The sequence below is a fragment of the Cheilinus undulatus genome, linkage group 13 (genome assembly GCF_018320785.1).
Source record: "Cheilinus undulatus linkage group 13, ASM1832078v1, whole genome shotgun sequence".
NCBI classification, from domain to species: Eukaryota; Metazoa; Chordata; class Actinopteri; order Labriformes; family Labridae; genus Cheilinus; species Cheilinus undulatus.
In genome coordinates this window covers 33,718,320-33,780,462 of record NC_054877.1, presented here as the reverse complement: position 1 = coordinate 33,780,462, position 62,143 = coordinate 33,718,320, and the positions used below count along the sequence as shown (strand labels likewise).

Here is a 62,143-nt window from a genome sequence, read left to right as displayed (position 1 = left end):
TTTGAAAATAAAAGAGTAATCTTGTTTAATAATCATGATCTCAATATCAATCACAATAATCCTGATTAGGATTTTGCCATAATTGAGTGGCCCCACCACTGAGGAAACATACAGTGGCTATAACAAGTATTCACCCTCTTCAGTGTTTGGCCCCTGTTATTGATTGTATCAGTCACAGTCAATGTATTCAGAGTTGGGGATTAACACCCCTTTTCTTGTCCAGCCACAAATCGTCTACTAGATTGAGGTTTTGGCTTTTCTTGGTCATTGTCCTGCTGGAAAATAATATACTCCCAAGCTTTAGTCCTCTTGCTGACCGAATGAGATTTTCCTCCAAGATTTTCCTATATTTTGCTTAATTTATTTTACTCTCTACCTTTACAAGCTATCCAGGGCCAGCTGCCAAGAAGCATCCCCACAGCATGATGCTGCCACCACCATACTTCACAGTGAGGATGGTGTGTTTGTGATTATGTGCAGTGTTTGGTGTCCAGCAAACATAGTGTCTTGTCTGATGATTTTGTTTTCATCAGACCAAAGAACTTTCTTCCACTTGACCATGGAGTCTCCCACATGCCTTTTGGTTAACTCTAGTCCAGATTTAATGAGTTTCTTCATCAGTGACTTTCTTTTTGCTACTCTCCAAAAAAGCTTTGCCTGGTGAAAAACCAGGGGAAACAGTTGTATGCAGAGTCTCTCCCATCTCAGCTGCTGAAGCTTGTAACTCTTTTAGTGTAGTTATAAGTGTCTTGGTGGCCCCCTCATTAGTCTCCTTCTTGCACGGTCACTCAGTTTGTGGAGACGGCCTGATCCAGGCAAATTTATACATGCACCATATGCCTTCCATTTCTTGCTGTTGGATTTAACTGAACTCTGGGGATGTTCAGTGGCTTTGATTTTTTGTATCAATCCCGACTTATACTTTTCAATAACCTTTTCTCTGAGTTGCTTGGAGTGTTCTTTTGTTCTCATGGTGTAATGGTAACCAGGAATACTGATCAACCAGTGACTGGACCTTCCAAACACAGGTGTCTTTATACTACAATCACTTGAGACACATTCACTGCACTCAGGTGATCTCCATTTCACTAATTGTGAGAGTGCTAGCACCAATTAGCTGGACCTCTGTTGAATAAGGTCAGTCACTTTGAAGGGGGTGAATATTTATGCAGTCTCTTATTGTACATTACATATTTCTATTTTTATTTCATTGAAATTATTTTGTAGTAATCTGTCGACATTAAAGAGGTTTTTGGATTCTTTTTTTTTTTTTTTTTTTGTCAAAAAAGCTAAATTACATTGACCATGACTGATTTATCCACCTTATTCCTGGGGCCGCTACTGTAAATCTGAATATGGGTGAAACTTCCAGTGCTCAAGCAGAAGTACATAAATACACGTATTTTAATACAGCAGCTAACGATAGATGCTAACTATGAACAACAGTTGTTTGATAGGAACTCACCGCTGTAAATATTGCTATATTTTTGTAATCACATGTTCACATTGTTTGTATTGTAAGCTGTGAGTAAGTAAATAAGATGGATACCAGGTTATTCCTGGGGGGGTCTACTGTAGCTATGAATATGGGTTGAACTTCCAGTACAGTACACTAACAATAATAACAAAATGCAATTCTTCCAAGGGCTTACTAAAGTGATTTAGCGTCAACAATGGTTGTTCTGAAATAAATATATATATTTGCTGCAATAAACAATAATTCATTTTTGTTAACTTAATAAAGTTAAATGAGCTGAATGTTTCAATAATGTTTTCTGTAATGCTCAGTACCTGTTACTTCAGTCGTGGTACTAATTATGTGACAAAGTTAAATACAATATATATGTCTTTAACAACAGTGATTTATACATGCTATTTACTGTTTAAATGCATTTGGGATGCAACTCTTTCAATATTAATTCATCATTAATTCAAAACTTGACATTTACCAAACCAAGGAGCTGACAACTTGAGTCATGAATAATTTTATCAATATAATTCCCACATTTTAAGAGGGATTAGTTGGTGGAATAAGGATTTCAGCAACCCTACAAACTAGAAATGTTATTAAGGTGGTGTCCGAACATGGTTAACAAAACCTGATCGTCTATTATTATTATTCTGATACGAAGCTAATAAAGTTAGCTAAATATGCTTGTCTAGGTTATCCGAGATAATGTCGTCACTTTGTACTCTTTAGTAGAGGGTGGAGAAATAATAATATTGTCCTGATTGAGGTGACGCAGTCAAAAGTTACATATTTTAATGTCCAAATTGCTCTGATAATCACGTTTCACATCTCGTATTCAATGCAAAGTCCTATTTAGATAAAGGGGACTGAAAGTTGTGCCCATATTTTATGCAAAGAACCATGGGGGCTAGGAATAAGGTGGATAAAATCAATACATGGTTAAAACATCCTAGGGGGAATACTTTTTATAGGCACTCCTTTGTCAAGTGACAAAGTACAATGCAAAATTGAAAGTTTAAAGACAGATTGTGCTGTACTTCCTTTATGTTTATTGTTCTGTGTTGTTCATCTTAAAAGTTTCAGCTATGCTGCTAAAGAATACATTTATTTGTATGAATCCTGAATGCTGTGTACGTGAATGACATTTTTTGGAAGCATTTGATCACACTGAAATGTCTGAGGCCAGTCAGACTGCATGTTCATAAAAATGAGATGGAATGTCATCTCACACTGAATGACCCTCAATCAGAGCTCATGAATTAGGTTAACGACCACATCTGGTGTTGCCATGGCGCCTTCAGCCTGTCTGACAGTTTGCACTGGAGCAGTCAGGGAGCTTAGATGTCAGGGAATCTTCTTATGGGTCTGCCATCACTGTGGACTCAGTGGTAAGACCAAGAGTGAAAACATTCATGAAATTCATCCCTTTTTTGGGAGCATCTGATCAGGTTGTGATCGGCCTTTTGAACACTCCAAGTAATGGCTGATGATGATGTGAGGAAGGGAGGCATTATTTGATTTTCAAATGAACTCAACATGAAATAAGTCTGCTACTGTATAACACAACCACAGGGCACAAATGACTTCAACAGCACCAGAAAACCACACCTTCTTTTTCTTTTTCTAACATCTGTCTCATTCTGCTGTGTTCCCTTTAAACATTTCCCCACTTCTGGGTATGCAACTGAACTGTGACACATTTAAAAAGAAAACGTCAGCATCAAGCAGCCCGTGGGGAACAGCAGTTCTTTTGCACTTCCACATTAGCTTCACTTCACTGTGTCAAAGATTGTCTTCGTTAGCTAGGAAATCGTGCTTTTCCTATCATCCTGTTTAGTTATCAGGTAGTGTGGTTGGTATTCAGTTAGCTAAATATCATGAGCTGTTGTCTGTTGACTGCGTGTGCAGCTGCAGAGCTAGGCTACTACTGTCATACCCAAACACAAGCTACTGCATGCCAAGCTAACGGTTCCATTCTACCTTACATAAAAGGCTGTAATCTCCACATTATTGGACTTTATCAACCTATTTTCAATGTAGCTACCCCACATGCTCGAGTCAGATCTTATTGGGTTCCTCCCTTTATTGGTGTGTAATAATTAGTGCTAACTGTTGCTCATAGCTGGCCTGTAAAGCTTATTCTGATTAGAAAAAAAGACTGGTACATTCTGAGCACTAGTTCCTTAAAGTCCTCATAAAGTGATTACAAAAAAAAAAAACGTTATTTCATGTTCACTGCATGACTTTGTTATGAACCACCAGGCCAAATTTGTAATGAAAAACATCTCTATGTTGAAAAAATTAAGCCTCGAAATGATGAAAAATGAGGTAGTAAAATCTGCTCTGGGATGGTATGGGTGTGTCAGTTTGAATGAGCTGAAGCCTGACCCACTCACAAGAGATATGAGCCCCTCAAATTAAAAAAAAAATCTGATCAGAGCACAGCTGCCTGGCTCTGTGCCAGAGCAGAGAGACAGAAGTCAATGATTACATTTACTGTTTTCTGGTACAGATCTCTCTGTTATGATACTATTAATGACCTGTAGGTCGCCATGGCTGATAGATTTGGGAAATTTACCTCACAATGAACAAAATCACAGCATGTAGCTGGCTGTTAGCTTTCAATGAAGGCAATGACATCATATCACAGTGTTTTCATGTTTACAGAAACCTTATTCCAACATATCTACAGAGTGTAGACCAAGGATTTCGATTTTACTTTACAGGGACGTTAAAACTATAGGAGTATTAAGCTACACCGTCGACGTGACGCCGTCGATCATTAGAAGTTCTGCTTCAAGGGAACGCGTCGCTCTGCAATTCACCGCCATGCCATCAGACGGTGTGGCTGTGTGTGTGTGTGGTTTCAGAGGGGTCAAATCCAAATCCTTGTTTATCTTCTGGTCACAGTTAACAATGGTGACCGAGGTGGAGCAGGTGTGTTTGGAGTTGGAGCTCATCGATGTCAACGAACAAATTCTCTTGTTGCAAATGTTGAAGCATAGGCGACAGGGAAGACGGCTACAGCATCGACGCACACATAGCTACGCCGTAGACGCAACGCAGAAGCATAAATCAGGCTTTAGCCTGCTAGCAATCTTAAACTGATCAGACGGTCTCACTGCAGACCGTACATCTCTGGTGGCCGCTCTCACAGACCATTCATTTGAGATGCCAGGACAGAAGTGCAGTAATTTGCCAGTGCAACGTATTTCCAGTTTTAGATTAATTTTTTTTATTATTCAACTTTATTCGTAAACAAAGACTTGCAGTTACATCCATGAAATAACCAGATTGCAAACATTACAGACTAAGACCATTTCATAAATACAACAGTGAAAAAGGTTTAAAAAAAATTATGTATCAGCCTGTTTAAGAGGTTGCCTAGTTACATAAACAATGGCTAACTTTAGCTTTGTTAGCTTGAGCTAAAGCTAACATAGCTACACTAGTTATGTAAATAATATTACTACATTTAGTTAGTTTGAGTAACATCAGAATTAGTAATTATAGCCAAAGCTGATGTAGCTATATAGATAATGTAGCTGACACAGCTGCACTGTGAGCTTAACTCTAGCTACTAAAGCCATGAGCTATGTAGCTATTAGGGGTGCAACAATACATGTATCTTTATTGAACCATTCAATACAGTGGTCTCGGTTTGGTCTGCCCTATGAATCGAACAATACGCAATTTTATATTTAACAACTTCTGACGAGGTGCTCAGTGGATATGTTCTGCACAGCAGAACATGTGTCAGGTATACACTGGAGATCAAAATTAGAGAACAATCCACAATTTCCTACATTTCAAGTTCTCTGAATTGCCCTGTTTTAAAATGATCCAGACATGAGTAAAAGAGCAGAATTTTAAGCATATTGCATGTGTGACATATAATGTGAAGCACAGTATAAAAAACTTAAATGAAATATTTAAAAAGAACACTGATCAAAATTAGAGAACACTTTCAGATACCTCCCAGTAATCGGTGATAGCCTGGCACCTGGTGCTAATTTCCTTACTTATCTGACAAACCCTATTTAACTTGCAGTCTTACTTCCAGTTTTCACTGACTTCACAAGATAGTGAGCCATTCTAAAGTGACCGAAACCCTCCAGCAGCAGGTTGTCCAGATGAAGACCAAAGGGATGACCCTGTCAACCATAGCAAGAGAAGTTGGCTGTTCTAAATCTGCGATTTCAAGATTATTACATCTTTAGAAAGTCACAAACTCATTCAAGTCCACCAAGAAGGCCGGTCGTCCACAAAAGACAACTAAAAGAGAGGACAGAATAATATGGAGAACCTCAATGGACAATTGGTTTAACACTGCAGCTGGAATTGCTCGCCAGTTCATCACTGAACAGGGACTCTGTCTCATCATACAGTGTCTTGACGTTTAAGAACATTTGGACTGAAAGCCCACTCAGCAGTGACCAAACCTCTCATTAGCAGAAAGAATCAAACAGACTAACCTTTGCTGAGGGACATGTGTGGACAGAAGAAAACTGGTCCAAAGTTCACTTCAGTGATGAAAGCAAGTTTAATTTATTTGGATCCAACGGAATACATTCTGTAAATCGTTAAACTGGGGAAAGACTGAACCCAAAGTGAAATAAGTAGTCAGTGAACCTTCTTTGACAACATATGATTCCTTCCCTGCATTCATCACCTAATCAGACAGTAATTTTCATGCAGGACAATGCCCAATGTCAACCAGCAAAATGTGTAAAGCAGTTCTTTGAAACTGAAAACACTGAAATATTGAAATGGCCAGCCCAGAGTCCTAATCTAAACACAAGAGAAAACCTCTGGAAAATCCTTGGCGACAAAGTTATGGCCAATAAACCCACTACAGTCACTGAACTGTGGAAGAGACTGGAAGAAGAGTGGACCAAAATCACACCAAAAAAGTGTGAGAGACTGGTGACATCCTGTGGCTGTAGATGTGCTCAAGTCATTCAAAGCAAAGGCCTGTACACTTCCTACTACTTTTTGACTGCCGTAACCTTCAGAAAATTTTGCTATAATCTTTCTTTGTGCTACAGGCATTGCTGTTCTTAAATTTTGATCACTATGTTTTCCACAAAATAATTATTTTTTTGTTGAAGTTCCTTTCTCTGTTTTAAAACAATATTCCAGTGGCATGGTATTGCCACAACAAAAAAATCCTTCAAATGTTGAGCAAGGAAGATTACATTATTTCAGAATAAATCAAGTGTTCATAAATTGTTCTCTAATTTTGATCTCCAGTGTAGTTGCACCAGATACATTTAATTTTCAATAAACAAGTAGCAAAAAAAGGCATGGAAATTTCTCTGTTTTTGTATCAAAAAAGTATCGAACCATGACAAAAACGTATCGAACCGAACCGTGAATTTGTGTGTTCTTGCACCCCTAGTAGCTATGTTCGCTAGCCTATGCAACTAGCAAAGATGCATAAGCTACATTTGCTGTGTTAGAATGTTTTCATGGAGGGCAAGCTTTTTTTTTACTGTTAGCAGACTATTAACTTGGCTTTATTAAACATTTTGTCATCAGGTTTTACAGGTCAGGTTTTTAACTTCAATCTGATTTACTTCAAAAGTTGTATAATGTATTTACCTTCTGAACTGCATGGTGTCGTGTCTCACGTGACTGGTCTGCGATAGTGTCCATCAGAGATGAATGCTGCATACAGACCTCTCTAAAACTAATAACAATCTACAAAATAACAATATGATCACTGTGTGAGGCACAACCCTGCAAACACCTTATGTTAATGTAGCATCTGCTTAAAAAACACTGTCTGAATAAACAGCCTTGAGAGGTATTTTACCAAACGTCCTTTTATAAACCACCTTTGTTGATTCAACTGTCACTGCTCCTAAAGTGATGGCTTTAGTATGCGTTGTGCAGTGGCATATTTAGCAATTTTGTGCCCCAGGCAAACACAGGCATGCAGCCCTCCACTTGCATGTTCTCCCATCAATTAAATTCTTATTTATCATGCCGTCCAAGCAAAACCTCTCTAGAAGTGGCAATACATATATTTGATCACAGATTTGTAAAATAACAGTTACACAGTTTTTCAAATTAAAAGTCAAAAATGTATCAAAATTCACATACTTTATGTACATTTTATTAATTATGGCTAAGTTTTATGCCACTATAACACAAGCAAGTGTTTATAATTTTTTGTGCTTTTAATGAGTGTGTTAATATTCAAAACATCCTGAATACTGGCTGGTGCAGGAGAAGGGTTGAGTCAGTTACAGTATGTGATGGGGCCCATTAGCCCGGGTCTCCTGGCATTGCCTACCTTTGTCCGATGGTAAAGCCCGGCAATGTGTAAGAGTATGCAGGTTCAGACACAGCCATGGTTTCACTTGAAGAAGGCACTGGTATTCTTCCAATTTTTCTTCTCAGTTACATTTTATCCAAAAAAGGTTTATTTTTATGTAAACCATGGGATTAGATACCACACAGGACACAATAACTACATGGTTTTTGTTGCTGGAATTTCATTACTGACAACAATTCAAACGCAGTCTTTTCAGAATACATAAACTGCTTGGACTCTATTAGTTAACCGCTGAAAGTGTTTTATAATCTTAATACAACAGTGGACTCAGGCTATCAATACAAACAGAAAATAAAACCTGTTAACTACAGTTTCCACCAAGAATAATCCACAAAAAAGTTTGAAAATGTGCACTAGACATGTACAAAGTATATCACATTGTGTCATTTCACAAAACTTAGCTTGAAACTCCCTGGTGATTACACCCTTTTTTGCCTTTAAATAAAGATAAAATAAATGTAAGACATGTTCTCTTTTTCCCTTTACAAAGTATTGTCACACGTTGTGCTGTTTTACATTGAGCAGCCTGGCTATCTAAACCTGTATGCGAGGTCAGCTCAGCACACTTTGTTAAAGGATTTATCAAAAGAAAGGCAGGAAGAAGATGGAAAGTCATCTGTGATTGGATAATAAACCTGTAAATTAACATCAGTCAGCTGAAAGAAAAGCTTTGTTTTATCAGAATAAACGGAGTTATATCCCTTTATGAACTGAGTGGTGTAAAATTATGCTACATATATTGGTAAGAACAGGAAGGAAATGTGTTTCTTTGCAACACTCACCTTCCTGAGTTAAGTTGAGCCTGAATAGCCTGAAGTTATGTCAAAGGGCAAAGCAAAGCTCAGATGGACAGTGACACAGGGCTGTATGACAAAATGCACGTCAATATTTCTCAGCAGCATCCCACTCGTCAAATTTGTCTATTTCACCAAATAAATTGAATTAGATTATAAAGTAGTTCTTTGTTGTATTAAATTTGCTATTTCTGAAGTTCCATAAGTGACCGAATATTTAAAGTCAATGGACACTTATGGATCCTATCAGAATAAAGTCTAGTTGCAGCCCGTTCATTTCTGATGGCCCCTCTCATGGCTATTCATCTGAGTCGTTGTATATCTCAGAATGGAGAAAACATGCTAAACCTTTCAAAATTAAAAAAGGGTTTAAAAGTAGGTTTAGGTGAGGGTTAAAGTAAGAGTTAGGATCCCAAAAGTTAAAAGTAACAAAATTGATCTGCAAGACCTATCTAAAAAAAATTAAAATAAAGCCAAGGAAACAGTCTGCTTTCAGGAAAAAAGCTTGCCCTCCATGAAAACAGTCTAACAAAGCCAGCGTAGCTCACATAGCTCCGTTAGCTGCAAAAGCTATGTAGATCACGTAGCTACATAGCTAAATAAGCTAAAGCTAAGCTCACAAAGTAGCTTTGTAAGCTACATAACTTTAGCTACGTTTGCTAAAGCTCATGTTAATGTTATGTAGAAACATTAATTACATTGCTAGCATAGCTATGTTAGCTTTAGCTAAAGCTAACAAAGCTAAAGAGGGTCACCAATCATGCAACTACTTCCAAAATAGATCTATACATAATTTATGCTGTGGTCCTTGTACCTCTGAGGTCAGAGAGGGGTATGACGTCACAGCCAAACTGAATGTGTTCCATATGCTACGAGATAACGGGGCGACGTAGCTAATGAGCTACAGCTAAGCTCACAAAACAGTTTTGTAAGCTACGTAAGCTTTAACTATGTTTGCTAAAGCTCACATCGTCAAAGCTAACTTAGTTAGGCTTGTGTAGTAACGTTGATTATGTAGCTAGCAGAGCTATGTTAGCTCTAGCTAAAGCTTACAAAGCTAATGCGAGTCGTCTGTGCAATTACTTCTTAACAGATGTATTCATAATTGATGCCGTGTTCTTTTTACCTCGGATGTCATATATCAGAGCTGAGGAAGACGTAACACCTGAGCTAAATGCGCTCCATTTGCTACAACTACATAACTCGGGGAACTGAAGTCGCTCCGACTTTCCAAGTCAGAATGACGACGTCAACTTGAATTTCCAGGTTTCAAGGTTGAATGGACTGCACTGTTAATCCCGAATTGGACCTCTGACCTTTTTTCTGTGATATTTATGAGATGTTGCTTGGTCTTTTATGTTTTCAATGTGACTATCTCATGAATGTAACTGCCAGACTTTGTTTATGGATAAAGTTGTATTTAAAAAAAATCTAAAACTGGAAATATGTTACCCTTGCAAAGTACTGCACTTCCTTTCTGAAACATACCGTCTCACAGATGAATGGTTTGTTAAGGTAGCTGTCACGGTCTGCAGCCAGATCCTTCTGTATTCACCAAGAACATGGTACATGAATTATTTGGCCGGTTACATTTAGTAAAGTTCCTCCATTTATTTCTAACCTAAAACACAAAGCATTTCAATTACCAACCCTACACATGGAATCAGAGAAAATATAGAAAACTCCAGGTAAATTCTTATCAAAGTGCAGGCTGTTGAAACATTTTCTGAATCTGCTCATGTCACTAACAACATAGCTAGCCGACTTTTGCTTCATGCCGGTACCAGCGTCGATGCTCGCGTCAATCTTGTGGGCGTGTTCTAAAATTGGCTGTAAAAAAAAACTTCCGCGCGAGTGAGAGAGTGAAAAGAACCTTGGCAACCGACGCGCCAACAAGCCGCCCAACAGTCCTCACTGCCAGAGGACAGAAGAGAGCTCTGAATAACCACAGTTATCAATAGATATCCTCACACAAGAGGGTTTGACCGTTGAACGAGGGATTGCTGCTGCTCCCAGCACAGCTGTAATCTTACAGTGGATTAAATTTAAGGCAAAGAAGAAGAGAAAAGCATCAGTGCAGTTAGAGAAGAAGACTGGAGAGAGACTGTTGCTGCTGCTCAGATTCAAACACCCAGATATTTAGTCTTACGGGTGAGTGTTGGTTTTCATTACTGTAGTGATGGTGTGCTTTTCCTTCCCTCCCACCCTCTGTGTGTTTCAACTCTAAAAATATGAATGTGACTTGGGAGACATGCATGTAGGGTCGGATGGTTCACTTTCACAGAGCTTGTTTTAGATGCAGCTCAGAGGAGTGAGGATCAACTCTTTTTGTTTAAGCTGGCTCCAGTGTGGGTTTTGTAAAGGATAGAGTGACAGTAGAACAAGGACGAGACAGGGACGACACCTTTGGTAAATAGTGTAAATATAACAAATTTAAGTAGCTGGAGGTGATCATGTGCAACTTTCTACAGCTTCTGATCCCTTAATTTATTTAACTCTACTTTTACCAGAAATATTCCCATAAAGATACAATTTTTAATCATAATGACATCCTGATCTAGACAGCTGCATACAAAAGCTATCATTAGAAAACAAATATGCTAGTCTATGACAGGCAGAAATAACATTAAGCAATAAATTAGCAGCATTCACCAACAAAATATCAATTCAGTAGTTCAGTAACCCTTAATCTGTTGGTTAGCGTATGTTAAAGTTTCACCAAAGACAGAACATGTTTTGGTGATGATGTACTGTTTTCCTAAAATCCCTGTGAACCACCAAAATTAAATGTTAAAAATTATATCAATGTGTCATAGTTAACACATGACACAAGTGATCAAAATACAATGAGCAATGCCATACAAGGCTGTGTTAATTAAGCACAGTGATATTGTTGTCTGTGCACCTGTCACACAAGTCCTTTCTTTGGGCGTCTTTATTTAGACTGTCCAGTCTGATGATTTTGATTTTACCACAGATTACACCTGATAGTCTGGTCTCCTGTGTTAAATCGAGCATCATGATGTAAGTGTCTATCTTAGTCCCATCTTTTAGCCAATTCATGTGCAAGAGTGAGTTCTAAATAAAGAAAGTCCACACAGTTTTTCCTGTAGTCTTGTGTAGATATACAAATCGAATGATCACAAAGGCAGCGACATGGGTCTGGACAGCTCGCTGTAGCTTCTGGATCAATCAACCCTGCCCGCTCTTTGTGACAACTAGCCACGCTGATGGTTTTGACCCCATCCTTTAACAAAAGAAGTGAGCTGGTGTTAGAGTGTTTGTACTGACAGGTAAATAAATAAACAGCAGCTTGTTATTCCAGAAACATTCACTCTGCTACTAGCTGGAGGCAATTCTTGGTTCCTCCTGCAAAATTTGCATTGTGATGACCTCTGAGTTACTGTCAAAAGGCAGATATCTATTTAAAAAACTCATAAGAGATGTATACGTTATAACATCTGTGCAGCTTTTTTGCTGCAGAGATGTTTTTCCCTATACATCATGCAATCATTCAGGTGGGGTTTTTGTTTTAGAATAGTTTATAAAATCTAATATTTTTTGCACTGAAACATAGCCAATACAGTGTGCAGGATTTTGCTTACAGTTTTTTGACAAATTAATTAGCATTTGCTCTCATTCACATATCACATTTAGTCTAAAGCCTAGCTGGTTTATGTTTTTCTACAGATGATAAATAAATTTGAATTTTTTTATCACTTCCTCTTGAATTCCTGGACGAAGTTATAAAATGTACAAACACATGCTTTGTGAATTTTTAATCAGCTATATTGCCGTTATAAAAAAATCAACTGTATGATGAGGCTATAATTTAGAGGGAGGAGTACAATGCTGATGCGTACCAGAGGTGAAGCAGAGTTTCTCATTATCAGGCCAAGAGAAAAGAGAGCCTCTCTGAGCCAGTGACCCCATTAGGCACAGGCCATCCAATGATGTTTAAAAAGCTCTCGGGGTGTGTTGGGACTCCCAGGCCCCGGGCCCATCATGATCCCCCCTTGGTTTCAGACCGCGCCCGTCCGGAAGCAGGCTATTCTCGTCCCCACATTGTGCTGCCGAGCTATTCTGACGCCGTCCATTGTGTCCCAGTGCTTTCCATGACTCTCAGCGGTTTCAGTGGGTCTACCCCTTAAACCCCTCCATTATGGACTGTGCTTGCATTGCCATATTTGCTGCGTCGGCTTTTGCATTCAGTCATCCTCCCTACCCCCTTCACACCACCCACTAACTTTTGACTTTTCAGTTAAATGTTACTTCCCTTGCACTGAATGTGAGTGGGTGAAGTTAAAAGCCAAGTTCAGACCCAGCCTGAAAAGACTCTGTTTAACATTGTTTCATTTTGTTGCTGCTCTTGAATCTTGAGATCATTCATTGCTTCACTTGGTTTTGCATAAGCTTGTTTCAAAAATGCTAAAAAAGAGAGGTTACCATTAAAAAACTTGTTGCAACACACTTCCAGAGAAAAAAAAATGCATATTCGACACTTTACTTTCTAGTCATTCGTTAAACAGAACTTCCTCCATTTTGGAGCAAAGGAAGCAGATTTTCAGTGTGGGTGTGAAAAAACCTGTTGCAATAGTAAATGTGTTTTTTTTTTTCCTTTCCGATTTTGCAGAAGAAGTTCCTCATGGGCAAAGGATGAATTTCTTGCTGCAAGGAGCCTACAAACAATTAAGTGGTTCATCTGCAGTTATGGACGTTCCCCAGCAGATACATTGATTACCATCTTTGCCTCCTGCTGAATGTGGAAAGCCTAGGATGGATGACCCACCAAGTGCTGCTCTGAGGCATTGGAAAAACACCCCAAACTACCACCACCTCAACAATCTCACCTCATCCTCTGTACAAATCCCCTGCTTTGTCATTATCTCCAATCAGACAGAGACCACTGCCACCGGGTGACAAGATTCCAGGATGGTTATGAACTTCCGGCGGATCCGAAGAGGCCAGTGTGTGCAGCTGATGACCACCTGCCTGGTGCTATCAGTTGTGATGGTTTGCTGGGAGCAGCTGGACAACAGTGTTGTCAGCCATGTCAAGTCCTACTCCTATCGCTACCTGGTCAACCGCTACACCTACATTAACAAGAGCCTCACCATTCCACGCGAGCAGGCCAGGAGCTTCAGCAACTTCCAGTACCTGCTGGACCATCCAAACAAGTGCGTGGGTAAGGACGTCCTACTCCTCCTCTTTGTGAAAACATCACCTGAGAACATCGAAAGGCGTAACGCTATAAGGTCCACCTGGGGTAATGAGACCTACATCCGAACCACCCTGGGAGTGACAGTCAAGGTGGTATTCGCCTTAGGAGCACCTCGGACCAAGAAGGACGAGCCCTCGTGGAGCAAGAGAAGCGGTGTTGGTTTTCAGGAGCTGCTTATCCACGAGGACCGTCTTTATGGTGATTTGATCCAGCAAGACTTTCTAGACTCCTTCCACAACCTCACTCTGAAACTTATCATGCAGTTCCATTGGATGCATAGTCGCTGCGCACACGCTCGCTTCCTCATGACTGCAGATGACGACATCTTTGTGCACATGCCCAACTTGGTGAGCTACTTGCAGGACATGAGCGGCAAGGGCGTCACAGACTTCTGGATCGGTAGAGTGCATCGGGGCGCGCCACCGATCCGCAGCAAAGACAGCAAGTATTATGTGCCCTTTGAGATGTACCAGTGGATCTCATACCCAGATTACACAGCTGGGGCTGGGTATGTCGTCTCCAGTGACGTGGCAGATAGAATTTATCATGCCACGCTGACCCTGAATGCTTCTCTTTACATAGATGATGTGTTCATGGGCATCTGCGCTAACGCCATTGGTGTGTCCCCACAGGAGCATGTCTATTTCTCAGGTGAAGGAAAAGCACCATACCATCTATGCATATACAACCAGATGATGACCTCACATGGTCATGTAGAAGACATATATGACCTGTGGAAGGCAGCGACGGACCCGCAGGTGAAACAGAGGACGTCTGGACTCATAGGAAGGCTATACTGCACAGCTGTGAAAGTGTCACTCCTGTGTAAACCTTACTTTTTCAACACATACCCTTGCAAAGCTGCCTTTTTGTAGTATTACTTCAGGGTTGTGTGTGACAGAGAGAGGGAGTGCGTCATTGGTCATGTAGAAAGGAGGATGACCATTGCATTATTACCTCAGTCCTACCAGTCGGACACCCACGTGAAAATGCGGAAGTGTGTGTGATCCGTGTTTCAAAAGACCAGAGGATTTATGTTTGTGTGATCATCATGTCAGAGATGCTGAATCTAAGTGGTTTAATAATGTAACACTGGATCTGCATGACAGAATAATGTGTTAAAGTTTGGCTCTTAAAAGATGCTATTTTCACTCCTTTCTTAGTCAAAAAAAATATTTGAGAGATGAAGTTCTTTACTGTCCATCACAGGTGGTTAATAAAGAGATCCTTTATCTGCTGTAATACATGAACAAATGGCCAAAACTCTGTTTAAATAGAACCATTATTTTTCTAGAAACATTTTGCTATCTCAAAAGTCAAATGAATACAGTTTTTTTTGTTGGTTTTTAAAATCAGGCCTAGAAATTCTGCATTTTTTAAATAGTGGTGCAGACTTAAAGTAATACATTTGGGTGTTGATGCTGTGTGTGTCAATACAAAAAAATGAATAAAAAATCACACAGTTGGTCAGTGATGTGTCTGAGCTAAAACTGTACCCATGTCATGAAGTGTGAAATTCCTCACAGTGATGTAATGTTCATGTGAAACCACTGCTCAAACAGTTTCTGTGCTGAAAATACCTATGAAGTCATGATGAGCAACAAATCATGGGTTCAAAAATTGTTTGTGTTAGATCCTTTTTGTAATAAAATTTGTGAAAAGTGTTTTATAAGAAATAAAATCACCACAGTGAAAAATGTTATATGTGTTTGCTTGTTTTAGTTATCGGTATGAAGGATGCACAATTTTTTTTAGCATATCAGTATCAATAGATAATAGCCTAAAACATTAGATGGCAGAACAACATGTCTGCCGTATTGGCTATATATATCATAAAGTATATTGCCCTGAAAATACTGGTGTTATTTACAATAAAAAGGTGTGACTATATCAGTAATGATATCTGTGTTGGCTAAAATGAGTTTGGAAATATTGTCATACTGGATATTATCAAAATTCCAACATCATGCATCCCTAATCAGTATGTCAATTTTTGTCAACAAACTATCAACCTGGAAACAATGGAAAAATGTAAGATTTCCCAGTTTGATGTATAGATAATCACATTTTGTCAAAAAAGTAAGATGGTAACAGATAAAAATCATTTATTATCAGGAAATACCTTGCTAAGCTTACATTAGTTAGCGCTAAGAAAATGGAGGAAACAGCTGTCTTAGCTCTATCAAAAGCAAGAAATGAAAAACTGAACCACTACTTCCAATGTTCATAAATAAAAGAATATCAATATATATATGATTATATATTTGTTAAATTTATCATTACTATGTCTTAACACAGCAAGTCAGTTAAAAGTTATGCCTACTGTGTGCTACATGTTAGCTTCAGTAAAGCCATTGCCACTAAGGCCCTTGCTAACAAGCGTTTTAGCGGTCTGACTGACAAGTCGGTAACGGAAGATGTGAACATTTCTTGCAATATTTAGAACTGATAGTGGCCGTACATATTGGCATATCATCCATCACTCTGAAAATATTGCTCTGAAAATACTGTTTTATAAGAACTACATCAGAGGCACCAAAATGTTACAGAACATTGAATAAACAATGCCCTAAATTTGGAGGGAAACAACTCTCCAACTGAGGGATTTTTTTTTTCCTTTCTGTTTTTTTTTTTTTTTTTTTGGGGGGGGGGGGTTAAATTTACCAAACAATCCCACAATAAAACTTAAAATTGGCAAAACCAGAAGCAAGCCAAGTTGTCACTCAGTCCAAGTTGACATATATACAGTATTACATGAGTTTAATTAATTGTCGAAATGAATGTCGAACCAATAGCTAAAACAGGAGTAATGTATAGATACATTCTGGCAAATCGTATGATGGTAATGATTAGTTAGCTTTAAGACAACAGGGGAAACAGCCAGCTTCGCTATATCTACCAAAATTAATGAAATTAAGAAATAAGTCCACTTCCAGTGCTTATACATTTTAAAAATTATATGTAGCTTGTTAAGTTTATAAATGATAACACAGTCTTTAGTTGGGTTATGTAAGCACACCGTGAGCTGCATGTTAGCTTCAGTAAAGCCTAGTACCATTTAAGACCATGCTAACTAGCAATTTTAGCCATCTAATTGCCAAGTAAGGCAACAAAGAATAGAGTACAGGTATAAATTCTCAACATGGCAATTAAGGAACAGGTTCTATGTTAATGCACAACAATCTGTTTTTCTGCTTTTATGCTACTGCCTGATGGTTAGCTTAGCTAAATGGAGGAAATGGAGGGAAACTGCTCTCCTTGCTCCAACTGTTGTACAGATAGAAACACTGTGCTGAAGAACAGGGTTTTCTGATATCATCATATGTTGAACATTTTAATGGTGTAAAGAATTATAGCTGACATTAAAATTTATGTTTTCTCAGTGTAGTATGTGGGACTGTTGAAAATAGCAGAAGTATGTGTTTTTATCAACCATGTCAATGTTGACACATGGCTTTAAGTCCTGCCACCACCTCCAAACAGACACCTCACTGACTGCTGACTGTTGTGTTTGGTGCACTCACTAATAAGTAGTAACCAACTTCAAAAGACAATTCAACCTTTTGACTTTTCCACCGAGTGTCATTCTCATTAAGCCTAATATTACAATGGGCATCATAAAAAGCACTTGTCCAAACTGTCATTATACTGAAAAATTAAGTTATAATTGAAAGAGTGTTAGGCAGGCTAAAGTGTATGTTTCTTGAGTTCCTAATGTGCTAAAAGTGATCATTTTATGTTTTTTGTCAATAGTGCCTGCCAGTTAGCTTAGGTCAACTAAAAACAGAAATGGCTTTCTTTGCTCCAGCTGTCAAACTGATAAAAATAAAGTGCCAAAAAAGGCCATCGGATATAAATACTATAAAGATCCTAAGAAATAGAGGACATTTGAAGTGGAATGTGCTTTATACAACCTATGGGACTTAGCTTAGCTTCTATGTTGGATCTCCAGTTGTCTTCTTCACACGAAAAGCTAGCTAACTATTTTGCTTGCAAATAATAGTGTATTAATGAGTATCATACAAAAGTGCTTACCCAAAATGGCTTTCAGAATGAAAAATGTGTTATATTTAATTAGAAGATATGTATAGTTTGGATAAAGTAGACATACAATGGAAAAATACAGGGGTTAAAAAAGAGTTTGCAGCAGTTTCTCCTAGCACACAAGCGGCACACTGTCACACTTTTTTTTCACAGGATTTTGCACCTTTACCGCATTCAGAGTAGGCAGGAAGCATTCAAGCAGTTAGCACCAATGAAGAGATGAGTATTGAAACTGTTTGCAGAAGACAAGAGCAACTACACAAATCAGCCTGAAGCCTACACCTGTTTGCCTTTTCTCTCCATAGCAACAGTTTGCTAAGCAGAGCAGGTGAGGGGGCTTCACAGGCTTCATTAGAATGGAAGTGTAAACATCTTTTGCTTAAGCTCACACACAATCTGCAACTCAAACACATCCATACGTGAAGGTATGAACTTTGCCTGAGTGTGTGTACTGGAATGTTTCTCACTATGATTTTCATTCAGGCCTTTTCCATCTGACATCTGATACGCAGAGCCAAAAATACCCTTCGGCATCGGGCATCAGTGTCCAAAGTGCGTCTGATCCACGGAGGCATCTGCCACCAACATAACAGTGATAATCAAGGCTGTTCCAGTGCTCTGCGGATGTGAAATAAATGTTATAACCCTTACAGACAAACTACACTAACAAATAAATATGAGCTGGGAGGGCCAGATGTGAAAAATGGCTGAAGAAGCAGCAAAGTCTGACACTTTGATGACAATTTTTTTGCCTTTAAAGGGTTAAGTGCTATCAGAACTATTGGTTTCTTGCAGTGAATTTTCTGAATATTTCCTGCTGCGTTCACATATCAGCGCATTCAAAATTTACAAGGTATCTGGCTGGGTAAATCTGGGATGAAACAGTCATCTGCCTTTACAAATGCAGCTCACCATCAAAATTTCAGCAAGTTTTAAACTTCTGGATAAAAGTTTAATTTGCATGTGACTAGCCAATCAAAGTGACTCGATGAGGAGAATATTTGGGTTGATGGCAACTCAAGTTTCAAACAAGCTTACTCATCTTGCTTCTATGGCTGTGTCCAAAACCCAATACTACATTACTACTACATAATCAAACATATATACTTCATATTAAGCTAACTGTTAGCATGCTGTTCCACCAAACTTAAAAGCCTGTCATCTCTACTTCAAGGAACTTAAAATTTCAGATCCATGGAGAGGGCTCTGGGATTCTGTGTATCTCAAAATGGAAATAAATGCTAAATCTTTAAGAATAAAATTGGATTAAACTTCCGTTCAGGATTGGGTAAGGGTTATAGTAAGGGTTAGGATACCAAAAGTTAAAAACTTGACCAGCAAACTTGATTACAAAAAGTTTAATTAAGCTGAATAAACAGTCTACTTACGAGGAAAAAAGCTTGTCCTCCATGAAAACATCCTAACAAAGCAAGTGTAGCTTACATAGCTCTCTTAGTGGTGTAAGCTATGTAGACGTAGCTATTTAGTTAACGTAGCTAGAGCTAAGCTCGTGGAGAGGCTACGTAAGCTACATATTTACGTTGTCAAAGTAGCTGAGTTAGCTTTAGCCACATTTGCGAAAGCTTACGTTACTAAAGCTAACCTAGCTACATTAGCTTATGTAGTACTGCTAATTGCCTTGCCAGCGTAGCTATGTTAGATTTAGCTAAAGCTAATGAAGCTCAAGTGAGCCACTTATCATGTAACTACTTCTAAAACAGGTCTATACATAATTAATCTAGGATTAGACATCTGATCTTTTTTTCTGTCTTATTCATGAAATATTGTTTAGTCTGTAATGTTTGCAATTTTTTTTTTTTCCTAAATGATACTGCCAGACTTAGTCTATAATTTTAAAAAAATCTAAAACTGGGTATATGTTGTATTGGCAAATTATGGCACTTCTGTCCAGAGATCTACGGTGTCTTAGATGAATGGTTTGTGAGAGTGGCCAACAGAGGTCATCAGTCTGCACCCAGACCCTTTTAGGTCCATGAGTTATTGCTAAGCTAGTAACAAAGAAATGGGACTAGAATTCAACAATGAACTTTTGTTCATTTTCAGGTATTTTTAAGTGACAGTTGGCACAATGTGGCCATGCAGGCAACGTTCAACCAGCACCGCCAAACCCAGACTGGCAGAACACGTTCCCACTGCTACGCAGTCCAGTTTCAGTGTGCTTTACACCACTCCTTCTGATGTTTGGCACTGGACTTGGTGATGTTTTTGTACTTACATTGATGCCGGTGGAAGTTCAGAACTCTCTAGCAGTGGAATCAGCAAAACATTGCCAACACTTACCCACCTTGCGCCTTAGCAGTTATTGACCCCGTTCTGGGACTGTACGTGTTCTTCAGCATCTCTTAGATGAGTTGGTGTTGTTCCTAAACACTTCCACTTTCTAATGAAATCTTTCACAGTTGACTGTGGAATATTCAGCATGGTAAATTTCACTAACTTTCTTATTGCAAAGGTGGCATCTATCACAGTGCCACGTTTGAAGTCACTGAGCTCTTCAGAGCGAGCCATTTTGTTTAACAAATGTAAACTACATGGCTAGGTGCTTAATTTTATACACCTGCAGTAACAGGCCTGATTGAAACACCTAAATTCAAGAATTAACCTTTGCATTGGTTTACTATCTCCTCATGAATGTTTTACAGTTTGAAAGACCTTTACGTGACTTATCTCTTCACTTTCTTATCAGATGATGAACTTCTTGGTTTGCTGACTCGTTTTTGAAGCTGTAAAATTTCTGCAATAAAAGGCATCTACAGGCATCTACAAAGACTGAAGATGATGATGAAAGTTAGTCTGTTAACATTGCATCTTAAATCGTAATGCATGTAGTAGAGATTATGGCAACTGCTATGTTTAAATCAACCCGATGCGGAGAACAATCCAAGTGATTTAAAGATCCTGACAGTATAGTGTTTCTCAGTGCCTCTATTAACACGTATTACCTGGTAAATATGTCAGTGTCAGTTTAAGGTCAGGAGAAGGTCTCCCTCCCCTCCTTTCACCTCGCTGTGGGTGCTCTATATGTTTATTTAGGGCACCTCGTCCTGAAATGTGATGTTGCCTGGATTAGCTGTTCCCCAAACAGCTGCTCTGTTTCCATGGCAATGCATAAGGAAGAATAATTTGCACAAAGGTCCAAGACAAACCTGTAAAACACTATCAAGTGCTGAAATGACGTCTTTAGGCATTAAGAAGGTAAATTCAGCAGGCATTTTCATTTAACATAAGAGCTGATTTAGAGCCATAAATGAGTTTATTTTCAGACTGCAGTGATTATTAATGAGGAGTCAGCTGCTCACTTCAGCCATCAGAGCAGCAAAGCTTATCTTTAGTCTCTTTCTGACAGTTGGCTTAGCAAAATAATTGCTGATGTTGACGTGCTAAGTACAAATAGAGAGTGTGCAAGTTAATAAACAAGCTACCTTCAGGATTTCACTGCTTAAAAGTGGGAGCCTTTTTAGAACAACAAGACCTGACTCTTTTCTTCAGCAATGGACAAGATTAGAGCTTTTATCAATGTGCAGAAGTCTCTGTTTTTTCCGGTTGCAGAGAATAGGTTTGCATAATTTTCTGTTTGTTATTGTTACTTGTACATGTGTTACAAAATTGCATTTGCTCAATCAGGAATGGTGTTTACACAATATATCCTGTAAGGAGCAAAAGTTTACATGAAATAAGATGATGGTGAGAGACTTTGAGCGGAAAGCTGCTTTACATGATAATAGTAATGCTCTACAAAAATACAGAAGACGACACAACACAAAGACAAACACTAAGTTGAGTGTTTAGAGAAGGAGGGTTAGGAGACACTGTCGGCTGTGGTGAACAGGTTGCACTTGAGGATTTTTTTAAACATGTCCAAAGAAGGAGCATTGCACGTATTTTCAGGGAGAACGTTCCAGAAAGTGGGGGCTGAGGCTGTGTCTCATGGATTCTGGTGTTGGGGAAAGTGAGAAGGCCAGTGTCTGAGGGCCAGAGGCTGCATATATAGGTGCAGGAGGTCAGAGAGGTACTCAGGGGCAAGGGCATGAAGGGATTTGCAAGTAAGAAGGAGGATTTTGTACTTGTCAGTATAGGTGGATGAGGGTAGGGGTGAAGTGCTGCCAGGGCCTAGTGTGGGTGAGCAGCCTGGCTGTAAAGTTTTGGACATACTGGGGCCTGTGGGTACCCCAGACAGGAATCACCAAGTCTGAGAGTGATGGTCTGAGTCTGGAGATATTTTGTAGGCGGAAAGGGGGCGGGAAGGGGGGTTGACACAACCCCTGTTGTGCTCTGGATGTCTGTATTTTTCCAGGGGCATGGGAAAAAAATATGTTCACACACTTTTTCACACAGCTTTTCCAAACATCTCAGTTTGTTTTGGATGATTACATTATCTTACTTTGCACATAGAAACAACATTTTTCACAAATAACAAAAACCAACAAGACACTAGTGAGTGACTTGGCCAAGTCAGAAATTGTAGTCTCAAAGAAGACAATCACTAGAGCCCTGCACAGAATGGACTGTGAGGTTGTAGACCAAGAAAGCTCCACTTCTGCAGAAGAAATGACAAAAATAGAGCTTTTATACTAGTTGTAAGGTATCATAATTCATGCTGTTGTCATTTTTAGTGGTTTAAAGAAAACTTTTAGAGAAACAACAAAGGCAATGTCCTGCGTGTGGGCCTCCTGTTTTATCACAAAAGTTCCATACAGCTATTTTAATCATTACTTCTTGGTTTGGATGAATAGTGGCTTGGTTAAAAAGTGATTTACATAACTGCTGTATGGAAAAAAATTCTGACTGGGTGTAGTATGACACACATGCACACAAACACTTTGCATGGACTGAATGCTCTGTTGAAGCACATAGATTTTCTTTATAACATTAGTAAGAAGGCAGTAAAACACAAGTTTAACAATAAAATTAAAGTATAATGCTATGAGTGCCTGCTGAAAGTATTTGCCTAAACCTGCAACAAAGAACACTTCATGCATAAGGTGTAACTCATACTTCAAGGGAGAAGATGAACTGAAAATCAAAATAGGAAGTAGAGACCCCAGTACACACAAACAGACAAAAATGTTGTGAAACAGTTTTCATTTAGCAGTCGGCACCTGTAAGTCAGTGGTCTGGGGTTTTTCTTCCTTTTTTGTTTAACCAAATAAAATATTTCCTGTTTTATTTCTGGTAAATTCTTTTCTTTTTTTACAGACATGAACTTCATTAGTAGTAGTTGCTGCATTTTTTTGGCCCTGCAGAATTCTTGACCAGGCTCTAAACCAGTGGTCAGCATATTGTTCAGTTTTAAAAGCTTCCATGCTGGTGATAGCTGAGGCTGAAGGCATTATGTTCTCAAGCTCTGTGAACACAATATTTCAAAAACCCTTTAAGGCTTTTTCTTCAAAGTCTGCAGAATTATACACTCTGACTTAAGGGTGGACTGATTAGATTTGAAGGTCTGGGCGTGAGGCGTGGCTTGAGTTTCAGTTTATTTGAATTTACATTTAAAGACGCAGAGAACCTACAGAACTGAGGTCTCACCTTTTTTCTGGCTATTGGCCAAAATAGTCAGGAAAATGATCAAAAGAGAGTCATACTTATCCTGTTGTAGCAAATATGTATGCCCATATTGGTCAAATATGTTTGAAATTCTGTTTCTTGACTGTTGAGAGCAAAAATTGCCTTTTTGGCTGCAAGAAAACAACATTTTAAAATGTAAAAAAGGTTTTAAAACAGAGTTTCAAAATGAGATGTGCTTACCATCTTATTTTAAACACAGCATTTATGACATCTTATTTTGAAACACCAGAATTAAAACCAAGGTTTTTTATGCACTTTTTGCACAAAAAAGCAACTATCCTAGAATTTTGCAAACAAAAAGCATTTGAAAAGTGGCAAATTTTGAAATTCTCAGCTTTGATGAAGGCCACAAGCTAGAATACGTCTGTCCGTTAAAGTTTTCCTCTTAACTTCTATTTGTGAAGCTTTTTGTTTCCTCACCAGTAAAATTTGTCACAGGGTCACAGTGTTATGCTGATGTCTCTGGTGATAAATGTTGCAACCTTTGGAACTGAATAAAAAAATATGTAAATGTTGTTTGGTTCCTTTTGTGGTGCCATGAAAACATGCAAAATGCATAAATCCAAGATGGCGGTGTCTGTGGAGGGGACCCTCCCTATCTCTAAATAAATGGCCTATTCTGAGTTGGTTTTTTTTATGTATTCAGATGAATAAACACAAATTAAGAAAGACCTCCTTATAAGTATTATGCTTCAAGTTTTTTCCGCTCAATGCTGCAAGGCTGAAAATTACACACTGCACCATTAACCTAGTTTTGCATATTTTAACCTTTTTTTGCAGCTTATAACCCCCTTTGACCACTTTTTAACTGCTTTTCACCATTTCTAAAGCCAGTTTTTGCCACTGTAAGCTGCTTTTTTTGCCTTCATTCTATTTACTAATTTTTCCCTTATTTCACAGCCTTGCACTCTACTCTGTGGCATCCTGAGGTTAGGGGCACATTATGGCTTTGCTATGAAGTCTGACATTACTTTCCCAATGGCCTATTTCAGTTTGCCCATCCACATTAACGTTACAAATAAAAAGATAACACTGTCCCAACGAAATGGGCTTACATTTTGAAAATGTTTCATTGTACAAAGGCATAAACACATAAAATTCATTTTTGTGTTGCTTTGATAACAATGGTTATTCAGGGTAAATACTGAATATGGTTATCACATATCAAAGCTGGGGTAACATTCAGTGAGAATCATGTGGAATCAACTCTACTGTCCCTCCCTTCCTGTTCTTTTCTGTCTTTGAGCTCCATAGCTCCGCCCCTCTTCTCACATACCTCCTGGCGAATGTGCACATCCGCTGAATCGCATACTGACGGTGGCAAAGCTCTCGTGGAGTGATTTCGCTCTGCTTTTCCACTGAAATCAATGGCCGAATTACAGGTTAGAAAACACTTCGTCTCAGCATGAACAAATTCTACATAGGACAGAGCACCGCTGGTAACTCCGCCATTATATCAACTTCTCACTGAGCTAAGCTGCAAGTGCACCTACTGCAGCGGCCAATAGGAACTCTCCTTCCATCCTTAGCCGTGATTGGCTGCAAGTACTAACCTCCTCATTGGCTGGAGCATCATCCCTTGCTGGTTTTCCTCAAGTGAGAGTGCAGCACGGAAGGAGGAGGCGTTGCAGAAGTGTGTTAGATGGCTTCAATAACAAGACCCTGAGGGGTTGTGTCGTTTTTGTGGGCATACGATACTAAAACTAAATCGCTTACTACAGCTTTAACTTTACAGTTGTCCATGGTTTCCCTGACTGCCATGGTCCCTCCCTTTGGCCGGTCCCCAGAAAGCATTCCCTTTATTCCCTTATGGATGGCCTTGCTTTTGAGAAACTCCCTTCGTTTGTACAAAATGCTTTTATTCTGAATAGTTCCTAGCATGGTATCAGGGCGGTTTATTAAGGTAAAACTTGTGAAGAATAACAGGTCTTTGACAGCTGTGAGAGTGTGTGCCAGAGGGGGTGTGAGCTGCAGCTGCAAGCAGCAAAACACACCAGCCCTGTGAAATGGTTGAAAAATTACCACAACGCCCACAACCACAGAAGCCAACCCAGCCCTTCCCCTTGATCTTCAACTGTACTTTCACTATCAACAGTTGATACCTTAGAGACAAGAACAGCCATGTGGTAGCTTTAGTTTTCAAGATTGATGATTATGGCTTACAGATAATGGAAACCCGAAATTCAGTGTCTCAGAAAATTAGAATACGGTGAAAAAGTTCAATATTGGAAAGTCATGGTGTCACACCCTAATCAGCTAATTAACTCAAAACACCTGCAAAGGTTTCCTGAGCCTTTAAATGGTCTCTCAGTCTGGGTCAGTAGGCTACACAATCATGGGGGGGACTGCAGACTTGACAGATGTCCAGAAGACAGTCATTGACACCCTCCACAAGGAGGGTAAGCCACAAAAGGTCATTGCTAAAGAAGCTGGTTGTTCACAGAGTGCCGTATCCAAGCATATACATAGAAAGTTGAGTGGAAGGAAAAAGTGCACCAGCATGAGGGATGACCGCAGCCTTGAGTGGATTGTCAAGCAAAATCCATTCAAGAATTTGGGGGAACCTCACAAGGAGTGGGCTGTGGCTGGAGCCAGTCCATTAAGAGCCACTATGCACAGACCAATCCTAGACATGGGCTAAAAATGTGGCATTCCTTGTGTCAAGCCACTCCTGAACCAGAGACGTCAGAAGCGTCTTACCTAGGCTGTGGAGAAAAAGAACTGGACTGTTGCTCAGTGGTCAAAAATCCTCTTTTCAGATGAAAGTAAATTTTGCATGTCATTTGGAAATCAAGGTCCCAGAGTCTGGAGGAAGAGTGGAGAGGCACAGAGTCCACATTGCTTGAAGTCCAGTGTGAAGTTTCCACAGTCAGTGATGATTTGGGCTGCCATGGCATCTGCTGATGTTGGTCCACTGGCAACACAGCCATCTACCAGGACATTTTAGAGACCTTCATGCTTCCTTCTGCTGACAAGCTTTATGGAGATGCTGATTTCATTTTCCAGCAGGACTTGGCAACTGCCCACACTGCCAGAGGTACCAAAAGCTGTTTCAATGACCATGGTGTTACTGTGTTTGACTGGCCAGCAAACTGGCCTGACCTGAACCCCATAGAGAATCTACGGGGTTCAGGGTATTGTCAAGAGGAAGATGAGAGACACCAGACCCAACAATGCAGATGAACTGAAGGCCGCTATCAAAGCAACCTGGGCTTCCATTACACCTGAGCAGTGCCACAGGCTGATCGCCTCCATGCCACGCTGCATTGATGTAGTAATTCATACAAAAGGAGGCCCGCTCAAGTACTGAGTGCATAGAAATAAGCATACTTTTCAGAAGCCTGACATTTCTGTTTAAATATCCTTTTTTAATTGATCTTATGTAATATCCTAATTTCCTGAGACACATAATTTTTGATTTCATTATATGTAAGCCATAGTCATCAACATTTCAAGAAATGAAGGCTTAAAATATTTCACTCTGTGTAATGAGTCTATATGTGGGTTTCGCTTTCTGAAATGAGTGACAAAAAATCTTGAACTTTTTCATGATATTCTAATTTTCTGAGATGTACCTGTACTGTTTATCAGAACCGGTAAGGACAACCAAAGAACCATTCTCTCCTTATGTCCCAATGAGGATAAAGTGTTCTGTAGTCCATGAGACATTACTGAACAGTAAAATCCAGATCTGAATATAAAGTATCAAAATATACACAATTTTACTTTTAGGCCATACTTGAGATGTTAATTGAAATAACCTTCAGAACTGAAACAACGAAGTTCATGAATTTCAGGATGTTCATTTCTATGCTACTGACAGTTCCCCAGAGTGTGAATCAGAACCAGTTTTACAATGCTCTTGCATTTATTGGACACTAGATGGTGCTGCCTACTTGCGTTTTGAGTGCTTCTACCTGTGGCAACAAAGGGGTGTACAACAGTTAACCTTCGTGGTGTTAAATATCAACTTCTTTCACGTTGCCTCTTTGAAGAAGCAGCTTCCAAAAAAAAAAGTCAACCCTTGGCTTAACTAACATGTCACATTTAAGTATAGACTTGGACATGCATACTTTATAACAGGCTGCACACCAAGTTTACTTACAGCAATGTCAGTTTATTAAGACATTCATACAATTCTGGGGAGGAGGAAATCTGAAAGTAGTCAAGGGGGAGGAAATAGCAATATACTCTGGTAAGGTTAAAACCACGTCAGCAAAATATGGTCAACCAGTGAGGAATTCTGATAGAGCAAGTGGGATAAAAAAGAAAAACTATGGTACAGTTAAATTAAAACATTCACAAAATATAACAAAAAGCAAGTGAATCTACAGTATAACATGACAAGTGCCTCTATTAAGCAGGCCCACAATACATCGCACATATGTTAGCATAACATAATTTGCAGACTTTATACAGCACTTATACCTTTTAGTCCACAAGTAAGTTACTAAATGGTGGAGAACATCGAATACACACATCTTAATTGAACATGGAAAAAAATACCTGATAAGGACCTTTATGTTTACAGACCCCATGGCTTTGTAGCTCCAACCAGCCGGCTGTTGAGGTTAGAATCTACAACTGTCCGAGAGGGACCACCATAGAAGTCACCTCGCTTTTAACACATACCAAAATTCTGATCCAAGGTTTAGCATTTAGAAGTTTTTTCTCCCCCTCGAATAATATTAAGCACAATGCAAGTGGACGATCGCTATCACTGCGTTTAAAATAAAAAAGAATTCTCAGGGTTCAAATCAGGTCGGCCACATTCATAGGCATCTCCTCCACGGTTGTATTGTAAAACGTCTCGATGTCCCGAAGAATCCTCTTGTCCTCCTCAGTGACAAAGTTGATAGCAACTCCTTTTCTGCCAAAACGGCCACCACGGCCGATTCTGCGGATGGAAAAGTGAAGGACTTTAAACTCTGACAGACAGGGCTGGACTCCTGGTGCGAAATGTGATAAAAGGTTACCTGTGAATATAGTTCTCTCGGTTTGTAGGAAGGTCATAGTTAATGACAAGTGAAACCTGCTGGACGTCAATGCCGCGAGCCTGAAAAGAAAAATATGAAAAGGTAATGAAGCCTAAAAGCCTGATACCTGAAACATACAGAGTTAGGTGTTGCCCGTTTATAAGTAACAGATTCCTACAGGAGAAGAACCCATTGTGGAGAACGAGCCCTAATCTCCCAAAAGTATTAACTGCTTGGTCATTTCAGGACTGCTGCAGCTTTTAGAATATTTTGGGTTTCCAAATTACGACTGAAAATTGCACACATTGGTCTTCCCCCTCATACTAACCAAAAGATCTGTAGTGATCAACACTCTGCTTGATCCAGACCTAAACTCCCTCATAATCACGTCACGCTCCTTCTGATCCATATCACCGTGCTGAGAAAAGAGAACACAGGAGTTAGGATAAAGAGTAGAAAAAACAGAATTTATCAAGCACAATGTTGGTTCAGGTTAGCAGGAAGAAGAGAATTTTTTACCAGAGCAGACACGGTGAAGTCCCTAGCGTGCATCTTCTCAGTCAACCAGTCAACTTTTCTCCTTGTGTTGAGGAAAATGACAGCCTGGGTGATTGTCAGTGTCTCGTACAGATCACACAGGGTGTCCAGCTTCCACTCCTGGAGACAAAGTAACAAGAAGTTATGCCAATTTAAAAAAAAGAAAACACTTACACGGCAACTAAATGCCCATCCATTAAAAAAAAGGCAGATTGAATGTAACACAGCGTCTTGAGACCAAGGACATTGGACATTAAGAAAGAGGTCCCTCCGCGCCTCATTTCAGACACTGTGCCTTTGGTCTCCTTCCCTGGTGTACCCATGCTTACATAGCCACATGAGCCAAACCTGCAAGGCTTGGCTCCTGCAGTTTTAGCAGGGTGCTTTGAAGAGAAGGGTCGTTTGATATTCTTAGCTGCTTTGGCATCTTGAGATATTATCTATGATAGGGTAGTGTAGTCAGGGTGAAACTAACCCACCTCTCGTTCCACATTGATGTAGAACTGCTTGATACCCTCAAGGGTAAGCTCTTCTTTCTTCACCAAGATGCGAATGGGATCCCGCATGAACTTCTTGGTCACCTCCAACACCTCTGCTGGCATGGTGGCAGAAAGCAGGACCACCTAACAACAGAAAGCATGCAACATAAGATTTACAAGACCAGGTTTAAAAGAACCCATATGTCCAGACATGTTGATATCAAATTAACATTAATGCCTTTAAACCAATGCTGTGTGAAAAAAAACACTGAAATTTTACAACTGAGTAAAAAGAAATAAAATCCCTTTTACATTACCACTTCTATCAACACACTCCTGGTGGTAATTTCAAATGGCTGCAGTGTTCTTCCTACAGTTTTTAGATTGTACTCACCTTGAACAACATTAGAGTAACTTTTTCCTGCATATCCTCTTTTCTAAACTGCACTTGGGTTTGAAATTAAAAAGGGCCAAGGACAACACTCCATAGTACGGTAGCCTGGAAGTGCAATATAAAAACTTGCAAAGATGGGAACAAATTTTAATTTTCCAAACAGTGTTTCATAATATAAATTAACACTACACAACGCAACTTTACAAATTATGAATCACATTTTTAAAAAGTCTGATACAAAATTACAGAGTCTGATAAACTGACAAAACTTGAAACTTGGGTCACTTCCAGCATTGGTACATTTCCTTTCTGACAGAAACCATTGTTTGAAAATTTGTTTCAGAAGTTGTTTAAGTGTTCTCCAATCTGTGAATATATCTTGGCTCATGTAATCTCATGTTTTACTTGTTTTGTAAAATGTAAACTTAAAATTATCAGTACAGTTTGAATTTCAAATTTGTTTCATTAAATATAAAAACATGTTTCATGTGCTTCTGATTTTTGTATAGGACTTTTTGAATTTGTTTCAATTGTAGTAAAAGTGTTTCGCACTTGGTAATTTCGTATTGATCTTTTGAAAAAATAAACAGGAAAATGTTCATTTGTTTTGTCATTTGTGTTTTGCTGATGCAAATTATTTTAAATGTAAAAATGTTCTGGATAATATAAATTTATGTTATGCTTCAACATTTCTGACTTCATAATTTTGTATTGCACCTCCAGGCCACCGTACCATAAGAACACTTGAGCCTTATGACAGCACTATGACCTGTGCAAGTCCTCCTTAAAACCTTTAATTAAAATCCCTGTTTTAGTGAAGAGGACCACAAAGTACAAGTTACTGTAATGCAGAAAAGACGTGAAAAGCACCTTTGACATCACATCCCAGAATGCATTGCAAAAATTAAAAACAAAGAAAGCAGTTTACATTTTTTCCAATATGTAAAACTCTAGTGTGCTTCTTCATACAACAAATATTGAAGACATTAACATTACCACACTAAAGTCAACATTTAATAAGCAGGGTTCCTTTTCAGATTTTTTTAACTCAGTGGTGTGGCACTAGACCTTGAGACAGAGGCCAATGAACATTAAGAAAGAGGTTCGACCACATCTTATTGTCAGTATAGTGCAACATCCTCTCCTTCCACCGTAACTCCACTAACATTATTGCATGAAACAGACATAGTCTGGATCACACAACTATAGCAGATTTCTGTTGATGCAGAAGGGGTTATATTTCATGTTTAACCTTGTGGTGTGATACTTACTTGAATGTTAGTGCTCAGTTTCTGAAAGATCTCATAGATCTGATCTTTGAATCCTCGACTCAACATTTCGTCAGCTTCATCCAGAACAAACATCTTTATGCATTTTGAGCCTGAACAGAAAAAGCATAAAAACCTTAAATCTTTTCATGTGAGATGAGTCGGGGTGAAGATAAAAATGTTATCCTCCAAGAGGACAAAATACTTACACAGATGTCCTCTGTTGAGCATGTCGTACACACGTCCAGGTGTGCCCACCACTGTGTGAGGAGCCTCAGCATCCAGCTTCTGGATTTCTGTGCGAAGGCTAGTCCCTCCAATGCAGGCATGACAGGCTGCCCCCATGTAGTCACCCAGAGCCAGAATGACTTTCTGGATCTAAAAAGGGAGTAAGGAGAAATAAACATTAGCTCAGAATAGAGCCTATGGCATATTAAGACATCAATAAAATCTTGAAAAACTGTTGGGTGATCAGAGTACAGAAAGAAACTCTCCAGTTTAAGAGTCAGTCCCGAAAGATGGTATGCCATCATATCACCCAGTTTTCCACGAAAAAAATGTTTTTTATACAAAGTCAGTTCTCAAAGAAGCCAGAAGTCAAGCCTTTAAGACCAATGTAGCCATGGACACAGACTACACCAGTTGAAAGAAGATACTTTTGTTTCACAGTTTTAGAATTTGGACAGGTTTAAAGGGAAAAAAAACAAAAAAACAAAAAGGTACCTTAATACTTGAATCAAGTGTCCTCAATGTGCTGTTTAGGTCTTAGACACTGTTGAGGTTATTGTGACCTCAGAACAGCATACCTGCTGAGCCAGCTCTCTGGTGGGAGCCAACACCAGAGCCTGAGTCTCCTTAAGCTCAATGTCCAGCTGCTGCAAGATAGAGATGGCAAACGTGGCCGTCTTGCCAGTGCCTGACTGGGCCTGGGCAATGACATCATAGCCTAATGGCAAGGGGACGATATGAAACAGTCAGAAAGTATTTTTATAAACTTTTGAATTATACTTCAAACAGGTGGAGCTACAATCAGAGATGGAGTACATGCACACAGTGCACAGGCTTGAGCTGCTGATATATCAAGGTAAGAGCATTGAGTGATCAGTTAGAAATATAAATTTCCCCATTATTGGGTAAGTCCCGAAAGATGGTAAAGCATCACTTCACTCAAAAAAACCAATTCAATCATTAGGCAAAATAGTTTTATGTACCTTTAATGCAAGGAATGATAGCCCTTTGCTGAATGGCAGATGGCTTTTCAAAACCATATGCATATATTCCTCTAAGAAGGGTCTCCTTCAGGTTCATATCATCGAAGTTGTCCGTGATCTCACTCCAGTTGCTCTGAAATCAAGAAGGAAAACAGGTCAGTGAGAAAAATGTGTACGGTGAGTAATGGTGGGCCTGTTGATGGGAGTGATGTCAGTTGGTTCTTCAAATAGACAGGGGAAAAACATGACTCCTCAGTCATCTTCAAGCTATGCTTTATTTTGAAAATGTTCTTGCACACAAGTTTGACAGTTGCCGCTTAGGTGCGAGTTGCCCTGAAGTTTCAGACAAATCAGTGATAAAAGAGCATTGCACCCAGCTAGTAGCAGATATCGAGATGAAGAGCGACCTCTCTGATTTGTGGAAGTATTTTGGACACACTACATCAGGGTGTGCTTTCCACCTTTGGTGCCAACCAAATTTGCCGTCTTTTCTGTGCACAACTGCAAAATGACAGTGTAGTACAAGGAAAGCAGATTTTTCATACCTCCACCCAACCCTTCTCTATAAGACAGCTTTATGCTCTTTTAACCTTTTTATATCCCTGTAGTAATAATTGAAAAATATTAGCCTAAATCAATCTCGTTTTAAGAATGCAAGTCCTGCATGCATCATATTTAATTTCACTAAAATCGTGCCATAAATCTATTCATGAACTGTATGCTACACTGGAATGGAAAGTACAAAGAGTTCAACTGGTGCAGAAATAACTACAAGTCCATATGTATAAATGTATTCAGAAGAAAAAAAACTGGATCATGATCATAAAACAGTGCAGGACTTGTACATATTGGTGCTTTAAAAGTAGTGTGCACCATTTAGCGGAACAAACTTTGAAAACTGGACATTACATTTAAAATTTAAAAGTACACCTACCTTAATTAGTGTTTAATCACATGAATAAATAAAATGACTGTATTTTTAATCAACTTCAAGGCCTTTTCTGCATGGCCTCCGACATCTTGGATTACTGCATGTTTCAACAGTACTACAAAAGGGAGCAAATAGACAGCCATTTCTTTATTACATTTCACTTGTGTCCATGATTACCATCACAAGTGAACATCTCAATCTAGAATCTGACTGTAAAATATTGCCAGTATTCCCCAATTGTTCGCACTACATCTGTAAGTTGATAAAAGCAGGATAAGAAGAATAACACAAACTAAAACCAACATATTCAAACACAAAAGCCCATACTTATGTTTCTAAGCAAAGAGTAATCATGGACCCTTATTTCTGAGTAGGAAAACAACATCTGTATTATAATATAAAAATAGAACAGTAAAACACAGGCATTAGGCCTTGTTCTTTTTGTCAAAACCGCTTTTGAGAAACGAGTACACAATATTTTCCTATATCTCTATCAGGTTCCTAAATCAAATTCTCATGGTGGTACACTTTGACATCGTAAAAAAAATGTCTCAGTCATTAGTCCAAGGCATTATCATACAATGTCAGTATTTATTATAGGCCAGTGACAGGCTAGAAAGGGATCAGTCAAGTCCTTACCTCAATGACACCATCGGGCTCCATTCCATCTGGCCCCCCATGGCCTCTATCTTTTGAGCTATTAAAAACAAGTGACAATGATCAGATTTTACTACAACTGCACACAGAAACTACATGATAAAAGTTCTTTGTGTAAAGATCATTGACATGAAAGTACAGTCGGGAAGAACGACCACGTGTGATGGAGACCCTAACGAGAAAGACCGTTTTCTTCTTTAAAGTTTATTGGCGGTTGGCAAACAACGCAATGGCGCATTTCCGCCACCTACTGGTATGGAGTATGGATCAAAACATCTCACGCTGCCTTTTGCATTTAAAACGTGCATTGTCTTATCCAAATCATTTAATTTCTTGACATAATCGATTAAAATCACATAACACGCCTTTTCAGTCTACTTTTAATTATACCCATTTTTCCAACCTAGGATTTTCTTTGACATCTCAAAACACCTTCTGTCTGCCTCACATTTCTGACCTTATAAAATAAAACGTTCCACTGTTTCTTCTATTCTACAGTACTTACAAATACCTGTGTTGTGGCCGCCTACCTGAGCTAGCTACTGGCGATTAAAACGTGAGGAGGTATTCAGTGGACCTGGTTACGCCCAAAGTGTCTCGTTACAGAGTCCGGGCTGTCGCTTGGCGCACGTGTCAAATTCCACGAGCAGAACTCGGCTACCTATTCCCCCTAAACCCACGATTATGTAACCATAAGAGGTATAAGAGAGGCCCATACAGCCTGTCATTTACATGTTAATTTGAGTCACAAAAACGACAAATCCTCGTATGTACACTTTCTGCGAATCTTAATATGAAGCTCTGCTCTACTAATGCAAGCCAATATGTCGGGCAGTTGGGCCTGTGCTGCCGATAGGGGCTTCAGTTTCCTGAGAACTAGGCCGAGCTGCAACCTGGCCTGACGGCTCTCCTGACTCAGACAGGCAAATGCCACGACGGTTGGATTTCTCAGACGTTAACAAAACTCGACAACTGTTTAAATAAACTCAAATAAACAGGTGAGTAACGGTAATTTAGAACTGCGGTGTAAGCAACGGAAATTCAGAGCTGCGGTGCAAGTGGCAGACAACTGTAAACGTTAACGGCAAGCAATCACACCGCCCTCACAGCGCTTGGGCCTAGCTAACAAGATATTTACTATACAGAGTTCCAAACAGCTTGCCATTCTAAAATACACGTCAAACAATGTAGATATGTTCATAAAAACGATTTGAATGGTGTTTTACCTGTTATAATCAGCAGAATCGCAAGACATCATCCGTTCCCAACTTCAGCATGCGACTGAAAAGATCGCTGATGGCGATGCCAATTGGCTTTATGCAGCCGGACTACTTTCCCTGTGGACGAACTTAACGATCAGTTTGGTCGACAATGGATTCTCATTTAAAAGAGTTAATAAATTGTTCACTGTTTATTTTTTATATGTGCCTGAAATAAACAAAGTACATTTAGTTTGGAAGAAAGGTGATCATTACTCCAGACTATATTTATCTGCGGAAGGATATTGCAGTAATAACTGGTTCTTAGGAAGCTACGGTGGGTCTCTTAGGCCAAAAAGGTCCTGACAAGGTTGTGCAACAATTTTTTGAGAGGGTTCGCATGAGGCCAATGAAATATTATTAATATATTCCGGAAAGAAGATGATAGCCATATTGAACGTATCTTTCTCATTACTTAGTCTCTATACACGGTATTCTTAAACCATCTAAACCAATTGCAGCCGTCTCTTTTTTTTAAATTTTGAATGTAGCAAACCTTTGTGTAAGAATCTCCACAAAGCCATTCTTTAATGTAAAAACTAATATGAGAGCCTAATGTTAAATAGTTGACGAGTTTCACTGCTGTTTGAGATGAGGGGCCCTACTTAATACTCCGTTCCCATTTAATTGACACAACATGCTCTTAACTAAAAAAGTAGCGTTAGGAGAACATTTATCTAATAGAAATATATATTCAGTTGGCTCAACTAAATAAGTTGGGCAGACTATTTAAATTGACCCCCCCCCCCCCCCCATAAAAAATGTTGGCTCAACTTAAAACTACATGTTCACTTGGTATATATTTTGGATTAGTTATTAAAAAGGCAACCAATACCTCATAATTTATCCACCCAACAGTAATCAGGTTAGATTTTTACTGTTCATTATGTTGCCCTGTGTGGTATTACTCAATGTCAATTATACACCTTTTTAAAATAAAATTGAATGTCAGCATTAGGTCCCCCTCTCAGCATAGCTAGTTAAAGACAGACACAGTTATGCTGTGATTTGTATTCCTGCAAGTTTCTACAACTTGGAGGTGGTGCAAAGTCAGCAGACACATCAAGTCTTGTATCTATTCAGTGAAATTCTGGGCAGCAGTTGAGCAGTTACAATTCATGATCCAGACCATAGTAACTGCATGCAGGTTAAAGTTTTCTTACACTGAGCACCATAAAAAAAAAACAGTTGCTTCAGCTAACTTATATGTTGGTAGCTATCCAGCATAAAGAAAGCAGATAAATTGGCATTATACATGTGCAAACTTGATTTTGGAAAGTACACATTTTGATGACACTTGTCTACTTTTAAATATATATAAACATAGAATGAAGGACATTCTTTTGTATCAAGGTACATTTAGGTTTCAGTATTCTCACTTGTTTAGAAACCACCACAGTTATGCTTAGGTGTGGGAAATGCAGATACTTCAATCTGTTATTATACCTTGTATCACTGTCAATCAAATGAAAATTTCATTGCAAATAATAAATCATGCAAGACACATTTGTTGTCTTTATTCCAGGGCAATTGGCTGTACACAAAGATTTGTTTTGACTTGTTTTAATGCAAATATTGTAGAAATATTTGCAACTAACACCCAATTAGGACAGTGGGTGTATTTGACTCTAATGCACAACAGTGTAGTAGTTGGAGAAGAGCTCCTCCCCTGCTGTAATGTCTCTGAGTGACACCAGGACAACACAGCGTAGAGGCCTTTGTGATTCCTGGCTGTAGTTGACATTTGGAAGATACTGCCGGAGCTCCAAGGGAAATGTGTCAGGTACATCATACTCCTGGTAGCACACATTAGCAGGCCAATTGTTAGAGCAGTTGTTGACATACTGACCAACAGCAAGCGGGTTTTGTGGACTAGGTGTCAGCCAGCTGGTGTCACTCACTGGGAAAGGCCCTATTCTATCCCTGCCACTGCAAGACTTGAAGACCATTTTTGATATGCCTTTGTCATTCCCATCAATCAAAATACCATCTATACACCTGAATACAAATGGGTTTCTGATGGACTGGAGGAGAATTGGCTCATTTGCTTGATAGACCGTGCCAGGGTACATGGCGACTGTGGTTCCTTTGGGCACAAATCCTTTGGTGACAAATACCCCAGTTCCTGCAGAGGGCAAAGTGCTTGGCTTCCGGTCAACGCAGAAGCCCAAACAGTGTAACATGGCCTCGACCCCACACACAGGGAAACTTTCCCCTCGGTCCTCCTGACGCGTTACATGCCTTAAAAAGTGAGCTTGAGCAGCCCGGAGCTGTTCTTGAGTTGCCCATTGACTCCTGAGCAGGACCCCGAAGAGCTTCAGGAGAGTCTGTGAAACCTCCTCATCTGGGACCAGTTTGTCTTTCGAGCGTTCCGTCACCTGCCGCAGAGTTTTCTCATTTTTTGACAAGTTCAATACAACCCAAGGCACAAACCTGTGTCTGTACGATTTCCATTTCTCATGAATTCTCTTTAAGGCACTTCTTAACATCCGGAGCAACGTCTTTTCGGTCTGATGTAGAGGTGATGCTCATTTCCGGATTTATCTTCTCACTTCCGACGTTTCACTTCAAAATAAAAGCGCGAACTTGTCAGTATTACAAGTTAAAAATAAAATATTTCAACGATTGACGAAGTGAGGCCTTCAAATTACGACAAATGGATATAATGAGACAGAAACATTACAGCTTGAAAGTTTAGGATATGTAATCATAGATTACCAACTTAATTTACACTATTATTTTTATAGCGATGCTTCACCGGAAATGTGTTTGGCCGTTCTGGTAAATATTCGTTGTTAGCTAGCTGGATGGGAGGGAAGACAGTCAGGCAAAGACAAACATGGTGAGAAATTAATGTTTTTTATGATGCTGCCATGCTTCAAACAACAACAGCGCTCACACACGAAAACTAATAATTGGGGGTATTTTACATAACCAGAGAGCCGTGCAAATTATTTGTTATTCTCCCTTATATTATCAAAACAAACGTAGCCTTCGACATTAGCATTAGCTAACTAGCTAACGGGTAAGACTAGCCAGCTCGCCTAGTTAGCCAGCTAAGCTTGCTTCATTGTATACAATTTGACAAACGCATTTAGTTATACATACCACTATAGTATAATCTGTGAATTAGTGTTTACGTATTTTAATGCGACAGCGCTTGTTCGATTGAAACACACTTTAAAGGTATTAGTCCTTTCATAGTCAGCTTATAGCAGTCGATCACTGCTGCTAGGATAGCATGTTTTGGCTAATTCTCTTGTTTCTGTTGCCTAGATTTATTCAACCATTCATCATATTTCATTATCAGTCTGCCTTTTTTCAAGTTTGCAGTGCTGGACTGTTAGAGTCTCATAGCGACGCTAATGGATGATGGTCTTGTTTTATGATTAAAGACACTTGAAGCATCATAGTAGTATTGTGCACACTTTGCAACTATAATTTAAGTTATTTTTTAATCATTTTCATGTCTCTTTCTCCAGAACAAGCTGAAGTCCTCACAGAAGGATAAAGTTCGTCAGTTCATGATCTTTACTCAGTCCAATGAGAAAACTGCACTGACCTGTCTGTCACAGAATGATTGGAAATTAGATGTTGCCACCGACAAGTTCTTCCAAAATCCAGAGCTCTATGTTTCAAATCTAAAGGGGGCCTTAGACAAAAAGAAGCTTGAGCAGCTGTACAACAGATACAGAGGTATGGAAATTTTCTTTGTTGATAAGACTGGAGCATGACTGTAGTGCTGTAATAGAAAAATCATTTATATATTGTTATGCTGATTATGGTTGTGAATTTCCCATTAATCTAATTTCACACTCCCATGTTTAGATCCTCACGATGACGACAAGATCGGCATTGATGGGATCCAGTTGTTCTGCGATGACCTGAGTCTGGACCCGGCCAGTATAAGTGTCCTCCTTATAGCCTGGAAATTCAGGGCAGCAACACAGTGCGAGTTTTCAAAACAAGAGTTCATGGAAGGCATGGCAGAACAGGGGTATGTGTGCATTTTTTCAGACTGCACAGACAATCCTGAAACCTTTAACATTTTTTTTTTTCAAAGGGATGATTAAATAAGAAATTTATAAAATTATTATTGCATGTTTGCTGCTATATTTGAATAAAGACTATTTAAATGGGCTTGCTGGTCATAGCCATAAAAATATTGTTTGTTAATACATCTCAGCTGTTTATAGTTGTTTGGCCAAAGTTGGAAGACTTTACGTGTAGTCCCTTGTTTATTGATTTAAAAATGCTGACTTGGAGTGCAGATTTCCCAGTGGTTAGGCCACTACAAGCCTGCGTTCAGGGTTCAAGTCCAGTCTGTGGCTCCTTTTCCACAAGTCTGCTCACTTTAGCATTGATTGATGACTTTGGTCCTACAGCACCGCTCAAACCTTTGTTGCTGTGTTGATTTTTGCTGCTGTTTTAGGTTTAGTCTTTGGCTGGAGATACATAGTACTTGCCTATGTGTCCAAATGCATCACAAACATACATGAGTCCTAACTACACACAATGCAAGCTAGCGTCAGTGCAAAATTCAGCTTGCAATATCAATTCATATTGTAGTATCCTGATAGCATGTAAGCCACGCAACATGGCAATTCCTCAAGTTTCCCCATTCCTTTTTTCCTCACTGTCACACAGTTGAGATTGCCAATTGTCAGATAGAAAGATTCTCTTGATTCTTTTTCACTTTCCTCACACAACAGAACTTCTTAGCTTGGTTTTTGCAATAATATACATTTGTATAAAATATATTTTTAAAACTTGTGTCAACACAGAGGCAAAATAATTCAGCTCAAAGCCACTGAAGGCTCAACAATGCACTTCCTTATGCTGCATTCAAAATAAAAGCCTCACCTCAAATTTCTACATTGGCCACACCTTGATTCGCTTGCAAGGGTCACTGTGGAACAAATTGTTCCCATTAAAGTCTATCTTTGCAATTCCATTGCCCGCTCTGCAGTCCATCTCTGGTAGATCCCAGAAGCGCCATTTCACTCATCACTGGAGATTTGTGACAGGTTTAGTTTCAGTGTAACCTGACACACCAGATGGATTTGTTTCACACATCAATCTGGTAAACTTCTAATACACAGAGTTTGGGAAAGGGCAGAGCCTTTGAAAAAGAACTCGGAGCGCAGTTGGATGAACGTTCTGTCTGTTACATCTTTATGGGCCAGTCAGAGCAACAACATGTGACGTGGTCGCTAGCTAGGTGCGCCCCTATCGAGGAGTAAGCTCCATAGAGAACTGCATAATGCGAACCATGGCGACTGCAGACATATCAGTACACGACTTTGTCATTTTTGAAAAGAAAAGAACAAAATTTTGTTCTTTTTTCTTCTTTTAACAAAGAAATATCTTCGAGTTCTGATAAAACTGACGCTTTAGCAGCATCCACGCTAATATCTTCCGCCATAACTGCACCAGGCTCTTGTTGCTGCTTGCTTACGTCACAACTCCGCTGCGCCTGAAAGTACTGCCCCTCTACGCTGACTTTCTAACTGGGCCTAAACAGTTCAGACGGGAGCTTTGCAGGATGGATTCGCCAGTGAGAAACGGGCATATCCATCTGCTTTGCAAGGTCAGTTTCAGCACCAGCCACTGCCAAACTGCATCAATCTACATTGAGCAGATCGATTCAAACAGGAAAAACGTAAAAAGTATCTAGTGAACTTCAAAATACAACACAAAGCACGGACTCCTGATTGTAAGTCATCACTATATCAACATTATGTCTCATCCTGTGACACAAGCTACAGGTCTCCCGGAGGTCAGTGGGTCACAGAGCTACTGCAGTGCCATTGACAAAGAAAAGTTATCTTTTGAAGTGGAAAACCACATAATTTTACCTGAAACTACACATCTTTTGTAGAAAACATAAACCTTTTAACTTCATAATATACTTAACCATGGTGGAAGCAATAAAATCATGGAATCATGTCAAAATGAAATGCATATTAAAAAATATGCAATTCCCATAAACATGCTCCTAAACCTTGTGAAAAGCCTTCCAGAAGAGTTGAAGCTGTTATAGCTGCAAAGGGTGGATTAAGGATGGGATGTCTCTTGAGTTCATATGCGAGTCAAGGCAGGTGAGTGAATACTTTTGGTAATATAGTGTATGGTGAAATTGGAGCTTTGATGTCCTACTATTTACAAGGGGAGCCTGAAAAACCCAGGGCAGAGAATAACATTTTTAACTGATAAAGTGTGTACAGATAGAGTAGCATAATGTTAGGACATACAGTGGACTAAAGTATTGGCACCCCTGGAATTTTTCCAGAATATACACCATTTCTCCCAGAAATTGTTGCAGTTACAAATGTTTTTGGTATACACATTTATTTTCTTTATGTGCATTGGAGCAACACAAAAAATCTGAAGAAAAAAGATAAAATGGCCACAATTTTACACAAAACTCAAAAAATGGGCCGGACAAAATTATTGGCACCTTCAACTTGATATTTGGTTGCACACTCTTGGGAAAAAATAACTGAACCAATCGCTTCCTATAACCATCAACAAGCCTCTTACACCTCTCAACTGGGATTTTGGACCACTCTTCTTTTGCAAACTGCTCCAGGTCTCTCAGATTTGAAGGGTGCTTCTTGCAACAGCAGTTTTGAGATCTCTCTGTAGGTGTTCAATGGAATTTAGATCCGGGCTTATTGCTGGCCACTTCAGAACTCTCCAGCGCTTTGTCTCCAACCATTTTTTGGTGTTTTTTGAGCACCCAGTGCCAGAGGCAGCAAAATAACCCCAGAACATCTTTGAACCTCCACCATGTTTGACTGTAGATACTGTCTTCTTTTCTTTGTAGGCCTCATTCCGTTTTCTGTAAACAGTAGAATGACGTGCTTTTCCAAAAAGCTCTACCTTTGTCTCATCTGTCCATAAAATGTTCTAGAAGGATTGAGGCTTACTCAGGTTCCATTTTTGCAAACTCCAGTCTGGCTTTTTTATGTCTCTTTGTCAGCAGTGGGGTTCTCCTCTGTCTCCTGCCATAGTGCTTCATCTCATTCAGATGACGACGTATGGTCTGAGCTGACACTTTTGCACCCTGAGTCTGCAGGACAGCCTGAATTTGTGTAGAAGTTGACTGAGGATGTTTATCCACCGTTCTAACTATCCTGTGTTCCATTCTTTTGTCTATTTATCTCTTCCATCCATGTCCAGGGAGGTTAGCCACAGTTCCATGGGTTGTAAACTTCTTGATTATATTACACACAGTGGACAAAGGAATTTCAAGATCTCTGGAGATGGGCTTGTAACCTTGAGATTGTTCATATTTTTCCACAATTTTGCTTCTTAAGTCCTCAGACAATTCTGGGCTCTTCTTTCTCTTCTCCCTCTTCTCCATGCTTGGTGTGACACACACAGGCACACAACACAAAGGTTGGGTCAACTTTTAATGCATTCTAACTGGCTTCAGGTGTGATTTCTAGATTGCCAGCACCTGTTACTTGGCACTGGTGAGTTTAAATGAGCATCGCATGCTTGAAATAAAATGATCCACCCACAGTTTTAAAAGGGTGCCAATAATTTTGTCCGGCCCATTTTTTGAGTTTTGTGTAAAATTGTGACACTTTTGTCTTTTTTCTTTGTATTTTTTCTATTGCTCTAATGCACATAAAGGAAATAAACGTGTATACCAAAAGCATTTGTAACTGCAACAATTTCTGGGAGAAATGGTGTATTTTCTGGAAACATTCCAGGGGTGCCAATACTTTCGTCCATGACTTTTTTGTAACCGTAAATATTCTTTCCTGTGTGTTCCTGGAGGATACCTTTAGAGGGAACATGAGAGAGCTTAAGCTCTGTACAGCTACCTGGTGTGTGGGTTGTAAACTAAAAACATGGAGGCACTTAAGAGGGCCACTATAAAGTTAACTCTGAGACCATAAATAATATTAACATCAGCAATCAACAGTAATATCAGATCACCTTAGACTGATGGCAGGTGGTCTGATCACACCATCTGCACTTTGTTCCTACAACATTTTCAGATGTAATGTACCTGGTGTATCAGTTTAATAAGTGACTATTTTAACTAGTGATTTTTTGCAGACTATGGTCTGTCTTTTGACAGACATCATCCTGTGTCATCGGTTAGTAAGACGTAGGTTTACAGCAATGTTGTCAAGCTCTTACCCCATTCTCTCCCAGCCCACTGAAGAAAACAAAACTAACCATGAATGCACTCAGTTCAAAGTCACTAGTTTGCATGTTCGCTGAACAGAAACATATCTTATTTTCATTATATTAACAGGTAGAAATATCAACTTTAAACAGAATTTTTCTGTCGTTAGCTGGTTTGACAGCCATGTTTGTGTTTGTGCTGTAATACATCATACACATGTCGAGAATTGTGGACTTAGTTTATCAGGTTGTCTTTAGCCTAAAACTTTCATCCATGTTGTTGTCTATGCTGTGTTGATTATCACACCTCCTCCATCTCTATACTGCCTCTACCACACTTATGGATATGGTCCATAATTATGGATATGTATCTGTCCATGTTGCATTGATTTTTTAGGACATGCATAGCCAAAACATTAAACCAACACAGGGGACATGTAGCAGCCATGATGCGTCTGCGCATGCATAGTTAACAGCAAGTATATCTCCGGATTAGTCTTTAGACAAAGCTTTTTAGTTTCTGCAGTATTTTTGATCCTTTTTAGTGGTGAACACTCAAAACAGTTTAGACCAGTTTTAGTAATAAAAAAAAGATTATTTTAATTTCAAACTTTTTTTTTTTTTTTTTTTTTTTTTTAGAGGATAGCCCAATATAAGACATTGGTAGTAAGGTGACAGGCAGTTAAAGCTGTACGCATAAAAACATGGAAAACATTTTTAAAAACTTCGGTTTGTATTGATGCAAAATTGCAAAATGAATATAACACCTACAGGAAATATTTATTTTTTGTAACAGCCTAATTCAAACATAAAATCTCCAATCTCGAATGAAAAGGAGCATGAAGAAGAATAAGCATATGTAATCTGTCCCTCTTTCACAAGATATTTATCAGCAGAGCACAAGAAAAATTGTATAGCTGCAACTCACCAAAACCACTCTCATCCTACTCTTGGCTACAATTTATTTTATACCATTGAAAGAAGACCACCGGATCATTTACCTGTTACCAAGACAGGACCGCAAAACAGAACAAAAACTTAACGCATTTTATCATATTTGAAAATACTGTATTTCATTTTTCCTTTTTATGATGTGTGATTCAGGTTCTTTGGTTTCTCTGTTAAGATCGTTCCATAAACAGAGCCCTTTCTCTGTAATTTACTGTTCCATTAATTTGGTTCTGGATCTAATTTTGCAAGCTCCCTGTTTAAAGTGATAATGGTTTTCTGTTTCAGATCTTTTCTGGATGGTGGCTGGCAAAGTTTTCTTATGAAATGTAGACTTAAAATGTACTACTTTATGCAATTTAAAAAACTGTCACTGAAAAAATATGGGGTTTGATGAATTTCTATATCATCTTCTACTGATGGTATATTACTGCACTATTGATACTTTAAATACTGTGACATCTAACCGATGATGATGATGATATCGACAAAAAAACCTCATGATACTTTGAATTAACTCCATTTTTGGCCAGGCTACTAACAACTCTTATTTTCTGGCAGCTCTTGTTCTGTTTTCTTGACATGAATAGTTTGAATCAGCATATCCATCTATTACACATGTCATGTCTTATTGTATATAAGAAAAAAAGAGTTAATTTCTGTAACTTTCTGGTTAATAACAGTTTTAACAGGTACACATTTATCATTGTAATTGCATATTTTTTTTTAACAAACCTAATATTATCTTTTGTCTTGCCCTTCTTTTTCAGCTGCGACAGCATAGAAAAACTAAAAGCCCAGCTGCCAAAGATGGAGCAAGAGTTAAAGGACCAAGGGAAATTTAAGGACTTTTACCAGTTTACATTTAATTTTGCAAAAAATCCTGGCCAGAAGGGTTTGGGTAAGAATCTTTAAACACTCATCATAGTAAGTGTTTGCTTCTTTACTTGTTTGGTGAACATGCATCAACCCATGACTGTCTTTGTTACAGATTTAGAAATGGCTATTGCATATTGGAATTTAGTACTGGCTGGAAGATTCAAGTTCCTGGATTTGTGGAACAGATTTTTAGTTGTAAGTTGTATATCATACTCATCGCTCTATAAAACAAATATCATTTTTTGCCGTTTTATTTCATAAACACCTTTTTGCAGGAGCATCACAAAAGATCCATTCCTAAGGACACTTGGAACCTCTTACTAGACTTCAGCACAATGATCACAGATGACATGTCCAATTATGATGAGGAAGGTTGGTACAGCCGTAAAGGAAGCAAGTTTTTAGTTAAAGAGTCAGCCCTGCTAAAAGCATTAAATCATTTTATGGTTGCAAAATATCAGTTATCCCTTGTTGGGGTCCATACATTTTTTTTTTTTTACTGGATGTTTTCTTTTGGTTTTTATGTTCTACAGGAGCATGGCCTGTCCTTATTGATGACTTTGTGGAGTTTGCACGACCGCACATCGGAACAAAAAGCACAGCAGTTTAATGGTGGCTCTCTCTCTGAAGGAACATCAATGTGAGGTTTCTACTGAACAGGGAGCACTGTGAAAGGAGCACAAGGGGACCGCACTGAGCTGAGAACTATGTTGCCTTTTCAACCCTCAGGACTGAAATATTTTACACAGCAGAGACTTTATATATGTTTGTGCGTATTTACATATATAAAAGGCATATCTCTTTGTTGGTCAACTTGTGTGGATTGGAACTTTTATCTTAAGTATTGGGCTTTTTGCGTGTGTTTAAGCCAAATAGAGAGGAGTCACCACGATGGTCCACATGGTTCTTTGATGTGGCTGGGCTCCACTCAGAAGCAGGTAGATAGACACACTTTTGAATTGTAATCTAAACACGACGGTTCACAAGGGGATGTTGTTCTTTTATTATTGAATTTAATACTCTTGTGTGCTTTCCTTGATTTTGTTTTTTGTTTTATGATACATTTGTGCGACAAGTCAGTATAAAAAATTGATTGTAATTTTTTAAAGAATAACGCTGTTTGTTTAAACACAAATGTATTAAGATAGAATAAATGTTTCCTTTTGGTATCTTTAAAGCTGCCAAGCTTTTGTGACTGACATGGGCCTTTTATTGGTCCTCATAAACAGAATTTGAATCAGTTGAATGCAGGGGGCTAGGATTAGAAGTCACTGTTTTTGATTGGAAAGCACTTTGCTTATATTTGTTGCAAAAGCCTAGTATATACAGTACATGCCTATAAATAGTATTAACCCCCTTGGATATTTTACACTTTTGCTGTGTTTATAAGTCAAACATGGATAGTATAATTTGGCTGTTTTAACAAAAAGAAAACACAATTCTAATGTCAAAGTGGAAACAGATTTTTACAAAGTAATGTCACCTACATGAAAATATGTAATGCAAAATAAGTGACTGCATAAATATTCACCCCCTTAAATTTGACTGATCTAATATAGCAGAGGTCCAGCACATTGGTGCTAGTAGTCTCAGTTAGTGTACAGGTGTTGAGTGATTGTAGTATGAAGACAGCTGTGTTTAGACGGCCTGGACACTGGTTAAGCAGTGTTCCAGGCTACCATTACACCATGATGACAAAAGAACACAGAGTAAAGGTTACTGAAAAGTAACAAAGGGGCAGTTTCTAAGGCACTGAATATCCCCCAGACCTCGGTTAAATCCATCATCAAAAATGGAGGAAATGTGGTACATATGTTAATGTGCCTCAACTAGAGTTTGCCTAAAGGCATGTGGGTGACTCCATGATCAAGCAGAAGAAAATTCTTTGGTCTGATGAGACAAAATGATGCTTTTTGACCATCAGACAAGATGCTATGTTTGGCATTCACCAAACTCTTTATCATGCTGTGGGGATGCTTCTTGGCAGCCGGTCCTAGAGGGCTTGTTAAGATAGAGGGTAAAAAGAATGTGGCAAACATAGGAAAATCTTGGAAGACAATATTTTCAATGTGCAAAAGAACTACAGCTTGGGAGAAGATGTATTTTCCAGCCAGCCAATGATCCATATCATACAGTGAAGGCTACACAGAAATGGTTTAATGACAAGGTGAATGTTCAGCACGGTAGAGTCAAAGCCCAGACCTCAGTCCACTACAGAATTTGTGGCTGAACTTGAAAAAAGCTGTTCATGCCTGAGCCCTGTGCAACCTGACAGAGCTTGAGCAGTTTTACAATAAATGGAGTAAAATTACAGTGTCCAGATGTGCACCCCTGATTTAGACCTCGCCACACAGACTCAGTGCTGTGATTCCAGACAAAAATGCATCTACTAAATACTGGCTTGAAGGGGGTGAATATTAATGCAGTCTTTTTTTTTTTTTGACATTACTTTGTAAAAATCTGTTTTGACTTTGACATTTATGAGAGTTTTTGTTGTTTAAAAGGGTCTAATTATATTGACCATGATTGATTTATAAATCACGACAAGGGTAAAATATCCAAGGGGGTGAATACTAGGCACAATATTTCAACAATAATGAAACCTATTTTCTTCTCTGTGCAAATTAACTACCTCCAACTGGAACACTATTTGGGTCCTGGAACTGCTTCTGACATAATCTAGTGTATAATGGCTAGAATTCAATTAAGATTTCAAGTTAATGAAAGCACACTTCCACCTCTTATAATAATATCCAAACTTACACTTGGGGAGAGAATACATGGCAAGCCATAGTTCTAAAAAGTCTCGACCATGAGTCATTTTCTAATTTATACACACGCGTGTATTTTCGTATCGGTTGCTGCTTGTCAGTTTAAATTTCTTCCATGACATGTTAATGTTTGCCAGTTAAAAGGAGTGCTGAATCTACTGACTGATTTCTACGGATCAACAACACTCTGGCCTCGCGTTGCCTCCTTGTGGCGACAAAAAGCAAGCACGTGCTGTTGCTACGGGCGACTGACAACAGACAGCAGTTGCAACCAACGGCTTCAAGTGGGGAAAGAAGCAGCGTCGACGGTTAATAATAACACGGGGGGAACGTTTTCTTTTTGGGGGGTTTTGTCTCTGAGATTTGGCGACGCTGAAGGAAAATGTCGAGCACTAACGATATAGTTTTATCCGAGCAAGGCTGGGATAAGCGATTTGCTCTGCCCGAGTCCAACACTAAAAACACAGCTGTGATGGAGGAGGTGAGTTTAAAAAATGTTCAGTGTGAAGGCTGAAGTAGTTAAATCACTAATTAAATCAGCCATTAATCCTGCTGTCCTCCGTGCAGACAGATGCTTGTGCTGTGAATGAACCTCTAATGTTCAAACTGTATTTTAGTGTAAAACTTCTAATACCAGAGTAACTATTTGAGTTATTTACGTCGTAGACCATTATATTTTGATCTAAAGCGAAGCCATGTTGCTTGACGATGACTTAAACTAATTTGATGAGAATTTATCTAGAGTCTTTAGCCATCACCTTTGTGAATAATATGATTATATAGACAAAAGTATTCGGCCACTTGACCATTACGCCAAATGGAACTGCAATGACATTGTATTCAACTACAAATACTTTAATAAGGGCCCCCTTTTTGCAGCTACAACAGTCCCTTTTCTTTTTGGGAGGTTTTCCACAAGATTTAGAGTGTTTGGTGGGAATTTGTGCCCAGTCATTTTATAGAGTGTTTATGAAGTCAGGCACTGATGTTGGATGAGAAGGCTTGGCTCGCAATTTTCACTCCACTTCAGGCCAAAGATGCTTGATAGGGTTGAGGTCTGTACGAGCCAGTCAGGTTCTTCCACACTGAACTCCTCAAGCCATGTCTTTATAGTCTTTGCTTTGTGCACTGGGGCACTGTCATGTTGAAATGGAAAAAGGGCCTTCCCAAACTGTTGCCACACAGTTGGAAGCATAGCATTGTCCGAAATGTTCTTGTATGCTGAAGCACTAAGATTGCCCTTCACTGGAAATAAGGGGCCCAGCTCAAACCCTGCAAAACAGCCCCACCCCATTATCCCTCCTCCACCAAACTTCACAGTTGGCACAATGCAGCTAGGCAGGCAATGTTCCACCCACATCTACCAAACCCATACTTGCCCATCTGACTGCCAAACAGAGGAGCATTATCAATCAATCCATAGAACTTAAGTCCACTGCTCTGCAGTCCACTGTCAGTGTGATTTACACCACTCCATCTGATGCTTGGCCTTGGACTGTTTTTGTGCTTACAGCGGAAGTCACTCCAGTTATGGAACCAGCAGAGCGATGGTGACTTTTACCCACCATACACTTCAGCAGTCATTGACCTTGTGCTGTGATTTTACATGGTCATCAGCTTTGTGGCTGAGTTGCTGTTCCTAAATGCATCCACATTCTAATTATATTATTTACAGTTGACTATCCAGCTGTAAGGACATTTCATGAACCGTCTTATTGCAAAGGTGGCATCTATCACAGAGCCACAACTGAAGTAACTGAGCTCTTCAGAGCAGCCCAGTTTGTATCAAAATTTTTTGCAAATGATGCCTGCATGGCTAGGTGCTTGATTTTATACACCTGTGGCAGCAGGTCTGATTGAAACACCTGTATTAAATAATAAACAGTTATGGCCAAATACTTTTGTCCATATAGTGTATGTCTTCAAGTGGTCGGTGATGCAAGTTTCAACAAAAACATCTTTAAATTTGTTTACATCATAGGCAATTATTAGATAATGCTGGTCTTGATACACCATGAAAATGTTAGCTGTGCATGATTGCATAGGTTTCATTTATTACAAGTAGATGATACTTTATCTTAATGAACGCTCTTGAAGAATATGTATTTTATGCTTTGTCAACCAAAGGTTTTAAAAAAAGACGCAGAATTGGTGCAACTGGAAAACAAACTTGAGAGAAAGGATGCGGACGATAAGTCAGTGACTGATTTTTTCCGAAATGCCAAACAAATGCTGGGAAAAACTGAGGTAAGTTTATCAAAAATATTGAAGTTATTACTCATGCTAGTAACATTTCTCAATTTTAAATTCCAGGGTGTGTCATTTTGATTTTTCTGAACACAGGCTCTAGGCAAGGCTAAGGAGCAGGAGGAAGAGTTGGTGAAACACCTCACAGCCCTTACAGAGAGAGAGAGAGACCGCCTAGCACAAGAGGCTGCAAAGATTGACAATGAAAAAAAAGGTTTAGCAGACAGAAGTCACATTCAAGAGGTAAAATCCATCAATAGCATGTGCACTATAGAGCAGTGTTAATTTTGTCGGCTAAACTATGACTTAAAATGTTAGTCTACTACCTCTTTCTAGAAAGACTTGACTAAAACTAGTTAAAAGTAGATCTTTGATGACAAAACTCTGACAAAAAATAAGTTTAGTTTTAGTCAAGGAGACTAAAACTAAACTAGAATGTAGTGTTGTTGTTAAGATTACAGTACCCAAGACCAAGTCCATAAAAATCATTTTAAAAATCATTTTAGGGTTGAACAATAAAATGAGTACTCTCACTTTAGTTCTCTTTAAAAAAAAAAAAACAAAAAAAAAAACTGGCAGCTAAAAACAAGGTGTCCGCAACTTTGTTTTCAAAGCACCACAGTGCAAAAATCTCAAATCTCAGCAAATTTGTACAACTAACTTCTTGTCAAAATATATCCTTGTGTGTATTTAAAAGCCACTGATAAGTCTGGAATTGTTTTAAATATCTGAAAATTAGATGTTTATCTAGAGAGGAGAATGAGGCCTGAAATAATTTTTAAGAGGTATTTCTGATTTCTCGCTAACCTAACGGTCGCTGTTGTAAATGAAATTACTTAATTAATTGACTGATTAATCAGCAACATTCAGGACCACCTCTTGCTAAAGTGAGGCCCCAAGCAGACTCTGGTATGAGTCCCCCAACACCAAAAGAATGTAATGCTGCACATTCAAATCCATGATATTTTTTCTCTGCGGGTAAATCTTTTTAAACACAACGGGTCTTCACATCTGCCTTTCAGTTTTGCAGGGTGCATCATAGTACATACGTCTGATTTAGGACCACATTAAGGCAAAGAGAATACATGTTTTAACTGAAAGTTTTGACTAAATGTAAAATGTAATCTTTTTATGAGCTAAAACTGGGAAAACTGTTTCTGAATTTTGGTAGACTAAAACTAGACTAAATCCATAAAGGGTAGAAACAACACATTGCCCTTAAGACTAAAATTAAAAATAGCTGTCAAATAACATTGCTGTAGAAACAACAACTAAAATTTGTGCCAGAATGTGCTGTTTAACCTTTGTATATGTTCATAGAACCAAATGTTCAAGACCAAGAAAAAGCTGGAGGAGTTCAGGAACCAGATGGACTGGGACCAGCAGTCCCTGGAGGAATTTTTAGAGGAATGCGCAGAAAAAGATGAGGACACAATGGCTATTATCAAGTTTGCCCAGCAAGATGATCAGAGGATCAAGGTGAGGAGAAAACAGTTTAATCACAGGTTTGACATCTGTGGTTTTTTTTTTTTTTTTTGGCAGAAACTAATCTTGAATTAATAACTTTATCATCTCTCCTGTTGTAGTCACTCACTCTGGCTATAGAGAAGAAGACGCTGGAGGCTAATGAAAAGCACAGAGCACTTGACAAAGAATTAACTGAGACTACATCTGCACAGGTACTGATAAAAACGCTGTTCTTTTCTTCGTTTCTATGGTTGATTTTATCAATGTGAAAGAGTTATGGTATGGCAAAGGCTGTGAAAAGTTTGTCTCATTTTGTCATTCGGTGTTTCGCTGTCATACTACACTAAAGCAAAGTTTGTCTAGCTTTTCTCTAACTTTTATTACACATATCCTATCATGAAGGCATAAATGTGAGCAAAACAAAGCAGTGGCAAGTTTTTTTGGTTGATAAGAGTAATTTAAGTCTTTGATTCCAAATTGATACATTTTCCCCCTGCGATTTAATTAAAGAAGTGAAACTTTAATATATTTTAGATTCACAATTACACGTGAAATATTTCATGGCCTTTTTTAATGTTTTGGATTACGGCTTACAGCTCACACGCATACAACTTCTCAAAATATTAGAATATCACAAAAAATCAGTCCAAAAATGATTTACAATACAGCAATGTTAACCTTCTGGAAATGATACTAATTTATGCACTTAGTAATTGTCTGAAGCTCCTTTTACATAAATAAATGCATCTATGCAGCATTGCATCGAACCGATCAGTCCGTGACACTGCTGGGGTGTCATGAAGATTGATTTGATAGCAGCCTTTAGCTTGTCTATATTGTTGAGTCTGGTGTCTCTTATCGTCCTTTTGGCATTTTTCAAGAGATTCTCTATGGGTCCAAAAAGGAGGAGAGAACCAGGCACTCTAAACAAAAAAATGTAATGGCCAAATCATTAAAAAGCCAACATGTTTCGACCAAACCGGTCTTCTTCAGGGCTAACCCTTAGCCCTGGCGACAGGGAGTGTTCATCCACATCTGAGGATGCCCCAGCGCTTTTCCTTTACAGTCAACTTTCTATGAATATACTTTGATAAAGAACTTGGAGAATAGCCTGCCCTTTCAGCAATGGCCTTCTGTGGCTTACCCTCCTTGTGAAGGATGACGATGATTGTCTTTTAGACATTTGTCAAGTGAGCAGTCTTCTCCATGATTGCAGTTGTGTGTACTGAACCAGAGTGAAAGAATGAAGCCTCAGGAAACCATTGCAAATTGGACTTTTCATGATTTTGAGATAGTGTATTTTTGTGAGCTGTAAGCCATAAACATCAAGGTTTAAAAAATGTGTTGAAATTATTCACTTTGTATAAAATGAATCTGGGATATGGAAGTTTAACTTTTTGAAGTAAACTCTCACATGATATTCTACTTTTTAAAATAGCGGGTCACAATTTTGATGAAATTCTTAATTTATTAATGAAGCTCCCAAAAGAAGTTCCAAAAAAGTTTGGACTGTGGTTTGTTTGCTACTGTGTTACATCACCTTTTCTTCAAACTCTCTGTATATGTAGAGGGACTAAAGACACTAATTGTTTGGATCTTATAAGATTTGGGGTTGTGTTGTCTGTGCTTTCTGAACAGGTCGCCTTAGACAAAACCACAGAGAATTTGCAGCAAGCCCACCTGGAGACAAAGCAGCTCATCCACCAGTGGGAAAACACCATCAAGCAGATGAAGCAACGAGATGATGAGATGCAGCAGTTTGCACTGGTATGACTGTGACTTCACACTTCTACTGATGAAATACACATGGACTCAAACCTGAGAATTTCAAATTGTGAACCAACCAACAAATTTTACTATTTAGTACCATTTGTTTCATGTTCCCACAATTCTCCTTTATCTATTCAGAAACTTGCCCAAGCCAACCAGGGTATCAGGGAGAAGACTTCAACCATTATAAGATGGAAGCATCTGCTGGACACTGAGGAGAACAACAACAAGGAAACCAAGAGGAAGATAACCATCACCAACCAACAGGCTGGAAAGCTAAGACAAGATTTGAAGGACCAGGAGATAAACTATAGGAGGCTACAGGATGAGGTCAGCTTCTCAAAGTAACATGAAAGACTTCAAAATTGCCATTACCTCATTCAAAAAACATCTTCAGCTGTGGGTTTCCCCTAAACATGTGCAAAAAGATTGTTCTGATCTTCTAAAAACGTACCTGTAAACTGACTTTACGTTGTAAAAAATGTAACTTTTTGTGTGTTGCAGCTGCTGAGTTGCAGTGTCACACTGGAAAGAGCAACATCTAATGTGAAGTCTGTGAAGTCACAAATATCCAAACTGAAGAAAGACATCAAGGAAAACAATGACAAGTAAGTGAAAAATGGTCATTTACTGAATTGTCTCTTTAGTTGTTATTTTTAACACAAGTTCTCTCTGTGTATTTTGTGTTTTGCTGTAGACTGAAAAAAGCCGAGAACTACAATGTGGCACTGGAAGAGAGGCTCAAAGTCGTGACTCAAACTGCCCTTAATGAGGAGGAGCGAGCTGCACAGATGGAACAGTTCCTCAAGGAGGAGGAGAAGGCAACAAAGGTAGAGCTAAAGAAGGATTTTGTGTGGCAGCAGTAGGTAGAGACCTCTGTTGTACACGCCAGTTGTAGACTATTACTACTCAAGACTCTACCACATCTCATCTTGTGTATTGTTTTTGCTAAAAACTATAAGCTAAAAACTAAAAACAGCTAAAAAAAAAACTAAAAACACAATTGCAAATATCTGCTTCTGCCTGATAAAGAGGACTGGAATATAATAGTTCTGAAACCTTCAAACAACAACAAGAAGGGGGGATCAAACTATGAACTAGATGGCCTTCAAATCTGAGTACTTACAAATGTCCTGATTTTTCACCATCAAAATTCCTGCTGAAAGTAACGTAAAATTTAGTTGAAGAGCTCAACCATGGCAACATTTTATCTCAAAAGACTCCATGAGTTGCCATGGACATATTTTGGAAGCTCTGATCTAAAAGTGACAGATGACTTTTTTCCTATTTATCTGGTCTTATTTAAAAGTGCAATATCCAACCAACATAAAAGTCCCCTGCACTCTTGCTTCTTTGTTTAATGTCCATCAATACCACAGACCAGTTCTTTAGTTTGATGTACATTTATTTGTGTTTAGTTTATCATGCCACTTGTGAGAGTCTTTTTCCTGACTTTGATGAACCAGCTGGACAATTAGAAGAACTCTTTCTTCAAAAGTTCTAACTCAAAGGTTTTGAATCCCCTGGCTGAGATAGTGTGATACTGATAACGTAAATTCTCATTAAATCTGTACTCTGTTTCAGCAGTCATGGAATTCCTCTCATCCAATTACAACACTCACTTGGAGCAACTCATTTTATACTGTAGAATATTGTTTTCTTTTGGGAGACAAACTACTAGAAATGGGATTTATATAACATTCTTTGTGCTTAACCCTGTTTTGATCCATGCTTTGCTGTAGGAGTTGGATGTCAAGCTGGTTGACAACAGGGAGGAGCTTTACCGATGTAAAGGGAAGTTACAGTCTCTGGAAACAGAGGAGAAGAATGCTATTGCCCTGGTTTCCAAGAGCAAATCCACCATTACCAGCCTGGACAGCAAGCGAAGAAATTTAGAGAAGGAATTATCCAAACTGCAGGCTACCCTGCATGAGAAGGTACACTAACTAAACTTACAAGTATATAAGTAAACCATCAACCTTTTCTTGCTGTCTTAGACTAGACAGCCAGGAACCTAAAATCAGAAGTTTCCTTTTATTTCCTGCTCTGTGTAGGACTTGCAGCTCCTCCATATGGATAAGAAAATGGCTAAGCTGCAAGGTAACATTCAAGAAGAAGAAAAAAGAGTGCTGGATGAGAAGATCACAGAGCTGACTGAAATCCTGGAGGAGAAGAAAAAGACAGCTAACATGCTAAACAATGCACTCAAGGAGGCAGCGGTGGGTCAGTTTTTACATCAGTGTTCAATACAACAGAGTAGAATTCAAACTTAGCCTTAGAAATAATTAAATCCCTCATGTGTCCCTAACAGGATGATGTTCGCTTCTTGAAGAAAGAGATGGACAAATCAGAAGCTCATAAAAAGGATCTGACTGAGAAGGTGGAGGTGCTCAGACTGCAAAATACTACCAATGGAAAAGAGTTGAACAGAATCAGGCTAAAGAAACAGGTAACTATCATGGCAGGTGAGATGAGATCTCTGAAGTCATTTGTGAAAAATCACCACTTCAAGAAACGTCTTTGTTTTGAGATGATTAAAACATATTTGCTGATTTGCACTGTTTTTTCTTTTTTGAAAGACCACTGTCCATGTGTTAAAATATGAAATAAATTGATAACTGGTTCTTGCCAAAAAATATTTAATGACGTATCTTTTAGATTAGATTAGATTTGATTCAACTTTATTGTCATTGCGCATGTCCTAAGTACAATGCAATGAAATGCAGTTGTAAAAAATCATAGCTATTGAGAAAGTAAGACTTAAAAATTCCCTTATGATTTATTTTTGATTCTGACTATCCTACATACATAAATAATGAATGAAGTGTTGTCATTTTAATTTTACTTTTTATTAAATTCTCCTAAAGAAACATAAAAATAAGCATCAATTAAGAAGAGAGAATTAAAGGCAGTGCTCTTTGCTTTGGAGATGCCAATAGTAAAAAGAAAAAAAAAGGCATTTGCCCCAGGGCTCAGTATTGGGTCTGTTGTTATTTACACTTTATTTCGTGATATAAAAAATAGACAAATGTACTCCTGTTAAAATGCAAATATACAATAATTTGATCAGTTATTTCACATTATAAACTAGGGAATTTGCATATTTTCTAAGTGGCATTTAGAAATTATTTCAAAAAAGCAATGAGTAACCCAAATGCTTTGTCATATTCTACATACATTTTGGTTTCTTTGTTCTAACAACTAAGATTAAACTTTTTCCCCATGGTGCAGCCAAATGCTGACACAGTTTAAGTTAAAAACTACTGTAAGTAGTTTCAACATGTGGTTTAGTGTAGACTTCACAACATAATTTAACATGGAACTTAGACATAGCTGGTGCAATAGGCCACAGTTTTAGATACACCTGAAGTTGCTCAACAAAGATACTTATATGTAGTAATCCTTGGATCAGTGAATGTCATCACTTTCAGTTTTAATTTACTCTAATGGCAGTCTGATTTGACATATTCAGATGTACTTCAGTAATCCCTCTGTAAAAACCCTATTGGCATGATTCTATCAATAGTCAGATTTCCACCCGAAAATGCGACCAAACTTCCACTTGTTTTCAAAACTTCACCGGTTGCGTACATGCACAATAGCGTTGTTTGCCTATTGCAAACAACCAGAGTTAGAAGATGTAAAGGATGTAGAAGAAGAAGGCACTTTAAAAACTTCCTCTTTTGTTTTTAACACTGTGTCAATTATGGACATGTGGGATTTGTTTCACATACAAAACATGCTTAATCAAAAGTGCTCTCTTTCTTTGTGTTGTCTCCATAACCAGGAAATGACGGTAGGCTTGGCTGTGCATTCCTAGCAGAAGTTGAGATCAAATTCTCAGAAACAGAATGGAGATAATTTCAGAATTAGTCTGAGGGATTTCCTGCAGCAAGAAATCTGCTCTACAATTCTTGTATACCCCATCTCAGTCATTTTCATGACACCTTCTCAAATTTCATGCTTAATAAAATTAAGGATATCAATGTCTTTCCTCTCCTTGATGGAAGGAAATAAACTGAGCACAAAAAGTACAAAAATGTGTGTTAGATAGATTATTTCTTTGTTGTAACAGTGCTTATTGGCAATAAACTTTATATCGCTGGAAAGCCTGTTTATTTCCCTTTTAGAGGATTTGGCAATTATTCATGAGCTCAACTCACATACTCAGCTCTGCTGCTCATCCCACAAATGCCTATATCTTACAAATGTGGCACCATTTAAAAGGGAAATAAACATACTTTCCAACAGTATAAGATTTATTGCCAAGAAGCATTGTTACAACAAAGAAATAATGTACTAACACAAATTTCATTAAAGTGTAAGTGAACCCCCAGCTCAGAGCTAACTCTCACTTCAAGATTTCAAAAACATGTACAGAAAGTGAGCAGTTTGGTACTGAGAGGAGAGAGGGGGAAAGACCTTTTTTTGTTTGTTTGTTTTGTTTTTTAAAGGAGCGGGTTTTCCAGATAAAGCTGAAGTGACAATGACGTTCCCTTGCCAGAAAGTGACACAGAGTAGCACTGCTGCCCCAGAGCGATCTTTTGAGGAGGAGGATTTTTCCCCTCCAGTGTCCCCTGAAGAAGGCTGTGAAGTGGTGGTCCTGAGCACTACCTGTTTGGCCCGTTTGCTCCAGTACCAGTGTAACTAAAGCAGGGGCTCTCAGAGCTGAAGCAGTTCAGGTGCAGGAGAGGATGGGAGTGGTCTCTGAACCTTTTATATACAGTTTGTGACGTACATCACAAACTGACAGTAGGTTTCTACGTCACATAAGCCCCGCTTTTTCACTACCTCTTTAATTTTGGGCTAAGTTTATTCCTCCTGTCAAGGAGATGAAGGGCATTCATATCCTTAACTTTACTGAGCATAGATTTTTGTTTCTAATACACTGTTAAAAGGCTGCTTTCCAGTGCTGCTACTCCCCATGTTTGCTTCCTCTTCTTCCCTGTCTGTTCACATACATTACTAGATATGATAGAACTGAAGAAAACAGATTAAACAGTTTACACAAACTGAATAATCAGATGATTGGGAAAAACATTAAATGTGTTTTTCATAATCAAATAATGGCCTCACATTTCTCACCAGGACAACTTGGTGGAGCACAACATCTTGAAGATGGAGGTGAAGCGTAAGAGGGATCTGATGTACAACAAGGAGGACAGCGTGCTCTCTTTGGAGAAGAGGAAGCTAGAGTTTCAGAGAGTCATAAAGGAGCGAGAGGATGAGATCAAAGTCTACAGAGAAATGCTTGCTCAGCAGCTCAAAATGAGTGAGGAGGAGAGGCAGAGACTCAGGTAAAAATCCCTCTTCCAAACTTTATCAGTCCATCAGTTTTTAATGTAATCAGACTTTCTCTCCATTGCTTTTCATGGCACAATTGAGGCACAATCCTGAAATAAGCGTCCTTTCAAAGAACACTTTTGAGAGAAAACCCCCTTTATTGATCAGCTGATTCTGTCTCAGTGCTGAACTGAATGAGAAACTGTCCAAGGTCGACGTACAGAAGACACGCTATGAGGTGGTGATGCTTTCACTGGGAGCTCCAGAAGGGGAAGAGGAGAGATCACAGGCATACTACATCACAAAAGTAAGAGTTTTTTTTTTTTCAACTCCACTACGCTTGTTGAAACTGAAAAAGCTTATTCCCATTTCTGTACTGCACACTTGCTGATGTTTGCTCTTTTATCAGGCTGCACAAGAGAAGGAGGAGCTCAGGCAGAAGGGAGATAGTCTTGATACTCAAGTCCGCAAGGTGGAGCTGGAAAATAAAGCTCTGGAAAACACCATCCAGTTATTCAACCACTGTAATGGGGAGTTTCGCAAATCACTCACCAAAGCAAGTGAATCGAGTATGTATGACCAAATATGGAGAATTTCACTAAACCATAAACACAAGAGACTTTTAGATAGGAGTTATGTGATTATAAATGTACTGTTTATGACAAGGTTGTTGATTAAGTTTGTGTTTTAGGTCCAGAGTTCCAGGAAAACCTGAAGCTAGAACAGCAGCTGAATGCAGCTGAAGAGATGCTAAGGTTTAAGGGAAGGAAGATGAAAGAGTTTCAACAGGATATGCAGGTTAGTTTTTAATAGACAGACCAAAAAGTCCACAGTTACTCAAATCTTCTTTTAAAAAAGCAATATGTATCTAACAACAGCACTCCCAGAAATAACTAATTGTTAAATTAATCTTTAAAAAGTCACCATGTATATAAACATGCTCCATCGTCAAAGATTTGCTGCTTATTTCTCTTTTATTCATACCTGCCAACTCTATGGGTTTCAACAGCTATGCCTTAGCTCAAACATAGTTTAGTTTGATGTAAGTTCTCATGAGGGGTAGTTTGGAAAGGTGGCAAACTCAGAGGATGACAGAGTGATGATTTAACAGGCTGTTTGGTGTCAATAATGTGTTTTCAGTAAACATTTATCTTGTGTAATTGACATTTTCACCACCATTTTTTATGCAGGCTCCATGGTATAGGCTTGCAAAATAGTTTGTCACATTTTTCCAGTGCTGTTTATGGATTAATGGCAGTTAGCAGAGGCTATTTTCAACTGTAAGCATGTTTAGAGACAATTTGACACGAGAGGCACAGTAACACACATTGCGATAAAAACTGCTTGTCATAGATTTGTCAAATAAAGTGAAAACATCATTTTTACTTCTTCTACGCATTACTGTTGTGTTTGATAGTGTATGTTTGCCCCTCTCCATTTCCAGGACATGATCAATACCGTGGAGAGCCAAATGCAACAAGAGCAGGTGGAGAAAGATAAAATAGAGTCAAACCAGTCACTTATCAGTGAGATGAAGACAGAAATTGCTCCCCAAGAAGAGAAAACTAGCAGAACCACAAAGCAGGTATGATTTCTCACTGTGCCACTTTTCCCTAACACATCTGACATCCTTCATCTTTAGTAAAATGAAATAATAAAAGCAATTTTAGATTCAAATGAGTTTAGTGTATTTTAGTCACATTCAAAAATCCCTCTGCTGTTTGCTCAGTGCTTTAAACTGATCAAAGAGATCTGCTCTGCAAAAAACACTACAACTTTTGAGGAGAAAGGCATACGACTAAAGGAGCTGATGGAATTCAACAAGAGTATCGACAAGATTCTGATTGAAGCCATGGAGGACAATCCTGACCTCACATCAGCACTGGAGAAATACTTCCTTCAGGTAGGAAACATGAAAACTTTGAGCTCTAAACCATGATTGGGTTTGATTTATTGTCATTTTTGGAATCATAGGTGGGATTTAAGTGAAGATAAAAAAAATCTACTGTAACTTTTCAGTTTTAATATGCTGTTTCTCCTAGGCCAGTCTGACTCTGCCATCTCGACCTTCCACTCCCACAAGCCGCCAGAGCTCCAAGACAAACTCTGCCCGTAGCTCCGCCTCCCTCAGGTCAGACCGACTGACATTTCTCCAGAACTGAGAAACAGAATGAAGGCTTGTTTTGCAGCAGTCACAACTTGGAACTTGTTGCACTTATTTTTCAAATTTTGTGCTGTGGAAACATTTACAAATGCACTTTTGTCATCATATTAAAACCATTCAGCTCTTAATGCCTGTGGTTTCTACATGGGTTTATCTCTCTCTCATTATCTGTATGATTAAAAATCTAAAGATCTCATCTAATTTGCCACCATTAATTATTCTAAAACACATACATTGTGCTCTTCTCAGTATCTTTATGGTCTTTTTCCTTAGGTTTTCAGCATCCTCAGCTGGCAGCAGCCCGAGGGCCTCTGCACTGCAATCCCCCATACTGAAGACTGTGGACCTGGCCCTGGACCTGGCTGGGACCTGTTCTCCTCCCACCTCCTCCAGGCGCTCCAGCTCTGTCAGCAACAGCAGCAGTAGCAGCACAAATTCAAAGAATGCATGATACAGTTCTTCTTTATAAAGTTCATGTGGGTTAATGACATATAAAGCGTAATTGATTTGCAGTTGCAGCACCTGACATTTGCAGCTAATTTCAAATAAAACAGATGAATATTTTGACATATAATTACTTTATTCTAGTCACAAAGAGGATACCTAAAGGCTGGCTCAAACTGCACAAATTCAGCTAGATTTTGGCCCGATTGTAACATCGCGGCTCATGGTCCTGATTTTTAGCATCAGGAATGACAAATGCTCCTGTAATGTGATATAATTAATGACACATCCAAGACGCCCCACGGCCACAACTCAACAAAGTCCGACATGGTGCTGTTGAGAACGATCAAAAAAATTGTGAAGTCTGACCCAGCCTTAAGAAAAACTGAAATCAATTTTATCTAAATACGTGATACCTCATATACCTAATTAAAAGTAAAAACAATATTTTAGAGTGATAAATGATATTATTCATTTCATATATTGACACTTTTTGCAGTTTCACCACCTGAAGCACTGGTTGCGCCACATGACATTTGCAGTCGATTTCAAATAAAACCACTAATACTTCGACACATGTTGTTACTTTGTTCTTATTAGAAAGTGGACACATATTTTTAGAATAAAATCAGGAGTTTAATGGTAAAATAAGTTTGTAGCAGTTTTATCTTGAATTTAACACTTGACAGTAGAGGTGTGCCCATTCACCTGTGACTGAAAATAAATGTTTTTATCTTTACATGAAAAAGATAAACAAACCATTACACTCTGCCACGAGTGTCTTCTGGAGTTAAATAAATGATCAATTATGCTACGATCTTTTTTTATCGTTTCATTTCAAAATAAAATAC

General features: G+C 38.8%; 5 protein-coding genes and 4 non-coding genes across 9 annotated transcripts; 3 read left to right on the top strand and 6 right to left on the bottom strand.

The window, feature by feature from the left end:
- The first annotated feature begins 10,489 nt into the window (after positions 1–10,489).
- Positions 10,490–15,511, top strand: LOC121519697 (lactosylceramide 1,3-N-acetyl-beta-D-glucosaminyltransferase A-like). The gene is made up of 2 exons (XM_041802520.1): positions 10,490–10,759; positions 13,242–15,511. Exon 2 carries the CDS (start codon positions 13,541–13,543, stop codon positions 14,702–14,704), a length of 1,164 nt encoding a protein of 387 aa, XP_041658454.1. The 5' UTR covers positions 10,490–10,759; positions 13,242–13,540; the 3' UTR covers positions 14,705–15,511.
- Positions 15,512–27,488: 11,977 nt separating this feature from the next.
- Positions 27,489–35,246, bottom strand: eif4a2 (eukaryotic translation initiation factor 4A). Its single transcript, XM_041802695.1, has 11 exons — positions 35,139–35,246; positions 33,895–33,952; positions 32,325–32,457; positions 31,920–32,059; positions 31,323–31,491; positions 31,117–31,226; positions 29,452–29,595; positions 28,955–29,092; positions 28,764–28,853; positions 28,436–28,515; positions 27,489–28,356 (listed from the first exon to the last, which is right to left on the bottom strand). Exons 1-11 carry the CDS (start codon positions 35,168–35,170, stop codon positions 28,212–28,214), a joined length of 1,239 nt encoding a protein of 412 aa, XP_041658629.1. The 5' UTR covers positions 35,171–35,246; the 3' UTR covers positions 27,489–28,211.
- Positions 29,187–29,370, bottom strand: LOC121520798. The gene has a single exon (XR_005992805.1). It is a non-coding gene; the product is annotated as a small nucleolar RNA SNORA81 (small nucleolar RNA).
- Positions 30,898–31,078, bottom strand: LOC121520799. The gene has a single exon (XR_005992806.1). It is a non-coding gene; the product is annotated as a small nucleolar RNA SNORA81 (small nucleolar RNA).
- LOC121520800 lies at positions 31,579–31,653 on the bottom strand. The gene has a single exon (XR_005992807.1). It is a non-coding gene; the product is annotated as a small nucleolar RNA SNORD2 (small nucleolar RNA).
- LOC121520801 lies at positions 32,209–32,282 on the bottom strand. Its single transcript, XR_005992808.1, has one exon. It is a non-coding gene; the product is annotated as a small nucleolar RNA SNORD2 (small nucleolar RNA).
- A 1,429-nt stretch (positions 35,247–36,675) lies between the features above and the next one.
- setd9 (SET domain containing 9) lies at positions 36,676–37,882 on the bottom strand. The gene is made up of 2 exons (XM_041803593.1): positions 37,855–37,882; positions 36,676–37,698 (listed from the first exon to the last, which is right to left on the bottom strand). The coding sequence occupies exons 1-2, from the start codon at positions 37,880–37,882 to the stop codon at positions 36,800–36,802; spliced, it is 927 nt and encodes a 308-aa protein (XP_041659527.1). The 3' UTR covers positions 36,676–36,799.
- A 48-nt stretch (positions 37,883–37,930) lies between these two features.
- dcun1d1 (DCN1, defective in cullin neddylation 1, domain containing 1 (S. cerevisiae)) lies at positions 37,931–46,132 on the top strand. The gene is made up of 7 exons (XM_041802696.1): positions 37,931–38,013; positions 38,654–38,867; positions 39,000–39,168; positions 45,038–45,168; positions 45,259–45,341; positions 45,422–45,518; positions 45,680–46,132. The coding sequence occupies exons 1-7, from the start codon at positions 38,011–38,013 to the stop codon at positions 45,754–45,756; spliced, it is 774 nt and encodes a 257-aa protein (XP_041658630.1). The 5' UTR covers positions 37,931–38,010; the 3' UTR covers positions 45,757–46,132.
- Positions 46,133–48,238: 2,106 nt separating this feature from the next.
- On the top strand, positions 48,239–61,813 carry ccdc39 (coiled-coil domain containing 39). Its single transcript, XM_041804154.1, has 20 exons — positions 48,239–48,398; positions 50,045–50,164; positions 50,261–50,407; positions 51,485–51,643; positions 51,751–51,843; positions 53,270–53,398; positions 53,540–53,731; positions 53,906–54,009; positions 54,099–54,231; positions 55,144–55,338; positions 55,456–55,620; positions 55,713–55,850; positions 58,490–58,698; positions 58,868–58,991; positions 59,094–59,253; positions 59,376–59,482; positions 60,129–60,269; positions 60,414–60,587; positions 60,727–60,815; positions 61,122–61,813. Exons 1-20 carry the CDS (start codon positions 48,300–48,302, stop codon positions 61,297–61,299), a joined length of 2,856 nt encoding a protein of 951 aa, XP_041660088.1. The 5' UTR covers positions 48,239–48,299; the 3' UTR covers positions 61,300–61,813.
- Positions 61,814–62,143: the final 330 nt, after the last annotated feature.

Bases quoted from the DNA above. Each gene is read 5' to 3' on its own strand.
- LOC121519697 (XM_041802520.1), top strand. From the start codon at position 13,541: ATGGTTATGAACTTCCGGCGGATCCGAAGAGGCCAGTGTGTGCAGCTG.
- ccdc39 (XM_041804154.1), top strand. From the start codon at position 48,300: ATGTCGAGCACTAACGATATAGTTTTATCCGAGCAAGGCTGGGATAAG. The intron at 51,644-51,750 runs GTGAGGAGAAAA...CTCCTGTTGTAG, and splicing joins AAGATGATCAGAGGATCAAG to TCACTCACTCTGGCTATAGA. The intron at 54,010-54,098 runs GTAAGTGAAAAA...GTTTTGCTGTAG, and splicing joins ATCAAGGAAAACAATGACAA to ACTGAAAAAAGCCGAGAACT.
- setd9 (XM_041803593.1), bottom strand. From the start codon at position 37,882: ATGATTACATATCCTAAACTTTCAAGCT. The intron at 37,699-37,854 runs GTAATGTTTCTG...TCCGGAAATGAG, and splicing joins ATATCCTAAACTTTCAAGCT to CATCACCTCTACATCAGACC.
- eif4a2 (XM_041802695.1), bottom strand. From the start codon at position 35,170: ATGATGTCTTGCGATTCTGCTGATTATAACAG. The intron at 31,492-31,919 runs GTATGCTGTTCT...CTCCCTTTTTAG, and splicing joins CCAGAGAGCTGGCTCAGCAG to ATCCAGAAAGTCATTCTGGC. The intron at 28,854-28,954 runs GTAAAAAATTCT...CTCTTTTCTCAG, and splicing joins ACTTCACCGTGTCTGCTCTG to CACGGTGATATGGATCAGAA.
- dcun1d1 (XM_041802696.1), top strand. The intron at 45,169-45,258 runs GTAAGAATCTTT...TCTTTGTTACAG, and splicing joins TCCTGGCCAGAAGGGTTTGG to ATTTAGAAATGGCTATTGCA. The intron at 45,519-45,679 runs GTTGGTACAGCC...TATGTTCTACAG, and splicing joins GTCCAATTATGATGAGGAAG to GAGCATGGCCTGTCCTTATT.